At 38.4% G+C, this 60948-nt stretch overlaps 3 protein-coding genes and 2 long non-coding RNA genes across 8 annotated transcripts; 3 read left to right on the top strand and 2 right to left on the bottom strand.

The window, feature by feature from the left end:
- The first annotated feature begins 6404 nt into the window (after positions 1-6404).
- LOC115959684 lies at positions 6405-7040 on the top strand. Its single transcript, XR_004084965.1, has 3 exons — positions 6405-6604; positions 6706-6786; positions 6869-7040. It is a non-coding gene; the product is annotated as an uncharacterized LOC115959684 (long non-coding RNA).
- A 1271-nt stretch (positions 7041-8311) lies between these two features.
- On the bottom strand, positions 8312-10000 carry LOC115959078. Of its 2 annotated transcripts, XR_004084756.1 has the most exons (4): positions 9753-10000; positions 9304-9388; positions 8682-8743; positions 8312-8524 (listed from the first exon to the last, which is right to left on the bottom strand). It is a non-coding gene; the product is annotated as an uncharacterized LOC115959078 (long non-coding RNA). The 2 variants fall into 2 exon arrangements; XR_004084755.1 differs by lacking the exon at positions 9304-9388.
- Positions 10001-13857: 3857 nt separating this feature from the next.
- LOC115962288 (ribonuclease 3-like protein 2) lies at positions 13858-17445 on the top strand. 2 transcript variants are annotated; one of them, XM_031081195.1, is made up of 4 exons: positions 13858-14472; positions 15751-15903; positions 16033-16409; positions 16958-17445. In XM_031081195.1, exons 1-4 carry the CDS (start codon positions 13972-13974, stop codon positions 17130-17132), a joined length of 1206 nt encoding a protein of 401 aa, XP_030937055.1. In that variant the 5' UTR covers positions 13858-13971; the 3' UTR covers positions 17133-17445. The 2 variants fall into 2 exon arrangements, with proteins under 2 accessions (XP_030937055.1, XP_030937056.1); XM_031081196.1 differs by lacking the exon at positions 15751-15903.
- Positions 17446-17826: 381 nt separating this feature from the next.
- LOC115960615 (alpha-1,3-arabinosyltransferase XAT3-like) lies at positions 17827-19849 on the bottom strand. Of its 2 annotated transcripts, XM_031079553.1 has the most exons (4): positions 19738-19847; positions 19522-19637; positions 19275-19382; positions 17827-19110 (listed from the first exon to the last, which is right to left on the bottom strand). In XM_031079553.1, exons 2-4 carry the CDS (start codon positions 19634-19636, stop codon positions 17969-17971), a joined length of 1365 nt encoding a protein of 454 aa, XP_030935413.1. In that variant the 5' UTR covers position 19637; positions 19738-19847; the 3' UTR covers positions 17827-17968. The 2 variants fall into 2 exon arrangements, with proteins under 2 accessions (XP_030935413.1, XP_030935414.1); XM_031079554.1 differs by lacking the exon at positions 19522-19637 and having other exon boundaries at positions 19738-19849.
- Positions 19850-46132: 26283 nt separating this feature from the next.
- Positions 46133-56959, top strand: LOC115959273 (D-xylose-proton symporter-like 2). Its single transcript, XM_031077626.1, has 14 exons — positions 46133-46239; positions 46824-46924; positions 47389-47467; positions 47736-47795; positions 47904-47970; positions 48064-48188; positions 49180-49281; positions 50231-50599; positions 50678-50725; positions 50830-50892; positions 52851-52931; positions 53170-53268; positions 56004-56141; positions 56664-56959. The coding sequence occupies exons 1-14, from the start codon at positions 46195-46197 to the stop codon at positions 56793-56795; spliced, it is 1509 nt and encodes a 502-aa protein (XP_030933486.1). The 5' UTR covers positions 46133-46194; the 3' UTR covers positions 56796-56959.
- Positions 56960-60948: the final 3989 nt, after the last annotated feature.

The following is a 60948-nucleotide window of genomic DNA, read 5'->3' as shown; positions in this document are numbered from 1 at the left end:
AAGAAACCTACACCCAAAATGGCAAAATCAATCACCACCAGCAAACTCACAAAACACAGCCACAACCAAAATAAATCACCACCACCACCACCATAGCCAAAATCCACAAAAGCACACTTAAAATCAAACACTACCACCAAACCCACATAGATGGAGAGATAGACAAAAGAGGAGAGAAAAGAGAAAGAAAGAAAAAAGAAAGAACAGAGAGAGAGAGAGAGGTGAAGAAAATAAAATAAAAAAAATAAAAAATAAAAAAAGAAAAGAAAAAGGAAATGAGAGAGAGGAGACATAAGAAAGAAAAAAGAGAGAGTGAAAAGTAAGAAATATTTTTTAATTTGATGATAGAATAAAAAAGAATTATTTATTATCAAACTTAAGCTATAGTTTTATCCCAAAAAAAAGTAAGCTATAGTAGATTGCCACATATAGTAGTTTATTGTAGCTCAATTGTTAAAATATTTAGCAATAGCACCATCAATATTGCTCTAATTTGTTGGGTAGATTGTTAAAAATAACATATTGGCAATTTGAATTTGAATATTGTTTTTAAATGGCATATTTTTAATTCTTCAAATAAATCCAAAACTCAATAAGGGATTAGAGAATGTTAAGCATTTTCTTACTAAATTGGAGTTAAATTTACTTTTCTATTTTTTTCCAATGTGCTTTTTGAAATATTGTTTAGGGTAAATTTCACAAACCTATCCTGAGGTTTGTGATAATACCAATTAGATCCAAAACATTCTAAAACCTACCAATTTAGTCCTCAAAAGACAAATTTGTCCCTAATGGTTTGTTTGGAAGTTTAGAGAGGGAGGAGAGTAGAGGGGAATAGTTATCTTCCACCTTATTTGGATGTTTTTAAAATTAGTAAGAAGAAATTGAGTAATTAGCCCTTACTCTTATTTGGATGTTTTAGAAATTATGATGGAAATTAGAGAAAATGATTTAAATAGACAAATTTACCTCTATTTGAAAATAGACTTACAACATTGGTCTATGATTAATTTGTTAGATTAAATAATTATTTAATCAACATTCTCATTCTATCAAATACTATTAATAAAGGTATAAAACTACTATTAACTATTATAAAACAATTTTTATTATCTAAAAAAAAATTATAATAAAAATAAAAATCCTTCATAAATTTCTTCAATTTCCTCGCATTTCTCACCCATCAAACAAAAAGCTAGCTCTACCTCAGTCTATCATATGACATCCAAAAAGTAAAATTAGAATTCAAAATTTTCTGAGCAACCAAACAAAGACCAAGAGAGAGAGAGAGAGAGATAGAGACTGTGGAGGACGTCGTAAACACGATCGGAGATTTAGAGGAAGGTAGGGGCAGAAATGACAACGTCAGGAGTGATACCATTGCAGCGTACAGACAAGGTGGAGATGAGAGAGAGATCGGCCGGTTTGATCAAGGTGGAGTAGCCCTGGAGCTTGACAAGCTTTCTAGGGCAAACCAAGATGGCTCTGAATTCCAACAAGGTGAACAGTTGGCCGGGTCGGGACCGTGATCTCCACCGTCGTGTCGAAGCACGATGAGTACTCGTCGTTGTTGTCGCTCGCTACGTCGACGGAGACCAGAACCATCAGGATCAGAGTGATGGTCGCAAACGACGTTGTTTGTGTTTGGTGAACCGCCATGACCGATCGCAAATCGAGTGCTTTTTGACTTTTTCTAAATTTGGTGGCATAGCCCCAGAAGAAAGATGTCTCCATTGACGTTGAGGACATCAGTAACAAAGGTAAATAGCATGGCTACATATTAATCTGTTTGGTTACCCAGAAAGTTTGAGCAATAAAATTCAAAAATTTCAAGTTATTAGTTGATTTTTTATTATTTATTTTTTCATTTTCATGGTTTTTCAATAGTTTTTAGTGAAAATGACATGGTTGTTTAGCTTCAGTGTCAGTGAAATAGTGAGATTCAGTTTTTTTTTTCATTCACCTTAAATTTTCTCAGGAAACAAACAAAAATTATTTATATAATCGGTTTGTAATTTTGTTAATTTAGAAAGGGTAAATTGAACTCATTTGGTTAATAATTTATCTACTCTACTCTCTTTTCAAATATCTCCAATTTAGGGGAATTAAAAATAAGGGGGTTAGAGCATTAGAGCATCAGCATTGGAAAGGCTATATGCCAAATGTAAGCTCCTTTTACCATTCAAGCCCAAAACACGCTCAGCAGTTGGAAGGCCATATGGGAAATGCTAATTTTTTTTTTTTTTGGCATATAGCTACAGTATCATCTTAAATGTAAGATGGTACTGTAGCTGAATGGTATAAAAAAAAAAATAAATAAAAATAAATAAATAAAAAAAATTTAATACTCTCTCCTCATTTTTAACCCGGGACTTTCTCTCTCCTCTCTTATTATTTCTCTTCTTTTCTCTCTCTTCCTTCTCTCTTTCTCATTTGCTCTCTGCTCTCTTCAGACCTAAGACCCCGTGGCTTCCTCAACGGTGGAATCGGATGGGTCAGCGTGAGGGCTCCGACGGCTCCGATGGGTTTGAATCGGAGCTCCGATGGCTCCGATAGTGATTCCGACGAGGCATCGGTGGTGGGTTTCTTTGGAGGTGTAGGTTTTGACAACGGTGGAGATTGTGGGTTTTGATGACGGTGGGTCGGTGGGCTGGGTTTGGATCGGCATGAGAGCTCCGATGGGTTTGAATCGGAGCTCCAATGGCTCCGATTGTGATTCCGACGAGGCATCGGTGGTGGGTTTCTTTTGCATGTTTGATTAGGTTTTTTTTTTTTTTTTTTTTTTTTTTTTGGGTTTGAAACTCTTGGATTGTGTTCTGTTTTTGTTTGGTGTGAAGATGAAAGAAAATAAGAGAAGGTTTTGGGTTTTGTTGTTGTTTGCGAACTGTTTGGTTTCCTAGAAAGTTGAGGAAGAACAGAGAGAATAAAACTTATGAATCTTGATTCTTAATCTTTTTTGTCGTGGTTTTTCAAGAATGAAACAGTTTGTTTCAAAGGAGTGATTACCTGTGTTTGTGTGTGTGGTGATGGGTTTGGATAGGTGTATCATAGGTCTCTGTGTTGAAACCAGTGCTAGTCTGCTAGAGGTTGAGGGAGAAAGAGAGGAAAATGAATAGAAAAAGAGAAATAGTAAAAAAGAATAAAATAGAATATTTAAATAAAATGGAGGAAAAAATAGAATTTTGGGATGTTAGGTGTATTGTAAAATTGTATAGTATAATTGATAAAGTAGTTTTTTGGGATAGTAAAATAAGATGAGATAGCAAAACCGGCTGTGAATGCTCTTAGCATCAGGAGATGCTAATGCCATATCTAAGAGCATTTTAGCATGAATGCACCAAATAACCACTGCATCAGGAAATGTCAAAAGGGAGTATTGCAAAAATATTTAGAATTGTGTTACAATACAATTCTAAAGGTAGAATTGTACTGTAGCACAATTCTAAAATTTATAATATTTGTTTATTCCCCATTTTCTGACTCTCTCTCTCACTTTGTTTCTCTTCTCATTCCTCTCTCCACAACGGCGTCTCTTTCTCATCACATCTCTCTCTCACGGTGGGCTATTCTAGCGTGGGTCGTGGGTCCGGCGTGGAGGTGAGACTGGGAAGTCAGATCGGCGTGGTATGGTGGCGATTTCTGGGTACGTTTTCTGGGTTCATGGGTATGCGGCGGCGTGGTATGGTGGTTTGCGGCGGCGTGTTCATGGGTTTTCGGTGTGGTTTGCAGCAGCAAGATCGGTTTGTAACTGGGTTTGTGTAAATTTTGACTTGATTTTTTTTTGTGGGTCATCTTTTGGATTCGGAATTTGCTATTGGTTTGATTTGATTTTGGGATGGATTTTTTTTGTGGGTTCATGGTGGTGGTGGAAGGGGGTGGGGTTTTTATTATGGGTCATATGTGGCTTCATGGTGGTGAAGGTGGGGGGTTGTCGTGGTGATGGTGGTGGCCATGGGTTTCGGGGCTGAGGTTTCTGGGGTTGCCGTGGGGTGGTGGCATGGCCATGGGTTTCGGTTTGGGTATGTTCTTCGTCGTGGTGGTGGTGGTGGCGTTGGCAGCAGGTGGTTGAGGTGATTTGGGTTTTGGATATATTATTTTATTACGTAAAAATATTACTTTAATGTGTTGTATTGTAAAATAAAATTTCGGGATGTTGGAGGTATTGTAAAATGGTATGGTATAAGTAATAAAATGACTTTTTGAGATGGTAAAATAGAATAAGATAGAATTCTCTGATGCTGATGCTCTTAGAGGTAGTTGAAACCCTTCTCCTCATTCCTTAAAAAACTTCTAAACTCTCTCTCCCTTTACTCTACCCTCCCTTCTTTTTTTAAGGCGAAACTACAATATTGGTCCCTCAAGTTTACCCTGTGTGAGCAATTGGTCCCTCAAGTTTTAACTGAGCACAATTGGTCCCTCAAGTTTATAAAATGCGTTGTTTCAGTCCTTTTACTAACTGCCGTTAGTGATGATACTTACGTGGCTAACGGAAAAATGACTTAGCATTTTTTTAAATGACATGGCATTTTTTAAATTAAAAAATTACAATAACTAATTTCCATGTAAGATTTTAGTGACCCAGTTGAAATCAAATTGTAAATTAGAACCCGGTTACAAAGTAAACCCTTTTTTTTTTAGTCTAATTTTGGTTTAACACAAACGCATGACGGCGCCAGGCAGAGAAAGGGGAAGAAGAGATTGACGCTAGCCTATGCGACGTCGCCTCCCTCTGACCTGTCACCGGTGGAGACCCAAGCCATAGCCACCACCGGCGATAGCCAAGCCTTAGTCACCACCGGCGATAGCCCAAGCCTTAGTCACCGCCGGCGAAAGCCAGTGAGCCGTGTCTCTTCTTCCCTCGCACAACCATTGACCCGCCTCCCTCCTCCCATCTTAGGTATTACACTCTTTCCTATGGTATCTCACCTCAATTTAGGTTCATGTATGATTTAGATCCAAAGTTTTTGGGATAATTTGCATCATAGTTTGGTGACCATAAGATTCGGACTTGGTGAATTTAACAACAACGTTGTCAGTGCTCCAATAGATTTAGATGGATTAAAGTCAAAACAAATGCTCAAGGATTGTTTGTTTTTACTTGTTTCATTACTGGTTTTAAAAGTCCTCTTATGTTTCTTTTCTTTTAGTAAGTGTTTATTTCATTTTCAAAATTTTTATGTTATTTTTTTATTTTTTTATCTTGGTTTCACTGCGTGAGGCCTATTCCTTAAGTTATCTCTGGCACTGTTTCTTTGAGTCAAGAGTTGAATGAACCTGTGCTTTCATTCCGTAAGTCTTCTGTCTTCAGCTGAAAGTTTTCGAAGGCCTCAAACACTGCTTCCACCTGTATGTAACATTTGCATATAATTCATGGTCATAGAGAAATATCCTAACCATGTAGTGGTGGACCCTTTGTGTCTATTAGTGAGTTAATACTGCACAAGGAGAAGGACCACATATTGTTTATTGTTTAAATTTTGTTTATTGTTTAAAAATAATAATTCAGCCCTTTACAATGTCACTTTTTAACAGTAAATTCCTTGCTCTTTTTGTAGGAATGGATGACTTTGACTTCACAATCGCTCTTTACTATTGGGGGAAGATTAGGAATAATCCATATAGATACGAAAGAGGGGAGGTAAAGATATACGAAGACAATAATTCCGATGAAATGTCACTTGTCGAGATATGGAATAAGGCCAAAAATTTTGGGTATGGTGAAAATGATGTATTTATGTACAGAGTGCCTACTATGCCATTTGCAGGTGGTTTAAAACCTTTGGAGAATGATGTTGATGTAATGAACATGGTGAAGTTTATTAGAGGTTATAATGAAGTGGAAGTGTATGTTATATTCTTAGATGATTATGAGAATGATATTGGTAATAAGGGAGGTGGTGATAACGAGGATAATTTTAATGAGGGAGACAAAGTAGATGGGGCTGTTAGTGAAGAGGATAGTGCTCATAGGGTTCATTTTTGGATGCAGTGAAAGTGATGATGATGATATGTTTGCACAGTATATTAGCAGTGATGAAATAGCCTCCAAAGTAAAAGGCTTACCTGATGAAACCTTGTGTCTTAGAAAAGAAAAGCAGGTGAAACTCAAAGAGGGGAGAAAGGGAAAGGCTAGTGCATGTGGGGTTAGTCCTAGTAGGGTTGAAGGTAGTGGGGTTGATCCTAATGGTGTTGGCCAAAGTGAGGCTGGTGCAAGTGCTGTTGGTCCTACTAGGATTGATGCAAGAGGTGTTGATCCTACATGGGTTGATGTAAGTGGGGTTAATCCTAGTGCAAGTGCGCTTGTTGCATTTGGAGCTGATAAGGATGAAGATAAGTGGGAGTCAGAGACGTCTGCAAGTCTGGTTAGTTCATCTGATGATGAAACTAGGCGTATATATCCTCAATACCATCCACCAGAATCCTTCTCTGAGGTGCACTTTGAACTTGAGATGCAGTTTGCTACCAAAAAGGATTTCATGGATGCTATCAAACTCTACTCTATTTTCAAAGGGGTTCAAGCCATATAGAACCTACTAATGGGACAGCACCTCCATCACAACCAAGCCATGGAGCATATGCAAGCCAGCATAGTCAAAAAATACCTGTGAGTGATTGCAAGTACATATTTATATTTGTTAGTCTCATATGAAAAAAATCACAAATTTATAGTTAATGTGCTGAAATGAAGCTATAATGCATTTTCAGGTTAGGAAAAGAAATGTCACAACACAAAGTCAGCCAACACCCCAATGTGAAGGAGTCCATCAAAGTCAACCAGTATCTCAGGTTATTATTATTACATTTATATGTTACAACAAAATTGTCTATGTTGTTTCTTTATGGTAAATATCATTGTGCACCTTATCAGGTTGGACCCAACGAAGTTACCAGAAGTTACAGTTTTGGAGTATCAGTAGAGACAATGGCTGCTGCAAGTGAGACATCCAGAAGAATTACAAAATTTTATAAGAATGCACAACTGCAAAAGTGAACAGCGAATGATATTTGTTGTGGTTAAATGTGCAGAAGTGAAGGTGCTTGTGGAGATAAATTTGTATTTTGAAGTGGATGGAACTCTTAGATATTTTTTTGTTATTATTTGAAATAGTTCAAGGATTACTACTATTTGGAACAATTTAAAGTATAGGTTATTTAATGTTACGATTTTGAACATGTTAATTGGTGCAATTTAATATGATGTTTATTAGAAACCTTGTCAAATTATGCAATCAGCTAGTCTTTCATTTAAAATTGATCAATTGTTTAGAGATATTGTTATGCCCTAGAATGGTTTAATTTGCAAGACTCTTGAATGGAAGAGCAAATTCAATATGGAAGAGCATATTGTACAAAACTGTGGCAATCAAATTTCAAATATACCCAACCCAATTTGGTACAAAACTACAGTGAAATCACTGTTGTCTTGACTAAGATTTATACTTTGATGGTCTCATATTTCAAAGAAGGCAGGAGTTTTTATTGAACTTTGCTTTAATCAACAAATTTGGGGTTTTACACGTTGTACCTCTATTTTAGAGTTTCACAATTCTCTTAGTTTTATTGTGTAATTTTTCTTAATCCTGTGTTCATCATTATGAACATAACGTGTTTTTATTTCAATAAAGCAATTCTACTTGCAAAAATAAAATACAATAAGCAGATTAAATTCAATTAATGAAATGAACAAAAGAGGGGGGAGGGGGTAGCAGAGAAAAGGTTAAAAAAAAGTTGTATAAGCCATGGATTCTGCATTTGTCAGTAGGAGAAGTCCGTGAGTTCCTTTTTCAAGTACTTGAAAATGAAGAAGATGGCATAATGAAACATGGAGCACCATCACAAACTAATCAACATTTAGCTTCACAAGGGATTCACTCATCAAAGTTCTGCTTAGATCTTGTTGGTTCCACGCTAGCATCATGTCAGCTTTTTGATGCTGTAGTTAGCATGTGTGTCCCAGTAATAGTTAGTGGCAAAAATATAGAATTTCCTTTTGAAAATTTCATGGACTATAGAAAAATTGCAATATCTGTAGATTCCACCTCTGCTGTAAAGCAGGGATTTTTAGTTACAATGTTGAAAAATGTCACCATAGAAAGGATTCTTGAATACCAGAGAGAGATGAAATTGGTAAGTTTAATTTGCATAATTTTCTGAAATTTTCGTTGTGATAAGGGTACTAAATATTTTTATCATCTCTAATTTTCCATAAAAAGTGAGTGAAATTACAAATATCAAGCAATCCATTTACACATCACTTTTGAGTTCAGAGATACATATATAAAAACAAATGAAATTATATAATAATCCATATCTCTAGTTAAAAATCTTCTACCTTACATGAAAATTTTCCAGTCTCTTAACTACACAAAAGCTAATACATATAAAAAACACATAGGTTTCTAAAATAGAATACCAAACTTCAAAATCCTTCAAAGCTTTTGATACCCAGGAAACACCTCCCTTTGGTCTTTGTTGATACTTCCACTTTAGTTACGGTTCTTACACTTCTCCATGGTCCTTGGAGCTGCAATTAAAGCATATTTCGTAGATCATTTTGAATGTACATTTTTACAACAGAGACAAAAATCGACAATTACACTGACAACAAGTCCATGATGTTCAATCACACTATATATTAAGCTGACAAATTATCACTCTGAATATATTATAATAACACATACCTAGCCCAATTGCCTCTGAGCCCTTCATGATCCTAAGCCTCCTACCGGAGTCGGTGAACATTCTATGACAACAATCAGAAATAAACAATAAGGGAATATATTTATGGTTGGAAATGACAAATCTTCAATAATCCAATGTAAGATATCATATCAGAACATCTAGATCAAGTTGGCAATATCTAAATTAAAGTAGAGAATTCAATGCCAAACCTGTGTTAACATTCACAACTGGTAACATTTGGATAATCATACACAAATAACAAATTTACAATTTTTAACACAAATAACAAATTTAAAGGCACTGCTTTTAAATATTAATCCTTCATGAATTGGTTAGACTAATAATTCATGAACGGTTTTTTCTTTAGAGGACATGATATTACTTGCCCATTGTGAGAATTTACAGCTTGACTTTTTCAGGATTATGACAGTGATAAGGTATTCTCAATCCAAGATGATCACATCAGCCACTAATTGCCTACATTTTACCAAGATATGATAGTAAGGGTGTACTCAGAAGCCTGAATTGGTTTGTGGAAAATAAAGACATTGATTTTGCTAAGTCATTTATATGGTTAGGATATTTCTCTATGACCATGAATTATATGCAAATGTTACATACAGGTGGAAGCAGTGTTTGAGGCCTTCGAAAACTTTCAGCTGAAGACAGAAGACTTACGGAATGAAAGCACAGGTTCATTCAACTCCTGACTCAAAGAAACAGTGCCAGAGATAACATAAGGAATAGGCCTCACGCAGTGAAACCAAGATAAAAAAATAAAAAAATAACATAAAAATTTTGAAAATGAAATAAACACTTACTAAAAGAAAAGAAACATAAGAGGACTTTTACAACCAGTAGTGAAACAAGTAAAAACAAACAATCCTTGAGCATTTGTTTTGACTTTAATCCATCTAAATCTATTGGAGCACTAACAACGCTGTTGTTAAATTCACCAAGTCCGAATCTTATGGTCACCAAACTATGATGCAAATTATCCCAAAAACTTTGGATCTAAATCATACATGAACCTAAATTGAGGTGAGATACCATAGGAAAGAGTGTAATACCTGAGATGGGAGGAGGGAGGCGGGTCAATGGTTGTGCGAGGGAAGAAGAGACACGGCTCATTGGCTTTCGCCGGCGGTGACTAAGGCTTGGGCTATCGCCGGTGGTGACTAAGGCTTGGCTATCGCCGGTGGTGGCTACGGCTTGGGTCTACACCGGTGACAGGTCAGAGGGAGGCGGCGTCGCATAGGCTAGCGTCAATCTCTTCTTCCCCTTTCTCTGCCTGGCGCCGTCGTGCGTTTGTGTTAAACCAAAATTAGACTAAAAAAAAAAAGGGTTTACTTTGTAACCGGGTTCTAATTTACAATTTGATTTCAACTGGGTCACTAAAATCTTACATGGAAATTAGTTATTGTAATTTTTTAATTTAAAAAATGTCATGTCATTTAAAAAAATGCTAAGTCATTTTTCCGTTAGTCACGTAAGCATCATCACTAACGGCAGTTTATAAACTTGAGGGACCAATTGTGCTCAGTTAAAACTTGAGGGACCAATTGCGCACACAGGGTAAACTTGAGGGTAAACTTGAGGGACCAATATTGTAGTTTCGCCTTTTTTTAACTTCCAAATAAGGGCAAAATTTGCCAAACAGTATGATTCTAAAAAAAATTTAGGTGGATGGCATGCATTAAAAGTTTATTAGTTAATTGGACTATTTTTTGGAAATCAAGTATAACAAAATCGACTTCAAGCCAAAATCATCAAAATCGAGTCTAATATACTCAACTTCCTACCAAAAACTAGCTCTGAGATAGATAAAAAGGAAGTCGAGTATAATAAACTCAATTTTGGCTGGAAGTCGATTTTGTTGTACTCGATTTTCAAAAAACAGTCCAACTAATTAATAAACTCTGAATGCCATGTCGTCTGAATAAAATTTTCCCAATATTATATTGTTTGGCAAATTTTGCCTCCAAACAGGCCATTACTTTCTTTTTGTTTCTCTAATCTGTCTCCGTTCCTCTCCCCTTCTCTCTTCTCTCTCACTCTCTCTCTCTCTCTCAAAACCCACCGCCCAACAAACCCATATCACCCAGAGCCACTAGAAAAGCCACTGACCACCACACTCATATCACCCGCACCCACTGCTGCCTAGAAAACCCATTGCCTAGCAAACCCATAACACCCAAAGTTTATTTTAATCCACTTGCCTACCCAACATATTTCACAGCGACAACGGCGGCGACGACACCAACAGCTGCTCGTTTTCCGGTCCCGTCGCCGTGAGATCCGCTTTCGTGTCCGAAACCTCACCGACTCTATCGTCGACATGCGTCTCGGCGAGCTGGCACTGCGGACCAACAAGTCGGTGAAGTCCAGTTCATCGTCGAAGGGAGGACTTTTTAGATCTCTCTCATGCTTTCAGTGACTTCTCTGCTTGTAGCAGCGACATCTCCGGCGAGCTACAGAGGCTCGCGAGCTTGCCGCCGTCGGCGTCGGAGGACAGCAACGGCCAGTCGAGCGAGGTTCACCCTAAGCCTTGCATGGGGTTTTCGCAGAGAGAGAATTTATCTACTGAGATAATCGAGAGCATTTCGCCTGAGGATCTTCAGCCGACAGTGAAGATCTGCATAGAGTGGGTGTGGGTGATATGAGTGTGGTGGTCAGTGGCTTTTCTAGTGGCTCTGGGTGATAAGGGTTTGTTGGGCGGTGGGTTTTGAGAGAGAGATCTGAGAGAGAGAGAAAGAGAAGAGAGAAGGGGAGAGGAACGGAGACAGATTATAGAAAGAGAGAAAGTTAGGGATAAAATTTTTTTTGAGTACTAAACGGGTAGGTTTGAGAATGTTTTGGATCTGGTTGGTATTATTGAGTAGGATTGGAGAATTTAGCCTATTGTTTATAATAAACTCCTTATCTTTTTTTTTCTATCCCATTTAAATACTGTGTCTTTAATCTTTCTTTCTTTGTTTTTTGTTTTTTTGATATTTCTTTATTAATTCCTAATAGTTATCATATTTTTAAAGATAAACATTTTATTGATAATATTTTCATAACAAATTAGAAATAGTTGTTATTGGTTTAAATTTAAATCTATTGTTGAAATTAATTTTTTACTCTAACAATAATAACTATTAACAATAAATCATTGTAAAAAAATGATAGACAAAACATTCCTTATTTTTAAAACCATAGACATGTTTCCCTTTCAAATTTTACAATAGCTAATATTTTTCAAATACCCTAGCAGTCATATTTCCTGCAATCATAATTTTCAAACGTCCAAAATTTGTACGACAGTCATATTACAAAACTGCGAAAGAAAGAATTGTACTAGATTGTAAAGAGCATCCTCAGAGCATTAGCATTGAAAAATGCTAATGCCATATCTAAGTCCTTTTTAGCATTTTATAGCTCAAAATGTACTGCATCAAAGGATGCTAAACATAGATATTGTAAAAAATTTTACAATAGTGCTACAGTACAATTCTATCTTTAGAATTGTACTGTAGCACAATTGTAAAAAAAAAAAATATATATATATATATATATTTTAATCAACCCCGCATTTCTCTCTCCTCCCATAATTTCTGTTATCTTCTCTCTTTTCATTCTCTCTTTCTCATTTGCTCTCTCCGCTCTCTTCATTCTCTCTTTCTCATCTGCTCTTTCCTCTTTCAAACCCAAACATCATCCATCTCTTTCTCATCTGCTTTTTTTTTTTTTTTTGGCTGTGACCGGTGCTTAAAGGAAGTGGTGGGTTTCAAATCCAAATATCATCCATCTCTTTCTCATCTGCTTTTTTTTTTTTGGCTATGACCGGTGCTTTAAAGGAAGTGGTGGGTATGGCTGAGGTGAGTTGTGGGTCACGGAGATCGGAGTGGGCTGAAGTGGGTATTTGGCTGTGACCGGTGTTTTTGGTTGTGGTTTTTGGTTGTGGTTGTGGTTTTGGTTGTTTTTGCCGTGGGTTCGGTGTTTTTGGTTGTGGTTGTGGTTTTTGTGCTTAAAGGGGTTGTGGGTCGTGGTTGGGTCAGGGGTTTGGGTCGTGGTTGGGTTGTGGGTCCGGTGTTTGGGTTGTGGGTGACGGCGTGGGTGTGGTGGTTGTGGTTTTTGGTTGTGACCGGTGTTTTTGGTTGTTTTTGGCTTGGGTCCGGTGTTTTTGGTTGTGGTTTTTTGAATGGGTTTGCTCCGATGGGTTTCAAATAGGCTGGGTTTCAAATCGGCGGTGTGGTTTCTGATCAGTGGCTTGGGTGGTGGGTGTGGTGGCCGTTGTTGGCTCTGGTTTGATGGTTTGTGTGTGTGGCTCTATTGATGGGTCTATGTGTGTGGTTCTGTGAGATGAACCGGTGCTAGAGGTTGAGGGAGGTTGAGGAAAAAAAAAAAACGGTTGGAAAGCCTAGGAAAGTGGAACTGAAAAAAAGTATTTGTTAAAAAGAAATAATAAAGAAAGATTAAATAATAATATTTTAATAAGAATAGAGTTTTAGGATGTGAGAGGTATTGTAAAATTGGATGGTATAAGTAATAAAGTGGTTTTTTGAGATGGTATAATAGTATAGCATAGCATAGCATTTTTCAATGTTAGTGCTCTTAATGATACTGGGCAACTCCATAAAAAGGGTAATATGCTAAATTTTAGCATCAAAACACCAAAATAAAAACTCCATCAAAACTTTTAAATTGTAAAATTTTTGACATACTTGCACAGTGAGCTTGTATCTTGTATTAATACAAGCTCACTGTAGCCTGAATTGTAAAAAAAAAAAATTTTTTATTCTTATATTGGTGAGATGGTTGGCGGTTGTTTGTATTAAGTTGTTTTATTATTATTTTAATGAATAGTTTATATTATTTAAATAAAATGATAAAATATATAAAAATTTTGATGTTTGTTGTATTTTAAAGTGAGATGATATAATAAATAAAGTAGATTTTTGAAGCGTTAAATACTAAAAATTTTAGTATTCTTAAAAAGGATGCTCAACGAAAGAAAGAATTTTACCGAGCGACAACTATGATCTTGGGATCATGTCCTGTGTTCTGACATCCTTGACCAAACCAAACCCCAAACCTGAGCAAATTATTTAAAAAAATCACCACCTCACGCAACAAAACGCGCGTCTATATCACGCGCTTTAATCCTATAAAACTTTCCATACCTCAGCTAGGACTCCTGAAATTCTACGAAGTAGAAACTATAGACATATATTTACAGATACAGAGAGTCCTTTTTCCATATAAAAGTAAAAACCTCTTCACTCCCAAAGCCCAAAAAGCCAAATAATGATGAATGCAATGGATTTGGATCCTCAGCTTGGTATCTCCACACACTGGTGCACCGATCTCTACAATCTCCCTATGCCCGCCTCACCTTTCCTCTACACAATCCACACCACCACCTCACTCTCCTCCTCCTCCTCCTCCTCACCACCGCCGTCCACATCCGGTGGTGCTGCTGATGACATGGCATCTTCGATAAGAGCCGTGGAAGAAATCCTCTCCTACAGGTTCAATGACAAGTCGCTACTAAAAGAAGCACTCACTCACTCCTCTTATAACAACGGCGAGTCGTTCAAGTCCTACCAGCGCCTCGAGTTTGTCGGCGACGCCGTGCTCGGGCTCGCTCTCAGCAATTACGTCTTCTTGGCTTACCCTAACCTCGAGCCTGGACAGCTCTCGTCTCTACGCGCCGCCAATATCAGCACCGAGAAACTCGCCCGCGTCGCCGTCCGCCACGGCCTCCACCGCTTTATCAGACACCATGCCGCCCCTCTTCATGATAAGGTCAAAACCAAAGCTACCAACTTTTCTTTGTTTTTTTTTCTTTTTCTTTTTATAGTTTATTTCTTTATTAGTTTGTTTATATTATCTTTTATTTTTTTTATTAGGATTAATTATTTTTCGTACGTTATTATGAATTTATTGTCTACTGCAAATGCAATGGTTAAATTTATTGGTTAATGCTACAGATTTTACTTTAACTGAAATAAATAAATAAAAGGCTAGAGAGAGAGAGAGAGAGAGAGAGAGAGAGAGAAATTTTGTGTATGTGTATGTATGTGCCAATCACAACAAGCCACATCAGCAGACCTTTCATATGTTTAAATTTTATTGAAAAAATATATATATACAATTTTTGTGGGAGAAGGAAGTGCAACTTGAGCTAGAGGTCATTGGCTTAAAAAAATTAAAAAAGAGAAATACTATCGAGTGCCTTTAAGGCACTAGTTAAGAATTCAATTAAAGAAAGTTTTTAATTAGATTCTTAACCATTGCCCTAAGACTTAAAAAAATTTAAAAATGGAAATGCTAACGAGTGCCCTTAAGGCACTAATTAAGAATTCAATTAAAGAAAGTCTTTAACTAGATTCTTAATCATTGCCCTAAGAGCACTCATTAACATGACCCATTTAAAAATACCAGTCTCCCCTTTCAATTTATTCACATGTCATTTAAGTTGCATAGTGTTTAAAAAGTGGCACATTGAAAGATTGAGGCATTGTAGAGTAAATTTATGAGCAAAATGATGGAATTACACCATCAATACTTTAAAAAAAAAATTAGGATGGAATTGCAGTTTTTTGTATGTGAAGTGTTATTTAATAAACTATACATATTCGATTAAACAATTTTCTAGATGTGGGAGAGGATGCTTGTGTTTGTAAACTTCTTGTCTTTGTTATCACTTGAAATTTTAGGTTTTGAGTAATGAGTTTTTAGTGAGCTTTTTTTTATGGCGGAATTTGTCTTAAGCAAAGTTTTTTTTTTCTTTTTTTGGGGAATGCTGACAGATATTGTCTCTTATTCGTTTGGTGTAAATAACTAAATGTTTTATGACTATGACAGTGGATGCTTATATTTTTCTAATAAAAAAGCAATGAATTGAAGGCACCCTTTGAATGTGAATAAATAGTGTGTACAACTTTTTAAGAGTTTATAAGTGAATTTTCTGATGAGGATCCGTATTTTTTGGATTTATTTTTGGTTAAAATTTGTTTAGAATTTGAGCGAAGATTGGTTCTTGATTTTTTCTATGCAAATGGTTTTGTGTTATTTCTATAGATTAAAGAATTTGCTGATGCAGTCAGTCTGGAGGACGATACAGTTGTATATGGCGGATTAGTAAAAGCCCCAAAGATTCTTGCTGACATTGTAGAGTCTGTGGCAGCAGCTATATATGTTGATCTCAATCTCGACCTGCAACAATTATGGGTCGTGTGTATTTAACTCATCTTTTCTTATTTGGCAGAAATGATTTGTCTTTTTTATTTTCTTGTTTTGGACTTTTAGTGTCTATCTCTATGTTGATATAGAGTTCATCTTTGGTTGTTTTTATATTTGAAGATTTTTAGGGCTCTCTTGGAACCTATCGTCACACTTGAAGACTTGCAAAAACAACCACAGCCTGTCACGATGTTGTTTGAGTTGTGTCAGAAGCAAGGGAAGCAAGTTGACATTAAGTATTGGAAGAATGGGGAAAAGAATATTGCGACTGTATATGTTGATGGTAAATTTATTGCCTCAGGTTCTTCTGAGAAGAAGGAAATTGCAAAGCTTAATGCAGCAAAGCAAGCTTTGCTCAAGTTATCGAAATCTATGCCCACTAACTTCGGGAGGTTAGATTTTTCTTTTGGGCTCAATAAGTCATTTGAGATTGATGGAGCGAAGCAGAAGTTACATGAGCTTTGTGGCAAGAAAAAATGGCCTAAGCCTATTTACAGGTATGAGCTTCTTTATTATGAGCAGTGAAGCAATAGAGAGTATATGTGTGTGTGGGTTCTGAATTATTTGATGATGAGCCTGTTAGTTTTGTGAGTGAACCGCAATTGAGCCTTCTGGATTCTCTCTCCCCCTTCTTCCCTCCTCTCTCTACCATAGTTTGTGATTTAGAATTTCATAAGGATGGCATGGAATGTTTTGAAGAGCTAGATTACTGGGTTCGCAATGACTGGAACCAGGAATACTGATCTCTATGGCATGTCAAATGAACATAAACTATTAGGCTTTGTAGTTTGTTCTATTGGCTTGTGGGCACTCATTTGTTGCAGTTTTTAATCTTGCAATGAAATGCTTCTTCTTTTTTCTTTTTTCTTTTTAATTTTTTCTTTTTTAACTCCTCCATGTGTGTACAGTCAAACCACCACCTATGTTGGATATAAAATTTTCATGCCTTTCTTCTTCTCGAGTATTCACTGTTTTTTCAAATTCTCACTTTCATATCTATATCGTAAGATATTGAATCTAAATGTACTCTTGCTATAACTTGCAGCCTTGAGAAGGATGAGGGTCCACCACACGACAAGAAATATGTTTCATCAGTTCAAATACCAACAGTAGATGGTGTGTTATATATTGAGGGAGATGAAAAGTCCAGAGTAAAGGAAGCACAAAATTCTGCAGCTTCCTGGATTATCCGTGCCTTACAAGAATCTAATTATCTATGATAGTATGATGGTGCTCCTTTTTTAGAATAATATCAATGAAGAACAGTTAGAATGGTTAGATTTAGTTTGGAAGAATATCAGTGAAGAACAGTAAGAATGGTTTGGTTAATGGCTACAGCTAAAATACGTGGAATACTTTATGGTCTTGCAAGTAGACCCATGTGATGTAGGGTTTAAATGAATTATGTTCACTTGATTACTTGGGCATGATTGGTTTGTGCCAGTAGATTTTTAACTAAAATGTACCTATTTAACAATTTAACAATTAACATTAACATTTACCGTATAAAGTGAAAGTTCCGTATGTGTCAGCCACTCGTTGTATGCAACCCAGTTGATTGCTTGCTGTGTCTTATTGCTAAAGCTGCTTGTATTCTTTATGTATCACCCAATCTCATTGTTCCCTATACTGATTAAGGAAGGTACTTTATATGCATCATATGAGCCTTGTATACTTAAAACACAGTTATATTGAAAAGGTTAATCATTCTTTTGCACAGCTACACACGGTTTTGCATCTTTATCTAAAGCTAAATTTGTTGAAATTACCGTGATTCCATAATATCTGTGTCTGATCAGATCAGTACTTAAAATGGTTTAAATATATGACGTTGTTCAATCAATGAAATAAATGCATTACGTTTTATTTTGGAAGTTTTAAAGCATTAGAAATAAACTTTCATGGATACCCTTGTTTCTCAAACAATATGTAAAAAACATGATTGAATGAATCTATGCAAGACCAAAAAAAAAAAATTCTATATGCATTTTTTTTTCCTCTTACTTCACAGGATAATGACATATACCCCAAATCTATTATCCCACAATAAAGCAATTTAGTGTCCAAGAAACTTCATTGCTTTCTCAAGGGTCTCCCTAAACCTTACCAAGTTTATCATCAGGTTCTGCCCGTCAACATATGTAGCTCTTGCAGCATTGTAGCCCTTCAAGAATATAGACATGGGATCAGAAATTACTGGGTGGTCTGGACCATACTCTTTGAAAAGCGAACTCTCCGTTGGCTCAATCTTGTACTCCAAATAATGCATCCCCATCTCTTTTGCTGGTCCACCAAAGTAAGCTGTTGAAGCCCAATCCAACCCCAGTGGCACCACTTGGACCATTACTGCCCCAGCAGGCAAGAACACAGTATTTGTAACTCCAGCACCATGTGCTCCAACCATGACACTACACGAGTTGAGTACCTCTGCAAACTTGTCCAAGTTTGACATCCTATTAGGTGTTGCCACAACAACTTCAAAACCAAGTTCCTCCATCATATCCACCATTTCATCTTCATTCATAAACTTTCTTGTTTTAGGACGAGATATGAGAAGTAGCTTTGGCTTTTCTATATCAGAAACATTCTTTATCTTCAGGTTATATGTTTCTCTTAGGAAATGCTTGAAGTCAAACATGGAATACCCTCCAGGAATTTCTGTAGGATTTAAGGCTAGATTGTCATGGTACTTTAACCCTATAACTGCTCCGGGAAAGCAGTGAACACCTCCATCTTTTGCTGCATTTATCACCTCAAATTTTGACAAGTGGGTTAGAATCTGATTGTATTTTCTGACCCACCAAGGCTTAAAATCAGTGATGACAAATTGTAGGTGGGATTTAAAGTGGTAACATGTGATGAATAAGGGGATGATGAGCTCATTAAACTCATGAAATAGGTTGCCTGTGAAGCCACCAGAGGAGAACACAACAGCTGGGACATCATGAGTGAATTGACAAGCAGGTAAGCTAGCATTTCCATGAAGTATTTGCACAGGTGAGACTTGTACCATAGCCGTCTCATCCTCTTTCCTAGCATATGGTCTAACCGTGTGATTAACTTGGACTTGAGAGGATTGTAGGTAAGCAGTTAATGCATTGTTGTCAATTATAACTGGTTTTTTTGCGACACATACTTCTGAGTGAAGGTCAGAGTGGCAAGAAAAACCAGTAGTTTCAAGCTGAACTCGATCTTCACCTGTATGCAAAAATAAGACTTTTCAGTTTACATGAATTAGAAAATTAAAGGGCAATCCTGTAGTTGTATTGGGTGTATTGGTACTTATACGGATAATAGCTTATGTTGTAATTTGAAAGTAAGTTGAGTAGTAAATCATAAAAAGCTAAAGACAAAGAGGTAACCTCTCACTAATCTTCTCATAGTAAATTCTAGAGGTTCAACAAGTTCTACGCCTTTATCAACCTTTCTTCTGTAGGGACTACCATTCCAATTTGATAGATGGTCCTTCCCTGCATTATCAGACAAGACAACTCAAATTAGCATAGTCAATTGTGGGGAGAGGAAGAAGAAGATGTTAAAACCAAGATAGCACAGTGCCAAAAACTTATAATTATTCATGAAAAGCGAACATAAAAAAAATGGAATTACATGAATCAAATGGGTTAACATCGGATGTGAAATATGCAGCATAAAGCAAGAAGATAACAAGCAATAATACTACTGAAGTTGCACCAAGCACTAATCTGCTGGATTCCTTCCCCATCCTGATCAATCAGAAAAAAAAAATTTCAAAGACTTTAGCATCTATAGTTGAAGTGCCTAAGCTTTTCATAGGCTTTGCAATTCTGTTTTTCTGGTACTTACTGTTGACTGTGTCTGTCATCATATACAGTATATATTTTGTTTAATTTATGCTAGTTCCAATATATTCGACCTTATTGAATAGAGCAACTTGAGCTGGATAGTTGAATAATTTTGGTAGCTTATGCTGAATCATTCATTTATTTAAGTAGTCTATTCATTGGTCTATTGGTTGTTAGTGCTTCGTTTTCTATTGCTTGATTCATTCAGCTTCAAAAAAAGAAGATATTTTTCACATTTTTAGTTCTCACGTGCTTATTTGGTATAAGGGATTTAAGTCATGCGTTCCACTGTCTCTGTCAATGACTTCTTGCAACAAAGATGGCCTAACAACCAATCTCCCCTAGCATCCCCGAACTATTACAATTTTAGATAGTGGTGACTTTAGGATTTTTTTTCAAGGGGGTCAATAAGAAGATGAATATAGGAGGTGAATCTTGCGGTTTACATAATTTCTTTATTACAAATTTGCCCATAGTACCATGAAGAGAATAAAACATAAATTATAATTTCATTTGGTATATTATTTCTTTTAATATAATTAACATACTAATTATGGTTGCTAAGATTAAATTTTGGAAATATTCTATTATTTCTAGATACAATACCACCGTGCATCCTTGGATTGATAGCCACTTGACTAGAATAAGTTTTTGTGAGGTCATGTGGAAGCAAGGGTCGGGCGTTCAATTCTCTAGAAAGGAGTTTCACACACATATATTTACATTATGTTTGTGGGGCCCGGCCCAAAAATAATGGGCTATTCCAAATTCAGGCCCGTCCGAAGAGCGTCCTGTTCGAAGAGAAACCACATATAAAGCATTACTCAATCCCAATAACGCCAAGGAAACCTGTCCGAGGAGTAACTCCTCCTCGGACATCACGAAGCCCAGACGAGGAACTCTCCCCATCCATTTCAGTTCATCCTCCCAACATATAAAATGAATAAAATCCAAAATATCTCATGGAAAGCTGCCACCACCACATTAATTGCGCCCCAACCACCCTCTTGGCCGCATTAATGAGGAAAAGACCCCTGAATAGTACCACCTTGGCCTCTGTAACTCACAAAGGGAGAGATGAGGGCGTCTGATGGGACAGGTGCTCAAGTAGATGCTTAGATGATCAACAAGTGTAAGGTTGAGATGAGAGGAGGGGAACTAAATAATGTAGTGGAGTCCCTCAAAGAGGAGGACGGAAAAACTGTATTATGAACTGAAGAAATAGAATCATACGTGAGAGATCCATTCTTGTGTTTTTATTTTCTGCAACAATACTGTCCATGTATCAGACCGAATAGACTCACTGAGGCTAAGTTCTTTGACCCATCCTCTACAAATATTTATTGTGGGTTGCGCTTTGGGCCAAGACCTGATCAATAGAAATTGGACCAGGAAAATCGTGCAACTACAATTGGCGCCGTCTGTGGGAAGAACTAGGGCATCAGCCAGCACAACGGTCGAGCATGGCAGAACTAGGTCCGCACCAGGAGAATCCTCACCAGGCTAACTCCCAACAGACACAACCCGCCGAGTCGCAGAGGCAAAATAACCCCGTCAACCCAGACCACAGGGGAAATCGTGAGGGAAGTGCGCATACTATCCGGACAAGCCAGAGTCACACTCAGATAAGTAGTCACGTGTCCCAGAGGCGAAATAGTCACCAGGCCATGCAGCGAGAGATAGACGATCTGAAGAGGAAGTTACGACGGGTACAGCGAAAACGATCTCCTTCAGACTCAGACGAGTCCTCTAATGCGGAGGATGCGAGTTACCGACGGAGATCAAGGACCCCCCCAAATGAAACCTTTTCCTACGAAAAGGAACCACGCCCTGTGCGGAAATATGAGAGCACATCCAGCAAGGGTTCGGGAAACGATGCCATGAAGAAGGCGTTGGACCAGGTTTCAAGGTCCCCCTTCACGTATAGAATTGAAGGGGCTAAGCTGCCTCGACGGTTCAACCAACCGGCATTCGCCATCTATAACGGTCGAGCAGACCCAGTAGAGCATGTGAGTCAATTTAACCAAAAGATGGCGATCTACTCGCAAAATGAAGCCCTTATGTGTAAAATCTTCCCGTCCAGCTTGGGATCAATGGCAATGAGGTGGTTCAACGGCCTGAAGACAAATTCCGTAAGCTCATACAAGCAGCTCACTCGGGATTTCTGCTCCCGCTTTATCACCAACACCAGAGTCCCCAGGCCACTCGGTTCGCTATTGTCTTTATCCATGCACGAGGGGGAGACTCTGAAAGCATACTCGGATTGATACTGGGAAGTGTATAACGACCTGGATGACAACCATGATGCTGTCGCTATCAGCACATTCAAAAGCGGGCTCCCCACCGACCATGGCTTAAGGAAGTCCCTCACTGGAAAACCAGTCGCCAACGTTGATCAGTTGAGGGATAGGATCGACAAATACAAAAGAGTGGAGGAAGATCAGCTGCAAGGGAGGGGAAAGGAGAAGGTTATCCCCCCCAAAGCAAATGATTTCAGGTCGGAATGGCACAACCCTGGTCAGCCGATGAGAGATTTTTCGCGACAGGCTGGGCAGAGCAACCCGCAAATAGTGAATGTCGTATTCAGAGAGCCAGTACAACAGGTACTGGAGAAAGTAAGGGATGAGCCCTATTTCAGGTGGCCGAGAAAGATGGCTGGAGACCCTTCCAAACGTAACCAGAACCTGTACTGCCACTATCATCAGGACCATGGGCATACTACTGAGGACTGCAGGAATCTATGGAATCACCTAGATCAGTTGGTCCGAGAAGGAAAGTTACGTCACCTGCTGCACCCATCGAGTGGCCATCCCGGCCAAGCAACACAAGAACCTCGAAAGGACGTGTCTTTAAGACCCCCCACCGGGACGATACATGTCATCCTCGCTGCACCAGGAAGAACTGGGCCACCCATCCCCAGGGTATTGGCTGTTGATCGGCTCCCCTCCGAGGGCAGGCAAAGGGAACCCAAAAGGTCAAAAAATGGAAGCTCTTTGATACTGGGATTCTCGGATGAGGATAAGAGAGGAACTATTCAACCTCACGATGATGCCTTGGTGGTCACATTGAGGATTGGGGGCTTCGACGTGAAAAGGGTGTTGGTGGACTCGGGAAGTGCAGTAGAGATAATGTACCCTGATCTATACAAGGGGCTGAACTTGAAGTCAGAAGATTTGGCAGCTTATGACTCCCCCCTTCTCAGCTTCGAAGGAAAAATTGTTACGCCAAAAGGGCAGATCCGACTACCCATACAGACGGGGTCGGAGGTGGTGGAGGTGAATTTTATCATCGTCGACGCTTACTCACCCTACACCGCGATAGTCGCCAGGCCATGGATCCACGCCCTGGAGGCTGTAACCTCCATACTTCATCAAAAAGTGAAATACCCATCCAGAGGACAAGTAGAAGAGATCCGAGGAGATCAGGCCGTGGCCAGGAAGTGTATGGTGGCCGCCATTTTACATCGGCCCCCAATCGAGTCCTCGGCCCCAGAGAACTTATAGCAACCAACATCCTCGGTAAGGTAAGGCGATGGGCTGGCCGAGGAGATAAGGTGTGAAAGTTTAGATAAGATCGCTGTCAACGACGACCCGGAAAAATTCTTTCAGGTCGGCTCTGAATTACCTTCTCAGGAAAAGGAGGAGCTGGTCAGATTTCTCAGAGAAAATGTCGACGTGTTCGCATGGGACGCCTACGACGCCCCGGGAGTTGATCCTAGCCTTATTTGTCACCACTTGAACGTCAACCCCTCTTCCGCTCCGAAGAAACAGCCACCCCGACGCCCTTCGAAGGAACATGCCAGTGCCGTAAAAGACAAAGTGGCGAAATTAAAAAGGGCAGGGGCTATTAAAGAGGTCTTTTACCCTGAATGGTTGGCAAACACTGTGGTGGTAAAGAAGAAGACAGGGAAATGGAGGGTCTGCGTGGACTTCACGGACCTGAACAAGGCGTGCCCAAAGGACCCATTCCCCCTACCCCGAATCGACAGATTGGTGGATGCAACCGTGGGCCACCCCCGAATGAGTTTCCTGGACTCCTTCTAGGGCTATCATCAGATACCCCTCGCGCTAGAAGACCAAGAGAAGACGGCTTTCATGACACCCATCGAAAATTATCACTATAAGGTAATGCCCTTTGGGTTGAAGAACGCCGGATCAACCTACCAAAGGATGATGACCCGAATGTTCGAGCCACAGCTGGGCAAAATCATTGAGGTTTACATAGACGATATGGTTGTGAAGAGTAAAAGGGTGTCCGAGCACGTGAAAGACCTTGAAAGAATCTTCGCTATCTTGAGGGAACATCGATTGCGGCTGAATGCTTCCAAATGTTCATTCGGGGTCGGGTCGGGGAAATTTTTGGGGTACATGGTAACCCACAGGGGAATAGAAGTAAGCCCCGACCAAATCAAGGCAATTAACAATCTACAGGCTCCTCGGAACCCAAAGGAAGTGCAGAAGCTCACTGGTATGATTGCAACGTTAAACCGATTCATATCGCGATCAGCGGACCGATGTCGACCTTTTTACCTCCTGATAAACAAATGGAAAGGGTTTGAATGGTCGGAGGATTGTGTTCGGGCTTTCCAGCAGCTTAAGGAATACTTGTCACGACCACCCATCATGTCCAGCCCTGAGGCAGATGAGGTGCTGTTTGCGTACATCGCTGTAACTCCCCATACTGTGAGCCTGGTACTGGTACGGGATGATAATGGGGTGCAGCGACCGGTTTACTATGTGAGAAAATCCTTACATGAGGCGAAGGTGAGGTACCTACCTCTAGAAAAGGCAATCCTAGCGATAGTACATGCCACACGGAAGCTTCCTCATTACTTTCAGGCGCATACGGTCATCGTTCTAACTCAGCTTCCCCTTCAAGCAGTGCTTCGAAGCGCTGACTATATAGGAAGGATCGCCATGTGGAGTGCGCTTTTGGGAGCCTTTGATATTAAATATATGCCCAGATCCTCCATCAAAGGACAGGTCCTCGCAGACTTGGTGGCGGAGTTTGCTGAACCCTCTGTAGAAACAATAACTGAGGAGAAAGACATGGATGGAAAATCGGTTGGTGCGATTTCAACAGGGAGGACCATGCATTGGAAGGTCTACGTGGATGGTGCAGCTAACCAGAGAGGGTCAGGAGTTGGGATAGTTTTAATATCCCCGGACGGTGCTGCCATTGAAAAATCACTGAGGCTCGGATTCTCGGCTACAAACAATGAAGCCGAATACGAAGTCTTACTCCAAGGGATGACGATGGTTCAAAGACTGGGCGGAAGAATAATAGAAGCATTCTCGGACTCCAGACTGGTAGTCGGACAAGTGATGGGTGAGCTGGAAGCTCGAGATATTAGGATGCAAGAGTATTTGGGACAAGTCAAGCGGCTGCAGACGAATTTTGAATCCTTCCATCTGACGCACATTTCCAGAAGTGTAAACACCCATGCAGACTCGCTGGCCACTCTCGCCACGTCCTCGGCACATAATCTGCCGCGGATGATCCTGGTTGAAGATCTAGCCCAGGCAAGTCCCATCAGCAGAAGCCCGGCCAGAGTCCATCAGATCAGAAAGAGTCACAGCTGGATGGACCCCATAAAGAACTTCCTTTAAAACGACATCCTGCAGGAGGAAAAATTGGAAGCCGAGAAGATACGTAGGAATGCTCCTCGGTTCTAGCTATCAGAGGACCACAAACTATATCGGCGCTCTTACTCTGGACCGTACCTACTCTGCGTGCATCCAGAAGAATCCGAATCTCTACTTGAAGAGTTACACGAGGGGATTTGTGGAAGTCATACCGGAGGAAGGTCGTTGGCGCACAGGGCACTTACCCAAGGGTATTGGTGGCCGAACATGCAAAGAGAGGCCCAAGAATACGCTAAGAAGTGCGACCAGTGCCAAAGATTCGCCCCGAATATTCACCAACCCGGAGGGGTTCTCAACCCCCTCTCTAGCCCATGGCCGTTCGCACAATGGGGCCTTGATTAGTTGGACCCTTCCCCAATGCTGTGGGGAACAAGCGATACATAATAGTCGGAACTGATTACTTCACTAAATGGGTGGAAGCTGAACCCTTGGCCAACATTAGGGACGTGGACACCCAAAAATTCATCTGGAAGAACATCATCACCCGCTTCGGGACTCCGCGTACACTCATTTCCGACAATGGTCTGCAGTTCGACAGTAAGAACTTTAGGGAGTATTGCCGCGAGTTTGGAATCATTAACCGATACTCCACCCCCGCCTACCCTCAAGGAAATGGGCAGGTCGAAGCCGTGAACAAGGTCATAGTGAACGACTGAAGAAAAGACTGGACGAGGCAAAGGGGAGATGGGTAGAAGAACTCCCCCACGTCTTATGGACTTATCGGACGACGCCGCGACGATCGACCGGTGAGACCCCCTTCTTGATGACTTATGGGGCTGAGGCCGTGCTCCCAATCGAGAACAACTTTCCTACACTAAGGTCTAGATCGTTTACCCCAAATGGTAACGACGAGTTATTGGAAAGGAGTCTGGACCTAGCCGAGGAAAGAAGAGAAAAAGCAATGATTCATATGGCCTATTATCACCAAAAGCTCAGACAAGGGTATGATGCTAACGTCAAACTGCGGCCTCTGGGTCCAGGCGACCTCGTGATGAGAAAGATTCTGGGCAGCGCAAAGAACCCCTCTTGGGGCAAGTTGGGGCCCAATTGGGAGGGACCGTACTGTGTCACATCCGTGGCCGGAATAGGCGCCTATTGCCTAGAAGATTTGGACGAAAAAGCTGTACCTCGACCATGGAATGTAAATAACCTCAGAAGATATTGTTATTAATGAATGGCTTAGCATACGTTTTCTTTCATGACTATCCGTTGCTTGCTGGTCTGCTGACAACTATTCATAGTTTTAAACAGAACCCAAGTCCTGCATGGCTTCTCGGACCACAGACTTGGGGAAAATTATTACTCATGACAATTTTTGTAAGTTTTAAATAGAACCTAGTCTTGCATGGCTCCACGGATCACAGACTTAGGGGAAATTAATACTTACGGCGACTATTCATAGTTTTAAACAGAACCCAAGTCCTGCATGGCTTCTCGGGCCACAGACTTGGGGGAAATTATTACTCATGACAATTTTTATAAGTTTTAAACAGAATCTAGTCCTGCATGGCTCCACGGACCACAGACTTAGGGGAAATTAATACTTACGGCGACTATTCATAGTTTTAAACAGAATCCAAGTCCTGCATGGCTCCTCGGGCCACAGACTTGGGGGAAATTATTACTCATGACAATTTTTATAAGTTTTAAACAGAACCTAGTCCTGCATGGCTCCACGGACCACAGACTTAGGGGAAATTAATACTTACGGCGACTATTCATAGTTTTAAACAGAACCCAAGTCCCGCATGGCTCCTCGGGCCACAGACTTGGGGGAAATTATTACTTACGACTACTATTCATAGTTTTAAACAGAACCCAAGTCCTGCATGGCTCCTCGGGCCACAGACTTGGGGGAAATTATTACTCATGACAATTTTTATAAGTTTTAAACAGAACCTAGTCCTGCATGGCTCCACGGACCACAGACTTAGGGGAAATTAATACTTACGGCTACTATTCATAGTTTTAAACAGAACCCAAGTCCTGCATGGCTCCTTGGACCACAGACTTGGGGGAAATTATTACTCATGACAATTTTTATAAGTTTTAAACAGAACCTAATCCTGCATGGCTCCTCGGACCACAGACTTAGGGGAAATTAATACTTACGGCAACTATTCATAGTTTTAAACAGAACCTAAGTCCTGCATGGCTCCTCGGACCACAGTCTTAGGGGAAATTATTACTTATGATAGATTGGGAGATTATTACTTAAAGGAAATCATTTTAAGGCGTGCGCGCAGTCGGGCACCATCGCGACCCTCAAATGCGCAGCGCCAAAAACCCATTTTATTTTTACCGTTTACCTGTATCTACATCGTTGCAAATGTTTAAAGAAGAGCGCTACTGACATACATCCATAGTAAGCAAAACGAACATTTTATATTAATATTCCGAGTACATTAGAAAGAGAGGTCCTTACAAAAGAATGGAAAAATAGGACGACTCTCATTCAAAAAAAAAAAAAAGGGAAAGAGTACAAAGATCAAAAGCCTAAAAGGCTAAGCCTTAGCAGGAGGATCTTCTTTCTGCTCGGGCTGAGGAGGAGGAACCTCGATGGTAGAGTCTGCGGCGGGATCCTTCGCCATATCAAGCACGAGGACGGCATCAGGCACCGCCAGGTCCTGCTCTGAAGCCACTTGGGCGCCATCAGGATTCTCTCGGATCTCCTGAGGATAGAAGATGTTCTCGGGCAGTCTTAGTGCCGAATCCGCAGGAACTCCTGCAGCATCGAGAGCATGAGCCCATGAAATACTGCAGTAATCCCTGCACACCTCGGGGATCTCCTCGGATAGCCTGGCCTCCGTCTCTTCGGCCCCGAGCTGGCGAGCAGCACTCTTCTCAGCCTCTGTAGCCTCTCGGATCAGCTGGGCCTCCTCTTTGACCCGCCTCAGCTCATCCTCGACTTTTTGCAGGGCAGTCTTGAGATCCTGCACTGCCTGCCTCTCGGTGGCAAGGTTAATCTGTGTCGAGTACAGCTCTTTGCGCTGGTCCTCCGCCTGGGTCTCAGCACTCTTCAAACCAGCCTCTGCACTTTTGCGCCGGTTCTCCGACTCCTTGAACTCGTCCATGAGTTTAAGGTGATCGTGCTTGAGAGACCCCAAGGTTTTCTCCATCTCCGTCCGAGCCTGGCTCTCGACCTCAGCCCGACTACTGTTAGCGCGGCAAAATTCCTCAGCCACAAATACCTGCTGAGTAATCTACAAACGAAACAAGATTGCTTTAATCTAACAAGGTCAAATAAATTAATGAAACGGTAAAAGGATTACTTACCATCGCGAGATCCCTTTTAAGGGATAGGAAGATCTCGGGTTGAGAAAACCGCCTATAAGCCTCCATGTCCCGAGGAAGGAGTAGGGGTTGCTCTAAGGCGTCAGCCACGTACCCTGCCCGGCCTCGGTTGTACTCTCGAACCGAAGCATTGTAGGGGATGGCAACCCCATCCAGCTCCAACTTGGGGCTCCACGTACGCGGAGTAGCGCGCACCTCAGCAATGTTCTCCTCGTCTCGTCTCTCCGAGGAGTTACCCCTTCTGCTCCTTGGAGCACGAGTGGTTTTTTGCTGTTTGGTCGGCTGGGCAACCACCTCACCCTCCTCAGGGGTGTCAACCGGCCTCTTCTTCTTCAGGTCCGGATTAACCTTAAGGCCAGGTTCCGAAGTGCCCTGAGGGACCACAGGAGGAAGGGTTTTGACTTGTGATGGAGGTGGTCCCTTCGATGACTGACCCTTCGATGACTGACCCTTCGATGACTGACCTTTCCCTCGGGAGGCCATCAGCTCCTTTAGAGATTTTCCCTTTCCTGCCATGGGCTCCGTCTCTTCGTCCGAAGTATCGTCCGAGCAGATAACGATGGAAGGAACGCCAACTACAGAATGTCGGTCCCGCTCTCCTTCAGGATCGGAAAGTTCCACCAAGGGGGTCTGCTGAACTTCCTCCTCAAAATAAAACTCGTCTATCTCTTCCTCAAGGGAAAGACGAGATGATTCAGCTTCCTCTTCAACCTGAACGGCAACACCAGGCTCGTTTGGCGGAGGTAGCTGCTCGGCTAAGTAGGGATTTCTAACACCGGGCAACACGACTGGTGGCAGATCGTGTTCAGCTAGGAACCCGTCCTTGGACACGTCAATCCTAGCCAACCTCGGACTGCCAGCCCTTATAGCATGACCGATAGCCTGGAAAGAGCTGCTCAGAGGTTGATAGCCCAGAACCAGATGGGCCGCACGCAACTGTCCATCCTCGAAAACGTAAATCTCCGACCTAAGAAGGTAGTTCAACGCTGGCACATTCACAAAGTTTAGCCGAGGAGCGACGTGAACTTTATCTGCAAACAACCAAGAAAAATGGGGTTAGTTCACGAAATTTTCCAATTACAAAGAAAGCAAGAAAAACAACCCCTCAATACTAAATCCTTTCCCAAAAAGGACCGATCCTAAAAACGCCGCACCTGGGTTTCCTGCCCGAGTTGGACAATGAATACCGTCGAACCACTCCCCAAAAGCAATAAGGAAGTCATTCTTCACGGTCTTATTGGATATTGGGAGACAAGAGATCAACCTAACGTCCTCGTTCCAGGATTTAAGATAATACCCATCATCCCCGAGGCGGTGACATTCGTACAGATAAGCCACATCGTGCCAAGTAAGGCCTAGATTCATCCGCTCGTCTAAGACATCTACACAGCCTAGTATCTTGAACATATTCGGGGCACACTGATACGGCGTCAACCTATGGTTGAACAGGTACTCCCTTGTAATCCTACGCATGGGAAGTGTCATCTCTCCCTCTATGAAAGCAATCGTGGGGATAACGACTTCTCCCTCACCTCTATCTGTCAATACTCCTTCAAGAGGACAGTACTGCAGCCTAACCCCCGGGGGAATGTGATATTTAGCCCTAAAGGCCTCCATAGCGGCTGGAGTTTTTACTAATTTCTCAAATCTACCCATCTGAACTGAACTGGGGAAACGAAAGTAAAGACTGAGAAGAAAAGTAGGGTCCGAGGAGGGAATTGAAACGGCGAGATGAACGAAATGTACCGGTACCTTCACAAAACGCTCAATGGAACGCCTGGAAATCTCTCTTGGACGAAACGCTTCACAAAAAACGGCTACGGTGGCGTAACGGACGCAAGTGTTCGAATATCTCTGGGATTCGATGGAGTTCTCTGGAGTCCTTTGAGGTTTATGAAATGCAGATAAAAAAAAGGAACTGAACCCCTCTGACGTCTTATATAGCCGGGAGGAGAGAGAAAAGATCACTCCTGCCTAAAAATACGAGAAAAGAACGATGACCGTTCGATCCACGCCACACCGTTGGATGAAGGGAACATAACGCCTCCAGAAGTTAATGGCCGCGCCTCGTAAATTGTAGCGCGTCAAAAGTAACGGTCCGCACGCGCGCCCCAAGCTCTCCTTATTTCCATCCTCTTACTAACATCAAAACCCCGCTTTTCTCCTCGGAAGGAGATAAAAACTGGAGTTTTAAGGGGCTATTGTGGGGCCCGGCCCAAAAATAATGGGCTATTCCAAAATCAGGCCTGACTGAGGAGCGTCTTGTCCGAAGAGAAACCACATATGAAGCATTACTCAATCCCAATAACGGCAAGGAAACCTGTCCGAGGAGTAACTCTTCCTCGGACATCACGAAGCCCAGACGAGGAACTCTCCCCAGCCAATTCAGTTCATCCTCCCAACATATAAAATGAATAAAAGCCAAAATATCTCACGGAAAGCTACCACCACATTAATTGCGCCCCAACCACCCTCTTGGCCGCATTAATGAAGAAAAGACCCCTGAACAGTACCACCTTGGCCTCTGCAACTCACAAAGGGAGTGATGAGGGCGGTTGATGGGACAGGTGCTCAAGTAGATGCTTAGATGATCAACAAGTGTAAGGTTGAGATGAGAGGAGGAGAACTATATAATGTAGTGGAGTCCCTCAAAGAAGAGGACGGAGAAACTGTATTAGGAACTAAAGAAATAGAATAATACGTGAGAGATCCATTCTTGTGTTTATATTTTCTGCAACAATATTGTCCATGTATCAGACCGAATAGGCTTACTGAGGCTAAATTCTTTGACCCATTCTCTACAAATTTTTATTGTGGGTTGCGCTTTGGATCAAGGCCTGATCAATAGAATTTGGGCCAGGAAAATCGTGCAACTACAGTAGTCATTTGGTGTAAGAAAAATATAATCACTTGACTCAACCATAATTTCTTAGATCAAACTTTTTATGCGATATGATAGACCCGATCATATCATCGTCGTCCGTAATCACGGGTAAGGACAAAGAAGATTCCCAGATTCGTCCTGGAAGTAATGGTCGCTAAACAAGGACGAACAAATTCATCTTCACTCATCAATGAACGTTACAAAGCATTGATCAGCTTTCATAACGGTGAGAGGATAACCCACCATTAATGCCCTGCAGAGGCATTACCAGGAGAGAATAAAGCCACCATTAAGACTTCACCAACGGCTAGAAGGAGGCACCTGTGTGCATGTATATATATAGCCATGAAATCCAAAAGAGAGGTACATATACAAAGTAATACTCTAGCTCTTGAATACTGATTTCTTAACATTTCTTTGGCCAATTTTTCTGACTTTAGCATTGGAGGCTTTGTGGCAGGCACCACATCGGTGACCCACATTTCTTCTTTTTCTCCATTCATTTTTTAGGGTCGGGTTGGCTGAGGACAAATCCAATCTGGACGATCACACTTGACTGACGATTCAGACGTCATCAGTTTGGCGCCGTTTGTGGGAAGCGATTACTATTCAACACGTGATTTGAGAGTACTGTTCCAGTTAACTCACAAGTCCAAATGGAATCCAATACTAACCCAGATCCTGCCACGTTGGCCCTACAAATTCAGTCACTCGCAGCCATTGTGGAGGAACTTACCAGGCAGAACCAGGAGATGAGGCAACGGCTGCAACACGAAGACAACTGTACCGACGTTAACAGGGATGACGATGAAGACAGTAACAAGAGATGAACCAGCACTCCAGAGGAGGCAAACTCAGATCTCCTCAGGGAGATGAGAAAGGAGATGGACGAATTGAGAAACGCCATCAAAGGGAAGACAGACCAGAGCTTGGAAAGGATAGTCAGGAAGACAGATTCACCTTTTACCGTGGCTGTCCAGGAGTGCCCAGTGCCCTCCAAGTTTCGTCTACCTCAGCTAGAGCCCTTCAACGGGCTGAAAGACCCACTAGATCACCTGAATACCTTCAAGACAACCCTGGGTCTTCAACAACCCCCTGACAAGATTTTGTGCCGTTCCTTTCCCATTACCTTCAAAGGGGCAGCCAGGGAGTGGTTCAAAAAGTTGCCAACGTCATCCATTGATAACTTCGAGCAGCTAAGCAGTCCTTTGTCCGTCATTTTGTTTGCGGGCAACATCTAAAAAGGATCGTCGACCATTTGCTCACCATCAAACAAGGAGAGAAGGAACCATTGAGGTCTTATGTAACATGTTTCACCCGAGGCATGCTGGAAGTAGACGAGGCAGACGATAAGATGCAGCTCACGACCTTCAAGGCAAGGTTGAAGTCCAGAGATTTTGTGGCTTCCTTGGCTAAAAATCCCCCCAAGACGATGGCCGAGGCATTATTGAAAGTACAGAAGTATATGAACGCTGAAGAAGCTTTGGCAGCCATTGATGGAGCAGAAAAAAGCAAGGAAAAGAAGAAGGAAAAGGAGAAAAATTGAAGAGGACAAAAAAGAAATTGAGCTGATCGACGGAATGACGAAGGAAATAGACGGAGGGAGGACAAGAACCCCCGTCCAATGAAGTTCACACCGTTAGTAATGTCTGTTGATCAGATTCTGACGAAAATAAGAGATGAACCATCTCTTAAATGGCCGAAGCCACTCCATTCATCGCCTGGTATGCATGACAAGAGGAAATACTGTCGTTTTCACAAAAACCACGGGCATTATACAGAGGATTGCAGAGATCTGAAGAAGCAGATTGAAGAACTTATACGGAAAGGAAAACTACAACAATATGTGAAAAGGGGAGATTCCAGCAAATACAACCAGAAAGATCAACACGAGGGTTCCCGGAGAAATGAAGACCGCCCATCACCTTGTTCATAGAATGCACTAGGGGAAATAAAAACTATCACAAGGGGACCAACTATAGGGGGATCGTTCAGATCCCTCAGGAAGTCACACCAAAGGCAGGTAAACAGTGTTCACAGCTTACCTCCTCTGAAGCAAAGACGGACAAACCAAGACATGTACTTCTCAGAAGAAGATGCCAGGGGTGTGAAGGAACCTCATGAAGACCCACTGGTCATTATGGTCATGATCGAGGGGTTTAATACAAGAAGAGTTCTGGTAGACAATGGGAGCTCAGCTGACATTATCTACCTTTTCACCTTCCAGCAATTAAAGCTAGACCCAAAAAGACTTCGTCCTTTCGAGTCCCCCTCATCAGTTTCAGTGGAGACAAGGTATACCTCAGGGGGATAGTGATGTTAACAGTTATTGTCGGTTCGTACCCCCTCCAGGTAACCAACAAGCACAATTTCTTGGTGGTAGACTCACCCTCGTCCTACAATGTGATCATAGGACGATCTACTCTCAACCGCTAGAAAGCTGCTACTTCCACGTACTGTTTAAAGGTAAAATTTCCAACAAAATAGGGGGTCGGAGAAATAAAAGGAGACTAGGTGTTGGCAAGGGAATGTTACCAAGCCGTCCTGGTCTCAAAAGAGAACCATACGTGGACAATCGAGGAAAAAACACCAAAGATCGTTGAGAAGCTAGAAATGATAGAGTTGGTTGAAGGAAGTCCAGCGAAGACGACCCAAATAGGGACGAATCTAAGTCTCAGGACGAAGGAAGGGATCATCAACTTCCTGAAAGATAACCTCGATGTATTTGCTTGGAGCCACGAGGATATGCCAGGGATCCCAGCAAGCATCATTCAGCATTGCCTGAATGTTGACCCAGAGAAGAAGCCTGTCCAGCAGAGAAGAAGAGTCTTTGCCCCTGAACGGAACAAAGCAGTAATGGACGAAGTAAATAAGTTGCTTACTACAAATTTTATTCGGGAAGTCCACTACCTTTAGTGGTTGGCTAACATGGTCATGGTTAAGAAAGCAAACGGAAAGTAGAGAATGTGTGTCGATTTCACAGATCTTAATTAAGCCTGCTCAAAGGATAGTTTTCCTTTACCCAGAATTGATCAGCTGGTAGATTCCACTGCCAGACATAAACTTCTCACTTTCATGGACGCATTTTCTAGATATAACTAGATACAAATGGCTGAAGAAGATCAAGAAAAAACTGCCTTTGTCACCAGTCAAGAGCTCTACTGCTACCGGGTCATGCCTTTTGGACTAAAGAACGCAGAGGCCATCTATCAAAGGTTGGTGAACTAGATGTTCAAGAAACAGATTGGGAGAAACGTGGAGGTATACGTTGATGATATGCTCATTAAGAGCAAAGAGGAAGAGGATCACTTGGACGACCTCAAAGAGATGTTCAATACACTCAGACAGTACAGCATGAAGTTGAACCCGTCCAAATGTGCTTTTGGGGTTTCCTCAGGAAAATTCCTCGAATTTATGGTGTCGCAAAGAGGAATTGAAGCAAATTCCGAAAAAGACAAGGCTATCCTCGAAATGTCCTCACTAAAGACGATCAAAGAAGTACAACCTCACAGGAAGAGTAGCAGCCCTCAATAGGTTCGTCTCTAAGGCCACAGACAAATGCCTTCCATTCTTCAAAACTTTGAAGAAGGTGTTTGCTTGGATGGAGGAATGGGAAACAGTGTTTCAAGAGTTGAAGCACTACCTAAGCAACCTCCCACTCTTAAGTTCGTCCAAAGAAGGCGAAGACTTATTCTTGTACTTAGCGGTATCTGTCACGGCAGTCAGTGCAGCATTGATCAGAGAAGAAAACAGGTTGCAACTCCCTATATACTATGTCAGCCAGGCTTTCCAGGGTGCCGAGGCGCGATATCCGCACATAGAGAAGATCACCTTCGCCCTAATAATGGCTTCAAGAAAACTTCGTCCATACTTCCAAGCTAATTCTATCATAATAATGACGGACCAGTCCATTAAAAAAGCGATGAACAAGCCCGAGACCGCAGGATAAATGGTACAATGTGCCATCGAGCTCAACTAGTTTGATATAGAATACCGTCCACGAATAGCCATAAAAGCTCAGGCATTGACTGATTTCATAGCATAATTCACCACCCCCGAGAATACAGGCGACCAAGAAGACCTTTGGACGATAAATACTGACGGATCATCAGAAAGGAGGCGGAGTGGGCATTGTTATTACCTCCCCTGGGAAAGATGTTCTCATGTATGGGGTCCAGCTCAAATTCCCTATAACTAATAACGAAGCAAAGTAGGAGGCCTTACTGACAGGATTAAGAATAGCTCGGGCACTTGGAGCTGAAAATATCGTGCTCAAGAGCGACTCATAGCTTGTCATAGGGCAAGTTAGAGGAGATTTCGAAGCAAAAGAGACAAGAATGCAGAAATACCTTAAATTGACGAACCAGCTGGTAAGTACCTTTCATCGTGTAGAGTTTGTTCAGATCCCATGGGATTAGAATGCAGAAGCTGACGAGGTAGCATGAAGTGCCTCAACAGAAAATCGGGATAAGATGAATGATTGGAGGCTGGAAGAACAAAACTCCCCTAGTATCAAGGAACTTCAAACTTTCCCTGGCACACCCACTCAGGATAGACGAGCCCGATTTTGTCGTTCTTCCGAGATGGACGACTACCACCAAACCCTGAAGAAGCCAAGAAGATCCAGAAGCGTGTTGCTAGATTTACAGTACTAAATGACGAGCTTTACAAAAGAGGCTACTCCTAGCCTTACTTGAGATGTATAGAAAAGGAAGAAGCCAAATACGTCCTGGAAGAAGTACACGGGGGGGTCTGTGGAGATCACATGGGGGCAAAGTCCCTTGTCAGGAAGATCATGAGGGCAGGCTACTTTTGGCCCACGATGCAGCAAGACGCAGCAGATTTCATGAAGAAGTGTGACAGTCGCCAAAGGTATGGGAATGTTTAACAAGTCCTAGGAGAAAAGATGATGACCATTTCCTCGTTCTGGCCGTTCGCACAATGGGGGATCGACCACAGGGAAAGAGACAAATGAAGTTCCTACTCGTCGCAATTGACTACTTCACAAAGTGGGTCGAAGTGGAAGCTTTTGCAACAATCACAGAAGCAAAGGTACAAAATTTTGTATGGAAAAATATTGTTTGCAGGTTCGGGATACCAAGGATGATCATCTCAAACAATGGTCGTTAGTTCAACAGTCAGGGGTTCAGATCGTTTTGCTTGAGCTTAGGCATCAAAAACAAGTACTCATTACCAGGATATCCTCAGGCCATTGGACAGACAGAAGTAACCAACCGACCTTGCTCAGGATTATCAAGTCCCAGTTAGTGGAGGCAAAGGGAGCATGGCCCGAAGAATTACCAAGTGTCCTGTGGGTGTACAGGATGACGACACGAATACCAACAGGAGAGACACCATTTAACCTAACGTATGGCACAGAAGCAGTCATCCCGATCGAAGTAAGGCTTACTAGTCTTAGGAGGGAGTTCTTTGACGACCAAAGCAATGATGATCAACTAAAGCAGAACCTGGATTGTCTGGACGAAATTAGAGACCAAGCCTCCCAAAAAATGGCCAAGTACCAGTAGAAGATAGCCGAATACTACAATCGGAGAGTGAAGTTGAAAAGATTCAACATCGGAGATCTCGTCCTTCAAAAGGTGACTCCTGCAACAAAAGATCCAACGCAACGCAAGGCAAACTTGGTCCAACTTGGGAAGGACCCTATAGAGTCGTCCACTATTCACGCCAGGGAAGTTACCATCTAGAAGACTCAGAGGGAAAAAGGCTACCTCGTCCATGGAATGTCGAACACCTAAAGAGGTATTACGAAAAGGAGTCATAGCCTAATTGTAAAACATAATTTGATTTTGTGCTTTGTTCATGTAATAAGTGATTATCCAGAATTTCCTAAGTTGTTATTCGCATTTCACAAGTATTATCTAGCTCTAATTATTTCTTCCTTAAAAAACCAAAATGGTCGTCCCAATAAGATTCCTTAAATGGATGTACATCGTCCTAAACGAAAAAGACGATAAGATTCCTTAAGTGGATGTACATCGTCCTAAATGAAAAAGACGATAAGATTCCTTAAATGGATGTACATCATCCTAAACAAAAAAGATGATAAGATTCCTTAAATGGATGTACATCGTCCTAATCAAAAAAGACGATAAGATCCCCTAAAAGGATGTACATCGTCCCGATCAAAAAGACGATATGGTTCCTCAAAAGGAAATACATCGTCTAGATGAAAAGACGATTAAATTCCCTAAACGGAGTCATATCACCCTGATTATCTGCAGAAACGTTGACCAAACGAAAGGTTTTTTGCAAAGCATCAAACCTTACGTTCAAAAAAAATAGGGCAAAATCTGGTAAGTCCATAAAAGGATGAGGATAAATGAAATATGCCAAAAAAAAATTTCTAAGTCTCCGAAGAGAGGAGAAGAACATCCAAAAGTAAATCCTAACAAAACATAAGCAAAAGATATCAACCAACTAGGAAGGTAAAGGTAAATCAATAGACATATTATATAAAACTAAATTGTTCAAAAAAGCCCCAAAAACAGGTAGGGGATTCGAATACCAGGTGTCCAATAGCTTTAAGACATATAAAAAGAAAAAAAAGAAAGAAAAAGCTTTGGTAAGAAGCAACAGGTTCAAGCTTGGGGGGGCATCATCATCATCCTTGTTTGCCTGGGAAGGTTCTGCACCAGTTGACACTGCAGTTTGGGCTGCCTCGTCCTCCTCGATCTCTCTGTCAACAGCTTCAAAATCCAAGTCTTCTAGATCCGTGCCAGGGCCGTGTTTAATTAGGTATCTCCGGAGAAGTTCGAAACCTTTGAAATACCACTAAAACAGTATAGTGTTATATTCCTCTGTGGTCTAGAAGGCAGTGACGACCTTAGCCACGGCAACCTTCATCCTTTGAGCAGTTGTTGCAAGGAGTTCGTCCTTTTGCTTCACTGATTGCCTCTCAGATTCCAGCTGCTCCGTTAAGACCTTGATCTGTTCCTTGGAAGTGTTGAGACCATCCATAGCTGCGATCAAATCTTTCTGTAACCCCATAGCCTTAGCCTCAAGCGCTTCCACCTTTGAGTTGGCCACGACGGCCTTCTCTTCATTTGCCAAGTACTGAGTTGTGATATGCATGGTTTCCCCTAGCACCTTACAACGAAAAGTCTTATCAAAGTCAGTAAATATAGTTAAACACTTAAGGACGAAGCAAAAGAGGATGAAGATAAGAAGGATTACCTGCACGAGCTTGTGGACATGACGACTCACCATCTCGTGGGAGGGTACGCTTGAAATCTCTTTCATCTCCCCGGGGGTGAGGAGCTCATTGGCACGGTCCATAGCCGTCTCGGCATCAGACCAAACACTGAAACCAATCTTCTCTTTTCCTTTATTCACTACCTTCTGCTTTTTCTAAGGACGGACAACCTCCTCAATAGAAATGCCAGGAGAAGCTGCTTGACCCTCTTCTAAGTCCAAGGCAGGGGTGGACGAACCTCTCTCCACCGTTTCTTTCTCTTTCTCTCTTTCCTTGTCCGTGATTCTTAACCTTCTTTGGCCAATGTTGGAAAGGGGCTCATTTTTCTTCTCCTTAATTTTCTTGTACATCTTTTTGTTAAACTTGGTCGTCATCTCTACACCAAAGAAAACAGAAAGTTAAGACGAAGAAAAAGTGGATAAGATGATCTCATGTGTAGAGGCAACTTACGTTTTCTCTCTTCTCGGTCAAGTGTGCTGAGGATGTAAAGAGAAGGCTCCGGCCTTAAGCAATGACGAGCTAATGTACGAGGATCAATTAATTCGTCAAAATCATCAATTGTCCTTGCATACTTGATTGCTACCTGAACCCGCTCCTCAAACTTACTTTCAAGCTCAGGACGCTCTTTTACTGCAAAATACTAAAGCAAGAAAATATCAGAAGACCAATATAAACAAGAAGTAAGAGAAGAAAAAAGCATCTCATGAGGAGCAAACGCACTAAGCAAAGGGGTCTCCCACCGGTGCAGCAACCTAGGGACGTCTCCCCAAAAATCATTAGAAAGTGTCTCCCAACCATCACCTGACACAAAGAAATATCTAGATTTCCAATAACGGAAGATCAACGATAAGACTGACTTCCTATCCTAAGGTACAAACTCATAATACCCAAACTCCTTGGATTCTTTCAAATGATAGATATGGACGAACTCATTTATCATGATCATATCTCCGTCGGCGATGGTCATCCAAATCACCATACAACTTATGACGATTCTCCATGAATTAGGCATAAGCTGCCCTGGTGCAAGGTTTAGGTAGTGAAGAAGCTCCATGATAAATGGGTGGACGGGGAATTTGAGGCTGCACGAAAATGTAGCCTCATAAAAACAAACTTCCCCATGAGCAAAGGCACAAGCCTTCTCACATTTTTTGGGAAGACGAGCCCTAGTCTCCTCAGGAAACTGAAACCTATCTCTGAACTTGCTAAAGACCTCTATTTTCAAAGAGCATTTTTCCTTAAAGGTATGGAAAGGACGGGCAATGGCCGGAGCAGAAGGATGGGAAGACGAAGGCGCAGAAGTGGCTGTATCTACCCCGGCCCCTTTCCTGCCGACATTAGAAGACGACCCTCTCTCCAAGTCACCTGACCCCACCTCGGACCCCATTTTTTCCCTTCTTAGAACCTCTCGAAAAAATTTAAACCAAACCTGAGATTTATACAATAAAGGGTATAAATCACCCAACACTAAGCCTAAGCCACTGCCACTAAAAACAAAACCCTCAATCTATGGGTATGAATCACTGGGTGAAAGCGCACCCAATGGGTCGCTAGAAGATTCCACTAAAGCCCCTAAGCGGGCAAAAAGAAATGCGACAAAAGGAGAAGTGCGCTTAACTTCAGAGTTACCCACCATTAAAGGAAATAACACCACTCAAAAAGGGGAAAGGGAAGCACAAAGAGAAAAAAGGAACTCAAAAGACAGGAATATAAGCAAAATTCAGAAAGGAAAAGAGCGTAAATAAAGGGCGAACCTGGAAATTAGGGAGGAAACTGAGAAGATTAAGAGCAAAATGCGCAACTAAGGGAGTTAGAGAAACCAATCGCAGAGAGAAGATGAAGAAGTGAAAAAAAAAAAAAAAAAAAAAGGAAAGCCAAAAATCAAAAGGTTTTGCCTTGAAAAATGCGGGAAACTTGAAAAGGTTCTCAACGGAAACAAGACCCCCTGGCCAATCAAAATCAAATACGTGGCCACGATGTGTGCCACGCTGCCATTAAGCAATCAATACAGAGCAGAACCCCAAGCACCACAACTGCCAAAAAAAAAATATAAATCCTTTTGTATTCCTGCGACCGTCCAAAGTGTGGATGACCTCGGAATAGGGGGGCAGCTGATAGACCCGATCATATCATCGTCGTCCGTAATCACGGGTAAGGACGAAGAAGATTCCCAGATTCGTCCTGGAAGTAATGATCGCCAAACAAGGACGAACAAATTCATCTTCACTCATCAATGAACCGTTACAAAGCATTGATCAGCTTCCATACCGTTGGGAGGATAACCCACCATTAATGCCCTACAGAGGCGTTACCAGGAGAGAATAAAGTCACCATCAAGGCTTCACCAATGGCTAAAAGGAGGCACCTGTGTGCACGTATATATATAGCCATGAAGTCCAAAAGAGAGGTACATATACAAAGTAATACTCTAGCTCATGAATATTGATTTCTTAACATTTCTTTGGCCAATTTTTCTGACTTTAGCATTGGAGGCTTTGTGGCAAGCACCACACTAGTGACCCACATTTCTTCTTTTTCTCCATTCATTTTTTAGGGTCAGGTTGGCTGAGGACGACTCCAATCTGGACGATCACACTTGACTGACGATTCTCATGTTGAGGAGGGGATTTTCTTCTTAATAATAATGATTTTATTTGACAAAATAAAATTGTATTAAAACTTTTTTTCCTGAAATAACCTTTCAGTGAACTCATTTATTGAAGAGATGATTCCCAACATGAAACTCATATATTCAAAAGATGAGCTGCACATTCTATATGAGGATTTGGCTACTTATCAAAAAAAAAAAAAAAAAAAAAAAGGGATCTGGCTACTCTAATGTAGATGTTTTAAATAATTTAGTTTATAACCCCTGTCTACAACTACAAATGTTAAATCTTTTTGTAATTGTACTTTCGTTATGTAATGTATTATAAACCCAGTCTAAAACACTATTATTGCTATTTTTGTGTGTGTGTGTTCTAAAAAGCATTACTATTTACTCAAAAAAGAAAAAACCATTGCTCGAATTTCATAAATGCTTAAATGGTTGAGAGAGAGAGAGACAATTTTGGGTAAAGTAACGTATGCATTTCGTCTCTTCATCATCCACAACAATGCTCTTAAAATAGCTTTTTAGTTTTTTTATAGCTCCAAACAAACAAAAACACCTCACAACAATATTGTTAAACTTAAAATATTTTACCAACTTGCTACAATGAGCTGTTAGTAGTAGCAGGCCACTATAGCAAGTTGCTACAAATATTAAATTATTTTCTCTTTCTTCTCTCATTATTAAATTACTCTCTCTCTCTCTCTCAAGTCTATCAATGTGTTGCGTGATCTATTTTACATGGGCTGGAAATTACCATGTAAGTTCTCACATTAATTACTTCTCACATCCCGTCCTTTTACAGGTGTAATTTTCTTATTTTGTCATCTATCACATTTATAACAACTGAAGGAAATTTTAATTAAAATACCAATAAATGCCAAGAAATAAAGCTAATTTTCACCTCATGCTCAACCATCACCCAAAAATTTTTAAATAGTTATAATTAACTCGTAACAAAGCTCAAAATTGGGTGAATGATAGATGGATTGAATTGAATTTGAATGCCCTAATTGAGATCATGTTAATTTTTTGGTTTAACCAATGCACTGGTTTTTAGACTTGGCTAACCTTGTCAAACGAAAAGGATTTAAATATAAAGAAATCAAGATTTCTGCGCTTCAATCCTATTTTATTTTAATTCAATTTTGTACTTTAATGCATTTGGCAAACGATCAGTGTCACTGAAATTACAATCTTAGAAGTTTTGTGAATTATTGAAATAGTGACAAGTGATCAGTGTCACTGAAATTTCATGCACTTAAACTTTTCTCCATAAAGAAGATAGTGAATGGACTAAAAGGATTATAATCACCACTATGTAGTAGAAGACAAGCATTGGGTCATGTTGTTCAAATTGCAGCCGTTTGTTGTATGTGTGATAGAAATAGAATCGGCTTTTCTCTAGTAAGATCTACGCACTACTTTCTTGTCACCTAGCATTAAGTGTGAGCATGGTTCGAGTTAATTAAATTGGTTTTTAGGAAAAATTTAAAATCTAGTTCTCATTAACTGGTTTAATATAATTGGAACTCAAACTGAATATTGAGAGTAAAAAACTTAAGCTAGCTACAAGAATACCACTAACCAATAAAGCCATATTGGCCTGAATTGGCAAAGTACAAATAAGATGGTGTGATGCATATTCATAAGAATAATCAACTTCTTAAGTATTTCTAACAAAGTTTAACATAATTATTAATTTGGTTAAAAAAAAAAAAATCAAATTTAGGAACTATTCTCCATTTTTGACCACTTTTTACCATATTCACTCAATTTTAACTCATTTTAATTAATCACACGCTTTGCCTCATAATTGTTCTAGTTACATCCCTTTATTTATTTATTGATAATTTGATAATTACAATATTGGGAGAGAGAAAATTTGAACCCTTAATTTCAATTTTATGGACATATTAAGAGATGCCAACCAGTTAAACTACAAACCTACAAGAGTCTTGGTGTTTTAATTACATTCTTTATGTCCATTAATCGTTAACGGAAGTATATCATGTTAAATTCATTTAACTTGTAACACATTGACTTATAAAGAATTTTACACCATTATTTATTATTTTTTTTCGACAATTTAATGAATCTTCCTATATTCTATGATTCTATTTTTTGAAATAAAAAATATTGTAGATGCAAAGATAATAAAATAGTATTGATAGGTTCCCCCATTGTAAGTTATTTACATAGGAGCACAGGAGCTAGAACCTTACAATAAATTAAAATATAAAAAGAGAAATGGATGTAATCAGGATAGGGTCAAAAGTTGGGGGATGTGTTTTCAATTATACACCTCTATTTAAGTTCTATTCATTTTGTCTTCCACCTTTTATTTTTTGTTTTGAGATGCATGGGTCCGACGTTGGTTGTTGACTCACGCAAAGAGAAGGAACAACCGAACTAGTAAATAAGACGAAGAGTACGGTCCCTGTAGGCTGTAGTGTACATCCTGCGAATCTTACTTCTTAGCATAAATCTAGGTTCATAGTTAACTGTTCCTGTTTTGGGAAGAGAATATCGGTGTTAGGTTAATAATATTTTCACAATAAATTATATATGTTAGTTATTAACTTATTATTGGTTTAAATTTGAATTTAATATTAAAATTACTTTTTTGTCCTAATAATAGTAGCCAATAATAACTAATTACTTAAGATTTGTTATAAAAATGTTGTGAAAATATTAATGACATTTCATTTTTCTATTTTTTAACTAGTTAAACGAGTGTTCTTAGGGCATTTGTTAATATATAATTTTAGAAAATTTTAATATTACTTTTATTAAAAAATTAATTATTTTTTTTATAGGTATAAAATTTATAAAAATATTTTCTAAACCAATCCTCCATTAATTTTTTTTTTTTTTTAATTGATGAGGCGGGACAAAGCAAGCAACCATAGAAAAATTTATTGAACAACCTTCATCCACGTAATTCATTGACACTCTTTCCAGTACCATCATGCCTAGCTTAGCAAATGGTGCCGTTACCGTTAAAAATTTAAAGTTTAAAGTCTTCCAAATTATTTATCGAGATCCTTCTTAGCACTTATCTTGATTTTTTAATCAAGATTTGAAGCATCAATTAATTATTAAGTCCAGTTACTATAAACTATAAAGTCTTTTATATTTTAATAAAAATTTAAGCTTGAACTTGCTTATATGAAGAATTTTTTTATTATAAATATAATCATAAAAATTTATTATTATAGAGTGGATGCCTTAGGCCATGATGTCTTTTAATTCTAAAGTCAAGATAAAAAGTGATTTTAAGTAAATAAGTTAAGGAAAATGTTTGTTTCCAACTATTAATAGGAAAAGAATTTGACATGTAACCTGTCATGTGTGACTTATTTAACTCAACTATATAAATGAGTTATGTGACAAGGACTAATGTCATTTTTCTATTAATAGTTGAAATCTAAGGCTTTAAATATGTTTAGAGCCAAACTTTGTCCATAAGTTAAATTTTTTTTTCTTAAATAAATAATCTTATTGTTTTTTTGAACAATCTTATTTACTTAAATCTACCTTTTATCTCATCCTTAAGTTAATAAGTTAACAAAAGATAGAAAATTATTGATTTTTTTAGAAGTTTATTTTAATTACATTTTTTTTAAAGAACAAGCTTGGGTTCATTACTTGTGTGTGTGTGTTTGTGTCTCAAAATTAAAAAGCAAATATGATATTAAAAAATAAAAAAATTTCATCCAAATTCCCAAAATTTAGAACCACATTGTGTATTATACTTTTTTTTTGGTACAACTATTTTATGTGTTTGCTAAATTGTTTGTTACTTTCACGTGGATTTACTTATACATTATTTATAGTCTTTCACATCAAAATCGTGACAAAATTGTGACGCAAAAAATGTTTTTTTCTTTTTGAGAATGTAGTACGTGTTTGGATTGGTGTCCATGGTGCTGTGTTTGCGTTTTCCTCTTTTTCTTTTTTTCTTTTTTATTTTTATTGAAGTGCACATTTCATGTGGGAGTGTCTGTCAGTGGGTCCCATGCACACGGTGCTGTGTTTGCGTTTTCCTCTTATTCTTTTTTTATTTTTTCTTTTTTATTGACGTGTACATTTCATGTAGGAGTGTTTGTTAGTGGGTCCCATGCACTTTTTGACAATCCAAATATTCACTAGAATGACACTGTTTAGTGGGTTCCATATACTATTCACATGATCCATAAATCTTTTTATTCAGCAATTTTTTCATTAAAAATAAGTTCCATGATACTATTCACATATTTAAAAATTATTTTACTACAATTTTTTCAGTTTTCAATTTTTAGCAAAATAAATAGTATCTAAACAAACCCGTAGTAGTATATTTTTTTTCAACAATATGTACATGGATAAGGATAACAGAGGAAAGCATTAAAATATTTTTTCTTTCTCTCCCCCTCTAAGCTTCCAATATTTGTTAGAAATTTAATTGGTCAGCATAAATCTGATGTCAAAGAATAAATAAATAAATAAATAAAATACAGTCGCAGACTTTTGTGTACTCATCAATATCACCACCTCAACAAAACTTCCTTGACTGTCTGTCTATACTCTATACTCTAACCCCCATTCTCTTCTTTCTCATTACACTTTACATTCTCCTCCCACTCACACACCTAACCATCCCAAACCATCTCTCTCAACTTTTCTATTTACCGCTCCTAAATTACTATTTACCATTCACCCTTTTTTTCTAAATTAATTTTATATTATATATATACGTATAATATAAAACTATAACATAGTAATTCGCTTAAAATTATCTCTCTCAGACAGAGCTTCATTCAAAAATGGCTTCCGATCCTCAGCAACCCACGTTATCGTCTCTCGGCAAGGTTTTCACTATTTCATGCTCCCAAAAAAAAAAAAACTGTATATATTAATTTCATTCCTTTGTGGTTAATATTATTTATGCTCTGTTTGGATGCTGAGAAAAGAAAAAAAGCAAAAGCAAAAGCGTAAAGGAAATTGGGGAACTGGAAGTTGTATGAAATATGAATTTGAACAAGTTGTTTCATTGTATAGAATTATGAGACGAGAAGTTAAAATTTCTGTTGAAATTAAATGTTAAATGTCAAAATTTTCACTTTGAGATCATTATCACAGTGGATTACTGGGATGTTTGTGTTTCTAATTTTTTTTTTTTTTAATTATAGAAAATTACACTGCTTTATTGGAAACCTAATGTTGTTTGGTTTTAGTGTTTTGAGATTATTTGTGAAAATTTCTGAAAAAAATGTTTGTACATAACATATGATATGTGTGTTTTTTTTTTGCATTGTTTGGATGCATAGAAAGTGCACAAGAAAAAAAATTAAAAGAGAGAGATAGGAGAGAGAGAATTTTGAATGCTATACTCTGTTTTGGTGTTTAAGATTTATTTTTTCAAGTAGTTGATTATGTTGTTGTTTTTATTTAGGTAGGAAAGTCTTCTGGTGAGATTGGCAGTGTAGAGGAGCCTCTTATTAATGGGGGGGTTCATGGTTCTGAAAACTATTCTGTTGTCGCTGCAATCCTACCGTGAGTATTCAAATTTCTGTTATAAATTTTACCCTTTCGACCTGATTTAACTGAAAAATTTGTGGTGCCTTATGCTATGATAATGATGTTTGGCGAATAGTTGCGACATTAGTATGTTTAGCAGTTTTCCCAGATAGGAATGTGTTATGAATTATGTTTTTTGTATCAATATATGTATATAGCTAATTAGTTACAGCTTTAAATTTACAATTTTTACTAAAAGTATGATGCTTCATATTTTTATTTGTATCTTTGTTCGGCCATTTGAGGCAAGACAAGGTTAAAAGTGAGGCGAATTTTGAAAACTTCTTATCCTGGTTAGGTGCCACCAGCTTGGTGCTGTTCATGTCCCACTAAGACCAAGGGTTCAATCTGATAATGTGATTGCTCTTAAAAATTTAAACAATAAATTTGCACCTAATTATTTGTAGCCTTACCCATAAGGAGTGTCTTGTTATTTCCAGATTTCTCTTCCCAGCTCTTGGAGGACTACTGTATGGCTATGACATTGGTGCTACATCTTGTGCCACAATATCTATAGTGGTATGCTTTAATGTAATTTTGAACTGTAGTGGCATTATATTCATCTGACTTAGCTTGTTTTCATTCTTTTAAATGAAAATTCTCATTTAAGAGCCAAAAAAGTATATTTGTATTTCCTTGCTTGAAGGACTCACTCTAAAACTGCAGCTTATATAAGATAATTTATTATTTTTTGACCCCATACTACTGTTAACAGCATGTAGTTTTCTTAAATAACTAAGTCAAGTTAATGACATTCTTTCTTAATAACTTTTGTCTTTTCTTGCAGTCAGCGACACTAAGTGGAATATCATGGTACGACTTATCTTCTGTGGAGATTGGTCTCATAGTGAGTTTACAACTGACTCTTTCTTGTTTTATGGATTGATATTTTACACTGATGGGGAAAACAAATACATGCTTTTGTTTCTAATTTCATGGATGCTACCTATTGCAGACTAGTGGCTCATTATATGGTGCATTGATTGGCTCTGTCTTGGCCTTTAATGTTGCTGATTTCCTCGGTTAGTTTTCCTGTTACATAGAGAGCTATACATTAAATATTTGTGATATTTTCCATGTCTTGATGAAGTTTAAATGGTGAATATGAACCAAAGGAAGAAGAAGGGAGTTGCTTGCAGCTGCTCTATTGTATTTTGTTGGAGCGCTTATAACAGCATTAGCACCTGACTTCCCTATTATGGTCATTGGGCGCATTGTGTATGGCATAGGAATTGGACTGGTAATAAACATCATGTGTTGTTCACTCTATACATATCTACAGATATGGACACACCCCCACACACACACACATCTATGTGGTACCATGTCCATGTTAATATAATGCACATATCTAGGCACTATTATCTCCATATTAACATGCATATGCATATACCTCTATTTTCCTTAAACAGTTTGTATAAAGTAAAATTAAACCACTAGGTAATATAACTTGGCACATATATTGAAATTATAAATCCATGATATTTATGTGAGGTATTTATCTTAAAGGTCTTCATAATTTTTTATCCCTTTTCAATTCTAAGTGCACTTGTGGTTTTCTTACTTCTGGAGAGGTTAATGTGGGAATAGATTTGCAAAGGAAAGAGCAAAAAGAAATGATGCAGGAGGCAGGAAGACAAATTTATTTTAATTTAGGAGTCAATTATGTTGTTGTTATTTTGTATTATTATTTTATATTGCTCTATTGGATTTTATTAGCTAAATAGGTTATTGGTATTTTACTTTAAGTTTTATTTAATTTCCTAGAGTCAAAGTTATTTTCATAATTTAATCCAAGTCAGTTAGGGTTAGGATCTAGTCCAAGTAGTCTATATAAGCATGCTATTCTATTTTCTATGGAGACAAGTTTAGGATGAGTATAATTTCAGTTGATATTTTTCCAATGGATAGGTGTTGATATCTAGGTTTTCTGTCCTGCTTGGTGCTGACTCCAAACAATTCTTGGTGCTGAATTTTTTTTCTTCTGTTCTTGGTGATTTTCAATCCCCTTTCAGAATATGTGCTGCATTAATTTAGGCATCAGATATCATCGGTCTACATCAGGGAAAAGCAAATATCGCCTGCTTATGATATATGACTTAACTATGCATTCTTGAAGAATATAGATGTTAAAAAAAATGTAGTTTTGTCTTTTTATTTTTATGTGAGATATGATTTTTTGTTTTTGTTTGATAAGTATGAGACATGATTTTTAGTTTCTTCACTTTTAGGCAATGCATGCAGCTCCTATGTACATTGCTGAGACAGCTCCAAGTAAGATACGTGGTCGACTAATCTCTTTGAAAGAGTTCTTTATAGTCCTTGGGATGGTTGTAAGTGCTTCAACTTTGAACTGAGGGTAATTTATTTTAGGGTATGCAGTAAGCTTCTGTTTGGTTGGGGTGAAAAGTGGGTGGATGGAAAATGGGTGAGAGAAAAGTGAAAGGAAAAGAGGATCTTTCCTCCGTTTGGTTCGCAAAAGAAAATAGAGAGGAAGAGTAGGTGTCCAGGTGTTTTTCCACCTGGGCCCACCAAAACCACATCTCCCCGAAATGGGGAGAAAACTGTGTTTACAATTTTACCCTCTCACCAGCATTCAACCACCCAGGTACCAGCCAGCCAAATTCAATCTTTCCTATCTTCTTCTACTTTTTGGGCTTGCTTTTTACTAGGTACCAGCCAGCCAAAATGTTAAAATAACATTGTTTGTCTTTTTCTCCCGCATGTGTGTTAAAATAAATTAGCCAAAATGTTGAGTTAAGAAAATGGCTGAGTAAAAAAAAAAAAAAAAAAAGTAAATGTGATGTGTTGACTTTTATAAGATGTTATCTTTATTAATTTTATTAATAATAAGTAATGTTTTTCTTATATAATAATTTTAAAATTACTTCTTATGTACTATGTAGTTGCATTATAATAGTTAATTCTTACCAAACTATTTTTTCTATCCTCTCATTTTTCTTGTCAACCAAACAAAGGAAATTTTTATTTGTTTTCCATCCTTCCACTTTTCCATTCTCTAATTTTTTATTTTTTTTTATTTTTTTATGACATAGGAGAACTTCACTCAAATAACTTTTCCATCCTCTATACCACACATGGTGGAAAACTATTTTTTTTATCCTCCCAACCAAACAGAGCCTAAATAAATTGCAGTTAGTAAGAATTGTCTTGGACTTACATTTCTCTTTTCTAGCTTCCTCAACAAAATTATCATTAGTATATTTATTTAATGTATTTGCACATAGTCTACAAATTGTAAGCACTTGCAATCTTGTGCAGGGAGGTTACGGAATTGGTAGCCTTTTAGTTGACACAGTTGCTGGTTGGCGCTACATGTATGGAGCTAGTACCCCTTTGGCAGTGATTATGGGGATTGGAATGTGGTGGCTACCAGCATCACCTAGATGGCTACTTTTACGTGCCATTCAGGGAAAAGGCAACATGGAGGAATTAAGAGAAACTGCAGTAGGTTGCTTGTACCGGCTCAGGGGTCCAGCCTTTGGTGACTCAGCTTCTGAACAAGTAGATGAGATACTGACTGAGCTTGCTTATGTTGGTGACGAAAAAGAGGCTACGTTAAGTGAAATGTTCAAAGGAAAATGCTTGAAAGCTCTTACAATTGGTGCAGGATTAGTCTTGTTTCAACAGGTATTTTTGGTTGAAGCAATAGATCAGAATTAGTAATTAACAACACTGGTTGATATGCACCATTAACTTTGATGACAGATCACCGGGCAACCAAGTGTACTATACTATGCTGGATCAATCCTTCAGGTACCTTTTTGATTTAGAACTAGGGTTCTAATTGGGTATTGACAGTAACTGTACTTCTTACTGGGTCAAATAGACTTACATCCTAAGCCAATATAGTCTGGTAGAGTGCAGGATTCTCTGCAGCATCCGATGCAACACGGGTCTCAATTTTACTAGGTTTATTGAAGGTAACATTTCCTTTTTCCTTTGAATAATTGGATTTATATTAGATTCTTAGTAGGTGTTTATCTCATTATCCATTTATCCTCAGACACCTCATAGCATTTGAAATCGATGAATGGAAATTCTTGTGTAAATCCACAAAATATTTGGGGTATGTTGGGAATTTGGGGCTAGGAAAAGTGCATTATGTAAACAAGAAATTAAAAACATCTACACAAGATACAAAATTTAGCTCAGTTCGGCCAATTCCATACCTATATCTACAGGAAACGCTAACCAAAATTCACTGTCAACAATGTGGATTACAACTTCTAAAAAAAAAAAATATGAATTACAACTGCACTCAACAAAACCTCACATTTCATATTCAGATTCTCACCAGCACAAAACCCAAATCACAATACACCCATAACAAACATTGAATACTAACTCCCAAATCTAAATTCTAGTACACCCATTGATGCTCTCATAATAATACAACAAGCGAACTCTTAACTCACATGTGGGTATCTTTTAACCTCAAAAGAACTACCAAGCTACTTTTCAAAGAAACCCATTACTTATTCTTTTAAGAGTCTTCTCATTTTAAATATATATATATATATATATATATATATATAAAACTTCAACTCCTATTCCTTGGTAGACAAGAAATGCGATAATACTTATTTGACAAGACAAGGAATATACTTTCCTTTCGCATCCAGAAAACCCAAATAGGTAACCAAGTCAAAATAGGAATTTAAGGCAATTTCCAAAAAGGTAAAATACTTCAACTTCCCCTAGTTGCTATTGAAAATACATGGATCTCCCTCATATTCCTAAGAAATACTCAGACCTGATATATATCTGGCATGCGCTTAAATGCAATATGTTAGTAATGCAGGAGAAAAAATTGTTAATTGCACCATTGAAAAAATGTGAAATGCTTAAAATACCCTTGGTTTTGTTATTATAAGATTACCATAAATCTTTTGCCCTGGACCTATGCCCTCAATGTGTTCATGTTATATTTTGACTTTTTCTGAAAATAAAGGATAATTCCTAATTTCTTGTCAAAAGTTTCATCTTAACCACGTCTCTTCTCCCACTCATGAAATTTTTTATTATATTTAATCTATGACAGCATTAATTGAATTTATGACATATTTATCTGTTTATGTACATGTATGCATGTGATAACATTTGTTTTATGCTTTTAATATTTACACTGGCATGCATGTGTAAGAATGTAGGCTTTGAATGAAACAAATTGGTCCCTGCATAAAGGGATGAATATTGTTGATTACTTCTCTGAATAATATATAAGTGTGGTGTGTATATGTCTCATCACCTGTGTACTGCAGAGTAGGTGGTTTATTTCAAAGATTTATGCAATCCCTAGTATTCATAATTTTGTGTTTGGTGTTTGCCATTGAAATTAATCATGTAAATGGTGATAGATGTTATTATACATTTTTCTTCCATCATATAAAATCTGTAAAATTTCTCCTACACTTCTCTCCTAAATAGACATCACCTGTGAGAGAGAAATTTGATAGTAGTTATATATATAGGGACAAGATCAAGTTGCACCTGGGGTAACTTTTAGTAATATTACACTACCTAATAATTTTATATTGGGTTAATATTTGGAAAATCCCACTGTTGGATTACATGTTCTTTATGTTCTTAACTTGCATGTCAATTTTCATACCAATCGAATGTTATTTTCTATTTGATCCGTAAACTCATCTTTTATGCATAATTTTAAAATATAAAAACTTGAAATTAAACATTTAATAGATAAGATAGTTATTGATCTCTGATCATCGTGAATGTGTAACTTGAACTTAGCCTGTATATATATAGGAAGTTAATGTCCGAGCAAAGAACTTGGCAACTTTTTTTTTTTTTTTTTTTTGGCAAAATCAAAGAACTTTGCAACTGTTTCATAAGAAATGTGTTGTTTTATTTTTTGTAGTTGATCATGACTGGAGTAGCTGTTCTTGTAGTTGATAAACTTGGAAGGAGACCTTTATTACTTGGAGGTGTTTCTGGGATGGTAAGTCCCACTTTTATTCATGAATGTTTGGTTGTTTGATTTTAAAATTCCAAAATCTTTACTGTATATACTAAAAAAGTGAGAGGTCAATTTACCGATATTGATCCTTGTTTGAACTTGCTTGTTCTTAAACCTACAAAGGGGATTGATTGAGGCATGGGAGTTCCAATTATCTGAAAAAATGGACTTCTGAGCTTCTTATTTGTAAGATAAATAATAAATACACTTTGTGTAACAGGTTATCTCTTTATTCCTTCTGGGGTCATATTACCTTTTCCTGGATGATGTACCTGTTGTGGCTGTAGTTGCACTGCTGTTGTATGTTGGGTGTTACCAGGTAATTAACAATTTCAATTTCATTCTTTATTGAAGTTCTTATCCCAGAATTTGTGTCTTGATATGGTGAAACATTTTTGTTCCATCATGCAGTTTTTAAATTTATTTATGTGTGGTGTTTGTTGAAGGCAGCATCTATTAGTTAATAGTAGTGGCCCTCATTATAGTTCACCAGTAGAAAGAACTGTTAGATTATTGATAGAATTTCCACATACTATTATCATAGTACAAAAAGATAGATCTTTCCTAAACTTCCATGTAAGTCATGACAACTCTTTACAGGAAACAGGATCTGCATATCAGCCTTAATTAGATCTTTACTAAACTTCCATTAAAGTCATGACATGTTAATTCATTGTTGTTTTGTTTTATTTTTTTTTTTTAATCATTATTATTTTTAAAATTTTCTTTCCTGGAAGCAGGATCTAAATATCAACTTTTGTTATCCCATTTTATGCAAATTCTTTAATGTTGTAGCTTAAAATATTAGGTAGATGATGTCAGGGCTGACTTGATAGAGTTTGAGGTTAAGGCGATAAATTTAAACATCAATTAAATAAATTTATTTAATACTAACCAAACCAAGGTTAATTCATATAGAAAATCAAATATCATGATTCAAGCATAAAATTTAACAAAAATAAATGAAAATTTATTATTATTATTATTTTTATTTTTAATACGGAGGTTTATAGGTTTAATTTATCTTGTGTAAGGCAATGCTAAGTAATATTGTAATATAATTTTCAATTTGATTTTGGTGTTGGGAGAGAGATGGAGATTGTTTGGTGTTTGGCCATGTGGGAGATTAGGTGGTTAGTGTTGACAACCTACGATGTAGTTACAAAAATTAAAATCTCTTTTTGTTAGGGGAAATTTATTGTCATTGATGATTTGATACATTTACGACTTTTTTTTTTTGTTGTCAAATAGTTTGGGGTTTCAATTGGGTGGGTTTTCATTGGTCATAGTTTGGAGGCTTGTTGGAGATAGGAAAAATAGTGCACTTTTTTTTTTTAAATTAATTATTCTCATAAAATTTTGGGCATTTTTGTAATGGGGGCCTGAGGCCTAGTCCTAAAGCCGGCCTTGGATGATGTGCTCTCCCATTTAATTCTAATAGATCTGCTGAGTTGGCTTTTCCATATAGACAAGCTATAAAATTTGTAAATTTGTAATTTTACTGTAAATGAGGAAACTTCACACACATACACTTAAATTAGGCTAGAGAATGACTTACATCTCTATTTTAAAAAAATTATGTGGAATATGAATTTTGTAATGATTATCAGTCAGACTAATTATAGTACTATAGTACGGTCAATACTTTTTAGGAGACTTAGCCACCCAAGAGTGATGGAGGACCTTTTTTCCCTTTCTGATCATCTGTCTGTTGTTATGTACTCACCTATTTCACCATATGAACTCTACTTTGTTCACAAAATTAATGGAATAAGAATTTATTTAAGAAATGGAATAAAGACTCTCTGCTATCTTGAACACTTAAATGATCCTTGAGTGGACCTGCAACCTATGAGCTGGCTGCAGGGTGTTGATGCCTTCTTCTTTCTCCTTGGCCTAGTAAATCAATGGCCTGTGCCGGGTGGAGTGAAACATATAAATGCTTATTTAGCAAAATATATGCATTACTCAAATAGACAATATTTCAAATAATTTTTGGTAAGCAAGCAATATAGACAAAATTGCAAACATTAATAATACCTCCAAGCCCAAGGTTCAAAAACATTTCTTAACTAGGAAATCCTAATTTTATAGTTAAGCGCATCAAAGAATGATCTTTAGGCCTCTAGAGTAAGATGTCTTTTCCTATGGTCTAAATTGCATTCTTCCTCCTTGTGCATTTGTGGGATTAGTCAACGTTTGCCAAGATAATAGCAAAAAGATATATTTGAACAAGGATGTGGTCTCCAACATTAAAACACAGCACCAGGATTTGTATTTATGATTTTCTACTTCAACATTTATTTCAGCACAAGGGTTATTGAAAAGTGGGTGTGACAATGAATTGGAATTAAAAGGACTAATATAATAAATAATAAAACATATATAGGGAGGAAAATTTGGATGGCTTTAAAAAATCTGGGTTTGCTTACTGTAGTCAAAAGCATATTTGAGGGTGGACTAGTGTTCACAGGCACTTGAAGCATCTTTCTCTAATATGGTAAAGCTCATCGGAAGCCTTTTGGTGAATGATTGATCCTTCCTCAAAGAGATTTTTTCCTTCAGTAAGATACAACTTAGTACCACTTCTAAAAGTAGATGAATGAGCATAAAACTTATTTATAATAGGGGTTATAGATAACTTTGGTAGAAGCCATTTATTTTTTACTCTTGTTAAAGTGCATTGTTCTAAATGGTTTCCATTGTACTTCCTAGAGATGATTCTTGCAATGTCAACGTAATAGTAGAATGTCTTAAGAAAGTACCAAAATAAAAAAGAATTTTTCTTGAGAAACTGACCACATATGTGAGGGTGAAAACACTTATTATTTGACAATGTACTGGGGATATTTTCTTCTCACATGTATGGCAAAGCAAGAATAATTTCTGTAGATTTTGTTAAACAACTTGTTCTGCCGAATTTGAATCTTGTTTTTTAGCTATCTCGTAACATTCCATTTTAATTAGCTTCTGTTCTCTTGGTTTAGACGTTTTCTTGCAAATATGTTTCATTTTGTACACATAACAATGCAATTTTTAAAATTGGTCTTGCAGTTATCCTTTGGTCCTATTGGTTGGTTGATGATTTCGGAGATTTTCCCCTTACGTCTTAGAGGGCGAGGACTCAGTATTGCAGTGCTTGTGAATTTTGGAGCAAATGCACTGGTGACATTTGCATTTTCCCCATTGAAGGTGCTGAACTCTTTCAATACTTTATTATCACAACACTATGTCCTTTGACTTTCTGGAGTAGAGATTGATGCTATAATTAGTTAGAAAATTATCAAAATCACTGGATGACACTAAACCACATGCTATAACCATGACTTGTGAGTACTTACTTGTCAGCTTGTGTTGGTGTCTATCTGCTGCATTACAGTGAGATGTGATCAAGTTTTTGATACCTTTAGCTGATTTATCCAGTAGCACCAAGAGAATCTGTTTTTATTTTCATCTTCGCCCATTCCATGCTCTGTTAGTGGGATTATCATAGAAAATGTTTTCCATAAATAATTAACTTTATAAATAGAAAAAAGGGCATGATTATCATAGAAACTGGATGTGCTACAGAAACACAAACACATGAATACATTCAAGCACGTACGTATGCATAGAAGTACTGTTTCCCATGCGTATTAGTAAATTAATTTCGTTGTATTTGCATGATCATCTGGAAGTTCTTTTTTTTTTTTTTTCTTTCACATTTAATTACAGGCTTTGCTTGGAGCTGCAATATTGTTTTATATATTCGGGGCAATTGCTGTGGCATCTCTTCTTTTCATATTCTTCGTGGTACCTGAGACAAAGGGGCTTACTCTTGAGGAAATAGAAGCCAAATGCCTTTAAGATTATTTGCCTCCATTTACTCATACTGAGTTTTAGTTTTGACTTAAGGTTGGGATATTGTTACATAATTTCAGGTAGGGAGAAACCTATGTTGTATGCAATTAAGTTGTGTCTGTAATCACACAAGTCATAAGTTGAACTGCTGTTTCTGTGGTCTCTTCTTATTAGAGTGTAGAGGCACCGTAGAATCTTCATGTCTATTATATTCTCTCTATACATGTGTTATTGATTATTTTTTCCCCCTGATCTATTAAAGAAATAGATGTAATTCCCATCCCCACCTCTGTGTGTGTGTTAAATAAACTTATTCTTGTAATTCTTTTTTGTCCAAAAGAATATATATAAAAAAAGAGGTTATGACTTAAGGTTACATGGTTAAAGTCATTGTTGCCAATCCACTTATATTAAGATTAAGATATTGAAGGGTTCCAGTTAGTTCAACTGATAAAGTCTTTAATGGTTGAATAAAAGATTTAGGGTTTAATCTCTGCCTACACCAAAAATCGATTAGTGTCTTGATCTGATGATAATAAGTTATCATCAGGAGCGGACGCCATAAATTGAAACTGGCTAACTCTATATTATTTAATCATTGATGATGTGACAAATTCTAATCACTAATTTTGTAAAGAATGGTTGTATTCTAAGAATTTAAGGATGGAATTATCTTAAAAGATTCACAATAAAAAATTAACTATTAATTAATCACATGTCTACGTTGAGTTTGAATTTCAAGATGAATATCAATTCACTTTCAACCTTGTGACTTACTTATTACTGTCAAAAAATAAAAAAGATTAAGATATTGAATAAACAAAATCTTCTAAGGGAATATTGTTTTTATTTTTTAACCTGGGTACGAATATTGTTTCTAAATCTAATAGCCATTAAGTAGGAATTTTGGACAAGAATTGTCAATCTCGGTAATTCATTAAAGTTTGCTAATAAAATCTTCTAGAAATATAATTCTAATAACCATCTTAATTTTTCAAAATGCGAAAATTTCAACTCATATTTTACTTTAGAAATGTCTTTATTTTATTTTGAAAATGGAATTGTTAATTCTCAAATGTGTTGCTTCACTAAAAAACTGCTAGTATAGCTTTAAAAAGAAAAAGAAAATGCTATAGCACGTAGGTGCGACTTTAAAAAAGAAATTACATGAAGATAATATTAATTTTTTTTAGAGCAAGAAGACAATATTAATTAAAGATATATATTTTTATTACATTTATAATTTTAAATTTATGGGTTTTTTAATTTAAAGGCATTTAAAAAAAATATCTATAAATGTTTAAATATTAATTCTACTTTACAAGATATAAACAGAATATTTATGAAATTATGTTGACACCTTTTATTTATTTTTAGAAACAACCACATACAAGAAAGAGAGAATGAGATTCTAACATAAAGACATACTAGTCACTAACCTGTGCTATGCACGGGAACTTACCTAATTGTGAAGTAGACTAAAATAATTTAATAAAATCTTAAATTGATTAAGAAACTACACCGTTACATGATTTGTTATTGTATGACTTCAATTTGTGTTACAATTTGATAAAGAAGCCAATATAAGAGAAAGATGAGTTGTATTCAAAAGAATAATCCATTGTTATAACCATTGAAAGGAATAAAAAGATTCAGTGCCTACAAATTATAGAAAAAAAAATTTATATATATATATATGTGTGTGTGTGTGTGTGTGCGCGCGCGTGCGTGTGATTACACAATAGAGAAATATAAGAAAAAGATGTGTTATCATCAAAAGAATAATTCAAATATTAAAACTTATGAAAGACCAAAAAATATTAAAGAATCATAAAATTTACTTTCTATAAATTTTTGAAACAAAACAAAATGTATATGATTACACAATAGCGAAATATTAAAAAAAAAAAATGATTACCTTCAAAAGAATAATGCATGGTATAATTATTGAAATTTGCTAAACATGTTCAAATATAATTAAAGAATAAGTTATTGAAAAAATTTAAAAAAAATATATGACTATTCAAAAGAGAAATATAAGAAAAAGAAAAAAGTACATGAACCCATGAAGCAATAAACTTTAAATTTTAACGGGTCTAAAAAAAAAGAGAAAAAAAAAAGAAAGAAAGAAAAGAGTTTGCTGCAAACCTGTTTGTTATATTAGCTTATCGCTTTATGTGAAGAGAACTACATTCACCCAAACCTGTTATAACCATCTTAGGCTTCTTAGCATCTTTGGTGATGTGTCTGTCCATGAGATGTTCTCTGTAGGTTCCTATGGTGGTATTATGACATAAAGGCAATCTCCTTGAAAGAAAAAACAAAATAACATAGGGTTTCAAAAAGAAAGGAGGCGGCTACAAATAGTTTGAGAACTATTGAGTGTTTACAATTTGGTGTTTTCTTCTTTAAAAAGAAATCGGTTTGTAAATTTTAAGAAAATAAATTTGTGGGGCCCAATAATTTATGGGCCAGGCCCACTTGCTCATGGGGAGTTCAAAAGCCCAAGCCGAAAAAGGTAATGGCCCGGAGATGCAGCCGAGGACAGTGTCGTCCTCGGCAGACCCAAAACTCCATTGAGGGGAGGGGTAAAAAAGAGATGAAGGAACAAATGTGGAAGGAGATCTAAAATATCTTGGGAGAGTTATCCTTACTACCCTTCCCAGATAAGACTCTGCACCTAACAGAGCCGTATTCTCCAGCTTTATCAACCATCCCCAACAATTCTGGAATTAGACTGATGGGACAAATATCAGTCTTGTAAAGATTGACCCTACACGTGGACGAAAGACAGCTAACGCAGGCTAGTATAAAAGAAAAAGTAGGTGAATCTGGAGGGGAGGCCTATTCCACCTTCAAAAGAAAAAGGGGACTCCATGGAGGAAAATATCAGGAGAACACCTGCACATCACAGAAAAACCCACCGTCGGGTAATCGGGATAAGACCTTAATGATCCTTGGATCAAATCCAAGGAGTCCAACCCCATAGGATGCGACACTGTAGGGCTTAAATGTTCAAACCCAACTCCTCTTTCTATATGAATTCCTTTAAAATCAAGACCGGAACATCGCCCCGTGCCCAACGGCTAGCTTTTCAAGCCCACTCTCTACAAATCATATTGTGAGGGATCTTTCATGTGCGAGCCCAACATCATTATTGGGCCGCAAAAGAATCGTGTCCTTACAATTGGCGCCGTCTGTGGGGAAGGCTTGCGCGTTGGCACGGGTGGCGGTGGAGTTGACTCTCTAGCAAGCAGAGGTTCGTGAGGTTTCCTACGTCTCCGGCAACACACAGCGGTTGCTCCGACATAAACTTCTGCTAGGGGCTATGCCTTGTGGTGCCACCGGCAAGGGCAGCTCTAGGGGCTTTTGGCCACAAACTAGCTCTCCCCGCCCTGATCTAGGGGCTTACATTCGAAGCATAAACGAAAGTAAAAAAAAAAATCTCATAAGTTTTGGACAGAACCAAGGCCTTGCATGGTCCTCGGACTCAAGCCTATGGGGAAACCAAGTACAAAAAAGAAATCTCATAAGTTTTGGACAGAACCAAGGCCTTGCATGGTCCTCGGACTCAAGCCTATGGGGAAACCAAGTACAAAAAATAAATCTCATAGGTTTTGGACAGAACCAAGGCCTTGCATGGTCCTCGGACTCAAGCCTATGGGGAAACCAAGTACAAAAAAGAAAAGGACAGAATCAAGGCCTTGCATGGTCCTCGGACCCAAGCCTATGGGGAAACCAACTATTTAAAAAAAAAAAAAAAAAACTATGGCACATAAACCTCAAAATCCATCCGAAGAGAACTCCTCGTTAACAGTTGGGTTAATCCCTTAATTGCACGGATTCCCCGGTCTACCCTCGAATCCCCAGTACCAAAGGGGTTGATGCGACACGGTGCAATATATTACCCAAAAGCACAATCAAAGTCCCTCGCTACTCGGCTACCTTCTCGGACGAATTATTTAGAGTTTATCGTTCTCGGACATTGGTCTAGTATGCATCGCGCAACACTCAGCAGTTATCCCGGTTAGTTCCAAGAGTTTAATTTATTGAGGACTACCCTTGTTATACTTGATAATATTTGTGAGTTTAAACCAGTAGGAATCTGTGTTAAGGCATTTTTCTACCCGGAATATCATTAAAGGTAAGCTTACATTTA

Source organism: Quercus lobata, chromosome 9 (assembly GCF_001633185.2).
Source record: "Quercus lobata isolate SW786 chromosome 9, ValleyOak3.0 Primary Assembly, whole genome shotgun sequence".
Lineage (NCBI taxonomy): Eukaryota > Viridiplantae > Streptophyta > Magnoliopsida > Fagales > Fagaceae > Quercus > Quercus lobata.
This window is presented reverse-complemented; position numbering and strand designations above follow the sequence as displayed.

Excerpts from the sequence above, each read along its gene's own strand:
- LOC115962288 (XM_031081195.1), top strand. The coding sequence starts at position 13,972 with ATGATGAATGCAATGGATTTGGATCCTCAGCTTGGTATCTCCACACAC. Across the intron at positions 14,473-15,750 it reads CCGCCCCTCTTCATGATAAG|ATTAAAGAATTTGCTGATGC; the intron begins GTCAAAACCAAA and ends TTATTTCTATAG. Across the intron at positions 15,904-16,032 it reads ACCTGCAACAATTATGGGTC|ATTTTTAGGGCTCTCTTGGA; the intron begins GTGTGTATTTAA and ends TTATATTTGAAG.
- LOC115960615 (XM_031079553.1), bottom strand. The coding sequence starts at position 19,636 with ATGGGGAAGGAATCCAGCAGATTAGTGCTTGGTGCAACTTCAGTAGTA. Across the intron at positions 19,383-19,521 it reads TGTTAACCCATTTGATTCAT|GGAAGGACCATCTATCAAAT; the intron begins GTAATTCCATTT and ends CTGATAATGCAG. Across the intron at positions 19,111-19,274 it reads TATGAGAAGATTAGTGAGAG|GTGAAGATCGAGTTCAGCTT; the intron begins GTTACCTCTTTG and ends TTTTGCATACAG.
- LOC115959273 (XM_031077626.1), top strand. The coding sequence starts at position 46,195 with ATGGCTTCCGATCCTCAGCAACCCACGTTATCGTCTCTCGGCAAG. Across the intron at positions 47,468-47,735 it reads GTGCCACAATATCTATAGTG|TCAGCGACACTAAGTGGAAT; the intron begins GTATGCTTTAAT and ends CTTTTCTTGCAG. Across the intron at positions 48,189-49,179 it reads ATGGCATAGGAATTGGACTG|GCAATGCATGCAGCTCCTAT; the intron begins GTAATAAACATC and ends CTTCACTTTTAG.